Source organism: Camelus bactrianus, chromosome 13 (assembly GCF_048773025.1).
Source record: "Camelus bactrianus isolate YW-2024 breed Bactrian camel chromosome 13, ASM4877302v1, whole genome shotgun sequence".
Classification (NCBI taxonomy): domain Eukaryota; kingdom Metazoa; phylum Chordata; class Mammalia; order Artiodactyla; family Camelidae; genus Camelus; species Camelus bactrianus.
This window is the reverse complement of record NC_133551.1, coordinates 52,124,247-52,196,335: the sequence shown is the minus strand read 5'-3', so window position 1 is coordinate 52,196,335 and position 72,089 is coordinate 52,124,247.

Genomic DNA, 72,089 nt, shown 5'->3' with positions numbered 1-72,089 from the left:
CGGGAAAGACAGAAAAACCACGTCTCCAGGCGGTAAAGGACTGGAAAGGGCCACGGTGGAATGAAAGCACTCATTCTGGGGAGTGGGAGTACCATCGTGTTCCACTTTGCAAGCCTATCTTTAACATCATCACATTGTGTTGTCAAGGCAGGGTTTGGGGATACAAGAAAGCACCCGTGTACATACAAGGTTGAACATAAAAGGCTACCCCATAAACCACAGACAGATGTCCACAGCAGCCTGCAGCACTGTGCATCCTTACCAAGGATATGGATCAGAGCTTCAGAGTAAATTCCTCAGGTCTAAAGGAGGAGCTGAGGCTTGCCTGCTCACCAAGTCCCTGGGAGGCAGACATAGAATCACAACTACAAGATAAATCAGAAATGTGGTTGGTAGAAATGGCAGTGCTCAACAGGGTCAGTGACAGAGCAGGAACCAAAGAGAAAAATCACCTCTCTCCATCTCATGAGCTCCCTGGATACAGAAGGGCTCAAAGAGTGTCTGAATGTGCCTATCCGCCAAGCTTACTCCATCTGACTGAAGTCAACACTTACTCGTCTGTCCTGGGCCAGGGCCTGTGCTATAGATTGGACATACAAAGTTGTGGGATCATTTTGATCCCCAAAGTTAATTCACAATTAAGTGAGGAACCAGCATCTTCAAAAATGCATGGAGTCGATTGGGTTTTGACAAGGGGGTCAACGCAATTCAATGGGCAAAGAATAGTCTTTTCCACAAATGACGCTGGGACAACTGCATATCCACACACAAAAGAATGAATTTGGACCCTGCCCTCACACCATATATAAAAATTATCTCAAAATAGAGCAGGCATAAATGTAAGAGCCAACACTATAAAACTCTTGGAAGAAAACATGGGTATAAGTCTTTATGACTTTGGATCAAGTAATGGTTTCTTAGGTATGACACCAAAAAGCACGAGCAATGAAAAGAAAAATAGATAAACTGGGTTTGATCAAAACTTAAAATGTTTGTGCTTCAAAGGACATTATCAAGGAAGTAAAAAGGCAATCTACAGAATGAGTGAAAATTTTACAAACCACCTACCTAATAAAGGTCTAATTCCTAGCATATATAAAGAACTCGACAATAAAATGACAAGTAACCCAATTAAAAAATGAGCAAAGGATTTACATAGACATTTCCCCCAAGAAGATAGACAAATGACCAATAAGCCGATGAAAAGGGGCCCAACTCCATTAGTCATTAATGAAATTCGAAACCACAGTGAGATACTACTCTACACCTACCAGGATGGCTACAAAGACAGACAACGAAAACTACTGGCAAGGATATAGAGAAATCAGAACCCTCATAGATTGTTGGCAGAAGTGTAAACCGGTGTAGCCATCATGGAAAACAGCTTGGCACATCCCCAGAAAGTTGAATGCAGAGTTACCATATGATCCAGCAATTGCGTGCATGAGAGCTGGAACATATGTCCACACGAAAACTTGTATGTGAACGTTCACAGCAGTGTGATTCACAACAGCCAAAAGGTGTCAACAACCCAAAGGCCATCCACTCATGAACTGATAAACAAAATGTGGTACGTCCATACAGTGGAACGTTATCTAGTCACGAGAAGGAATGACGTGCTGATACGTGCTACAAGCAGGAGGCAGAAGGCTACAGACTGTACACTTCTCTCTTCATATAAAATGCCCAGAATAGGCAAATCCATGGAGACATAAAGCAGATTAGTGGTTGCCAGGGGCTGGGGGAAGGTGGAATGAGGAGTGACTGCTAGAGAGTACAGAGTCTCTTTCTGGGGTGATGAGAATATTCTAAATTAGGCAGAAGTGATGGTTGCACAGCCTTGTGACTCTACCAAAAACAACTGTAGGGCTTCAAAAGAGTGAATTCTATGGTATGTGAATTATACCTCCGTTATTGTTGTGCATGCGTTTTAATGCCTGTGAGAAGTTCTGCAGACTGTAAAGCACTGTACCCCACACAATCTCTGCAGCAGGAGCAGGGGCCCTAGGAATTCCATGGCTGCTCATCAGCCTAGTTTGTGAGTCCCCTCGCAGCTTTCCTGCCAGCAGTTCACCGGGATAAGCTAGCACTGTAGCCAACCTGGGCTTCTGTGTGACTCTGGTCCTCCAGAAGGGAGGAGAGCACATGAGATCTAGATCTGCTGATCCCGCTCGCTAGGATGGGAGCGTGGGGAACATACAAGCAAGCCTGCCTGGAAAGCCAGCACACACAGAGGGGTCAATGGTATTAAGTCAAAAGCAGAGGGCCCAGGCCAGAATTCCAGGAGCAGGGTAATCCTCAGCAGGGACCCCTACCTCCACCACCACCACATCCACTCCCCATTGATTGTGTTCATCAGATTGGGCCAGGCTGTGCCTTGAAATCCTGTGTGTGGAGACCTCCTGTAGGGTTTACGGAAGATCAGGCCAGCCTAGGGCACCAGGGCATCAATCAGGGGGAGCAGGTCTAAAGAACTGGGCTGACGGAGCCCTCCAAGGGAGAAGCTCAGAAATCTCTCAGCACCTGTGCTGGTCCTGGAGGCCCTACATGTGCCTTCCACCCCAGCAAAGCCCTCTCCAGAGTCAGCTCTGGGTCTACCTGGGGCCATGCCCTACCTTGCTGGTCCTGGCATAGGTCATGAGTCTTAAAGAAATTCCTGAGCATGAGACTAGAACATCTGTGTCCCAGGCCCAGCCTCACTGCTTCCTTTCACTTACGACAATAGGGCAAAGGGTGCCTTTCTTACTACCTTAGAAAAAGGATGAAACACAGATGCAAAGTACATTGGAAATGACCCTGGCACACATGGGACCCTGCCTTCCTTTGGAGAGATGTGGTGGTGTAGGGGCAAGAGCACTAGATTAGGGGTTTTGAGATTCTTGTTGGCGTTTCAGTTCTCATCACTTAGAAGCTCTGTGATGCACAAGACTCCTAATTCCCCTGAGCCGTGATTTTCTCAACTATTAAATGGAACTGATCGACCCCATCTCACAGAGATGTTGTGAGGATTTCAGGGACTGAAATTTCAGGGAAAGTTTCAGCATTGTCACCTGCAGGTCCAGGTGATCTGTTAGGGCGTGATACGTGCTATACACGTGACCAGCCTAGGAAATTGCGTGAATAATGGGAGAAGGAGGAAACGGACCAACCAAGAGCAAGAACACTCACTCTCTGTGCCTCAGTTTTCTCTTCTGTCAAGTGGGCATCATGGTGGGAACTTAGCATAGGATTATCATAAAACATAATATATATGAAGTGCTCAGAACCCTGCCTGGTTCACGGAAAGCTCTTAAGGGAAGTTAGCTATTACTGTTGTTGCTATAATTATGAATGTCATATATCAGTATTATATTCTATAAATAATACAATACCGACCAAGAGGGTTTGACACACCTGCCTCCACTTGGACAACGGTGATTATCCATTCCACAAGGACTCTCCATCCCAGGATCCCTGTCAAGGGTGAATGACTCACTTGTCATTTCAGCTCCCTGCCTGAATACACATCTCAGCCAAAACTGGCTTCAGTTCTCATACATAAAACGCATTTAAGGGGTAAAAGAGTTTATTGCCTTTCCATGACGAGACAAGTTTGCTGACTTAAATCTCTCTGTGAATCAGTCAGGAAACAGGGAGCTGTGAAATAACTGATTTAATGAAAATGAACCAGCCGTGAGGTGTCCCACCTAGACATTCCAGTGGTCCCTGGAGGAAGGGACAAATGTATCCACCCATGGGTTCCTTTTAACTGTAGGAGAGAGGATAAAGGCATTCTCTGTGTAAGAGGCAGAACAAGGGCCAGGGCTGCAGATATAAGGAGGCAAATTGCAGTTCAATATTTAAAAAAAACCCTTTGTACCAAAAGAGCTGCCTGGCAATGAAATGGCCTGACTGGGGAGGAAGGGTCACTGGATGTGATGCAGTAGAGGCCCTGGCTGCAGCGGAGACTGATTCATTGGGTAAAGGTCTGAGTAGCATCACTTTTAAGGTTTCTTCCAATTCTAAGATTCCATGACTCTCTAAGTGTAGGCATTGCCTACACAGGAGTGAAGGAAGCCACAGGGGCCTGAATCTCAGACCAAAATTTTATGCACAGAAAACCAGAAGTGCTCAACAGTTGCCTTTGGCTACCTCCACTGCACCAGACGAGGGCATAATGGAGATCTCTTTCCTTCCCTCTCCAGTCTTGAGCTCACTGCCTCATCTTTCTCCCACAGGAAGTCAACTGGAACCAACACACCTCACCAGCGTACCCGCTGCAGCTGGAGATCACAGAGGACCACGATTATGCTGCGCACTTCAGCTTTTCACAGCTTCATTCATTCAGCAGGTGCTTACTGAACACCTACTTTCTGCCAGATGTTGTGCTGAGTGATACTGAGTCAAGGAAGTAAGGATGGTCTCTGCCTCAGGGAACCTACCAGACAGTGGAGCATTCACAGAAGTCAGCGAGGTAGTGCGGTATGGTAGAAGCAGATAAAGGGTGCGGTGCAGAGGGATGTCTAACCTAGGCTCCAAAGACTCCCTGGAAGAGATGACAAGGGCTGAATTTCAGAGATCACATAGGAGTTAACTAAATCAGTAGAATGTTCTGCAATAATGGTCTCCTAATATGATAGCCACTAGCCACATGTGGCTATTGGGAACTTGAAATGTAGCTAGTGTGACTGAGGACCTGAGTTTTAAATTTTATTAATATTAAAATGTGGCTGGATTGGCAAAGGGTGAGGGGAGGTTGTGGATGCCATGATATGGAATTTCAAGGGAATGGGATTGGGGACAAGGCCACTTAGAACATAGGATCAACAGGAGAGAACGGAGAAAGGAAATCTGAGAAGGATGATCTTGAAAAGGTGAACCAAGAAAATCAGAGAAGCAAAAAAGAAGTCTAGGTTAGTGTCACTGAAAAAGGGAAGAGAGAGAGGGTTTCCAGAGAGGAGCAGTCAAGAGTGTCAAATGCTGTAAGCACTAAAAAGGTGACCTTGAACCTGGCAAGTTGGAGACTGAGGGTAGGGGGTTGTGGGGAGCAGACTGAATGGTTTGTTAGGGACTTCACACCCACCTGGATTTGACAATTCAGACCTATTCCTCCCTGAGACAGCTTACTCCCTGGAGACACAGAGCCCTGTGTTTTTTAAACATTTTGGAGTTTTAAAATATTTCAGAGTCATGAATGACTTTGACAATCTAATGCAAGCTATGCGTCCTCTCTCCAGAAAAATTCACCCGTAAATGAAATGTTGATTTCAATTCAGGCATCTCTAAAAACTCATCCGCAGACCCCCTAGCTTTAAAAAGTCTCAGTTATTTAGTTCTTATTTCCTGAATTCTTGCTGCAGACATCTGAATCGTAGCCAGGAATGTAAAACTAGATCGAAACCTATAATTCCTCCATCCCTGGGGCCCTGAGTCTCAGCTCCAGCGTGGCTCATTCACAGTTCCGGGGTTTATTGTCTTGCTGCCTGTCAGTCCATTACAGAATTAGCATCTCTAAAGCCCGCCTCAGCAGCCTGTGCCCTGAGATGTGTAACCAGTGTTTCCCAGGGTCCTCAGCCTTGGATACAAAGGGATCACAAAAGCAGTTACAAAACTGGGGGGACTGTTAGCCACTCCCCACCATGCCTGGGGGGTTACTGCAGGCCTTGTTCCCAGCATCTGCGGGCTTGTGGCTCAGCACCAGGGTGTCACTTTCTCTTTCCATCGAAAGTCTGATGTCATAGACCCCTTGTAGCCCACTCTTCTGGTTTTTGAACATACTTAGGAATAGTTGAATTAGCTGATGGTCCCCAGTTTTGTCTCGATTTAGAACTCAGATACAGTTTGGACCATTTAACCTAAACAGGAAATCTGAAGTCAAGTCTTTTTTCAGCAGAAAAGAGAGTGAACAGGTGGAGACATGGAACGGAAAGAAAGGAGGGACAAATCACCTTGTCTCTTTATCCTGGATTCCTAAGTCAGTCTTAGTTGTAAAACCTTTACAGAGTAAGATAAAACAGTTGCCAAAACCCACTTATAATACTACTACTACAACTAATAATAATAATAATAATTAATTAGTTTGAGATTAACAGATACACACTAGTGTGTGTGTAAATATATAAGATATACAATATATAAAAGATGCATATATAAAATAAATAAACAATAAGGACCTACTGCAAAGCACAGAGAATTATATTCAATACCTTGTAATAACCTTTAATGGAAAAGAAACTGAAAAAGAATATATATATACACACATATCTCTATTATGACTGAATCACTTTGCTGTACTCCTGAAACTAATACAACATTGTAAATCAACTATACTTCAATAAATTTTTTAATTAAAAAAAAAAAAGAAGCTGGCATTGAACCCAGAAAAACAGTAGTAACAATAATGACCTCAAATGTTACTATTCCTAAAGCAACTTCCCCCAAAAATGCCTCCTGGCTAAATGACTATGCCCTGGTCGAGCTAAAGTAAACGGTGATTCCAGGAAGCTTACACTTGGCTACTGTTCCCAGAAGCTTGGGAAGCTAGCAAACTTCTCCACTAACCCACCCCAAACGAACTCACACATTAGTTCCAGAATGCTCTCCGTTACCACTTCCAGGGCAGCCCTACAGGACGAGGCTCCCCAGACGGCGCTGGCTGTTTGGAACCACGAAGAGTGCACTGTAGCCCTTTAGATTTCACAGACGTCCTCTCCAAGTACAAACACACACTCACACACATACACACACTCACGCACGCCCACTCCACCAGCAGCCTGCGTGGTGCCTGCAGTCAGAAGCCGCGTGGGAAACGTGCCATCACACCTCTCCTCGGAGGCAGTGAGATCTTTCTTGGTTTGGGAACTGTAACAGTTTGCACATTAAGAGGGTACATGAGGTTTCCAAGCATCCCGTGCAGAGTTTGGTGTCCTGGCACGGTTCACCTAGTTCCCATTTTGCCAGATTCTTTCTGGAGGCCCCCGCACAGCCTGGGGAAGGCCCTCCACAGAGCATAACATAAATCCGTGGTTCTCGTTAGTCTTCTCAAAGATAATACATAGGTTTGTTCAATTGTTGACAGTTTACACACATTACTTATATTTCTTATCCCATTTGCTTCTCCCAGAGGCACTGGGAGGGATCGCAACAGGAATTATTGACCCTGTTTTACAGGGGAGGAAAATGAAGGGCAAAGAGGTCAAATGATATGCTAAATATATAGTGTTTTCTTTATCAAGAGAGATATTTATTTGGAATCTTTTAAGGAAGTCTCACCTCGAGATGGGTGATGCGTGGTCAGATGGTAGTAAGTATTCGGGTCAATGTGGTACTAAGTGTTAAAGGAAAAATTATTCTTCCACTTGTTTAAAGAAGTAAAAAAAAATTTTTTTAAGACTTTATTCAAGACTATTGCAATGGGAGCATAATCTCAACCCATCCCTATGTTTATTTGTAGATTTTCAGCACCTAAAGTTACACACAGAATTTCATTCTACTCCTTGAATTAATACGAAGCCTAGGTAATGTTTTTTATTTATTGATGATAAGTCTTTATTGTCCTTCCAACTCTAATGATTAAGTAACTGTTCCTTAGAAATACATTTTTATTTTAAGGCAATATCGATGGATAAAATAACTGGGGAACAGTTGGTGTCATATTTTGGTCTCAGGTTTCAGTTCTGCTACTTGACTCCTGTGACCTGGAGTGATTCTCTTCAGGTAAACGAGGGAACAGCCTCCTGGGCTCTAGACACACGGTGCTCGGGCTAGAATTCTAGCTCCAACACTGACTAGCTGTGTGCCCTTGGACAAGACCCTTGCCCCACATGAGCCTCAGTTTCCTCATTTGTAGAAGGCGGATGATAATAGTACTCTGTCATGAGGGTGATGAGACTTGAAATATTCTATTTAAGGCACATAGCACAGCACCTTAGTGCCCCCGAGCCATCAACTGTTGTGACCTCAGTGTTCTTATCTGTAAAATGGAGATAACACCTCTCTCCTGGGATTGTTATGACAATTGAAGATGTGTTTTGTAGCCTTTGTACAAGTTAATAATGTTAATACTCAGTGCTCATCACAAGCAGGAGGAGTATGGGGCAAAGAGAAAGCCTCTTTTTGTTCTGGGTGGAGCAGCACAGTGGTGGGATAAGATTGGTTCTAGATAGTAGGAAATAAAACGATATTCTCCATGCAGAGATCCAGAACTCAGATAGGGGACATCCAGGCAGGGGCCTGTACCTCTCCAGTCAGTCAACTGCTGGAATTAGGTTCTTTTAGAATGGGTCCAATGGGAGCTCAGAAAAAAAAAAAATCTTCACTGTTCCCCCTGGGACTGGAGAATTATTTGATTAAACCATATGAAACTGCCAATATTCGACTGGTTTTGACCTGCAAAAACACCACTGTATGATTCAACCTAATAGTAACCTCTTTGTGATTTCATTCATCTGGACCACTTTGTCATGGATTGCTCCCCATGATTCAATGATTCACTGGTTCAGTCTTTTATCCCATGACATTTACTGTCATTTGATGTGTGGGTGGCTGTGCAGGGAGTTAGGGAACCAGCCTGTCTCCCTCTCTCCTTCCTGCCTGAGTTCTGGACCACTTGAAAGAGACGTGGAGCCCGGCATGCGGGAACTGAAAAGTTGGCTTTGTTACTGATGAGACTGGTCCGGGGCGGTGGGGGAGTGGCTTGGTCACGAGGGTGACAATGGGCTTCCTAATACTGAATCCCATGATTGGGGAGATGACCCACTGAGCCACAAGGACGGCTGGAAAACTGTCACCCTCCCCTTTATTGCTAGGGCTGCCCGCGCACAGATTCTCTGCTGAGATAGTTCCCCAAACAAGGAGGGAACGATCTATGAGCCGGGTTTCTTGCCACACTCACCCATCAGTTTACCACCCTCCACCCTGGGGCAAAGTGAGTCAATTCAGGGCAAGAGTGCCACTTGCTATCCTTCCCCAGGGAAACTAAGATGACGGGAAAGGAGGTTCCCCAAACAAATAGTAACAGCAGAAAAACAAAACCCAAAACAAATAAAACCTCCCACTTACTCAAGACTGGCATATGGACTAGAGACTTCATTAAAGGTTTGGAGGTAATGAAATGGGTTTATATTCCAGCTAAGCTAACAAATCATAACTCATTATTAGACATCTTTTTCTTAATTGGCTGCCACTTAGCTCCTTTGTCTCTTTCCCCTCCTCCCCCTTCCCCTGCCCTCTCCCCCTCTTCTCTGTCCTTTATCTCCCAGAAGCATCCTCCTCGCCCCTTCTCCCATTTTATTATGTAGAACATCATGGTTCTTTTCAACCTTTATCCCTGAATTTCAGCTGAACTCTTTCTTGGCATATTTCTTCTGTCTCCATAAGATGTACCTCTTTCTGTGATATAGAAGAAGCTGACTTCAGAGTACAGAAGTAATTCTTCCAAGTCCTGAAAACCCTAAATGTCCTTATTACCCCCATCCTTCCTGCCACAAAATAAAAATCTAGAAAACAATTCTCATTTCTGCCTACATTTGACAAGTGTGCCTACCTTTGACATTCCCCAAAATGTCTTTTTCTAAATATAATTATTCTAAGTACTAACCACAGCGAGGATTCCTGTTCAAAAACACACGACATCCTCTGCTCTCCAAAATTAATGTCACTACATTAAGCTTTGTCATATAGGCATAAGTTAGTCTCAAATCATTGATTTTCATTCCTCCTCGTTCCCTGAACTTAAGAGAAAATTGAAGGAAAAGCTAAGAAATTAAGAGAAATCTCCAATGACTCTCTTTAAAGAAAGGGATTACTTTCTAGTAATCAGCTTTCAGGAATTATGGCTTCTTTTCCAATGATTAATCATATACACATGACAAATGTAGGGAGAAATGTTAATTTAAGGAAAAGTACACTTTGATACAAGTCTGGAAACATATTTCAAGCACATGATCAATAACCCGGTTCTACGAGATGATCATCTCTAAACCCAAATATCAGGATAATAAAACGTGGAACTAAGGGATACTTTAGAAATCACTGGGTGCCTCCTTCTTGTTAAGACCTGGTTGGAATGTCTCTCCCCAGGCCACCCAGGGAAGGAGGGGCAGGGCAGGAACTAGCACCCAGGTCTCAGCCCAGCCCTGTGCCTCTCTCTTTTCATGCCTGTGGTCAGGTCCTACTTAAAAATCACCAGAGCATCAGCGCAGAAACTGGGGTTTCACCTTCCCTCATGGCCCTATGATAATGAAATTCTAATCAGTATCAGGACACCTGGAAGTAAAAACCTACGAAGTATTTAGGGCAGATGGACTTGGAATCTGGATAACATTCCTCCCATCTATTCAAGAAACCACATACTCTGCCCTCTGAAGATGGTCTGCTGATGCTCGGAGCACCTCTCTGCTAAGACCTCCTCTCTCCTTAGTCATGCATCCTTCCAGCAGGACCATCAGCCCACCCCTCTCTGTGCATCACTCTATTTATGCCTCTCTAGGGGAGCATGGTTTACACTTCTCTAGTGAATGCTCACGCTTGCTTAATGAAGAAGAGGAACTCCAGCCTCAGTAGAGCAGCTTTCAGGTGAGACCAGGGCTATTTCTGACCCTTGCACTGGAGATAATATGCTTACTTAACCCCTTATTGGACCACACAAAGGAAAAACATGATAGAGCATGCGTGACACAAACTTCTTTAGGTGTTCTCATTGATGTCCCAGTCTAATGCCCTTACAATCAATTTAAACTTGCACTAGGAGCTCGTTTGTATATTCGCTGTTGGAAATAAAGCATGTTTGGCGCAGAAATGAGACCCAGTGACTCCACGATGTGTATGTCCTGCTAATGGCCTAAGTTATCCAGGTGCCATCAGACACACCCCATTCAACTTGGGAATTAAGGTCAGAAGTTATTCTTCCCATGTTAGAAGAGGGGGAATAAAGGCAGAGTGAGGAGGGAAATTTTGCCTAAGCTGAATCCCACAAAGTGGAAGCAGAAGTTGGAAACCCAGGGTTCTATTCCAGCTCAGTCCTCTTTTTTTTTTTTTAATTGAAGTATAGTTGATTTACAATGTTAGTTTATTCTGTACACCAGAAACAGTATTAGTTTCTGATATATAGCATAGTGATTCAGTTATACATATATACATATATATATATATATTGATTCTTTTCCAGATTCTTTTCCATTATAATTCCATAATATATATATATATTTCCCTGTGCTATACACTAGGTCCTTGTTGATTATCTATTATATATATATATATATATATATATGTATGCATATGTGTGTGTGTATCTGTGTATATATATATAGTTTGTATCTGCTAATCCCAAACTCCTAATTTATCCTTCCCTCATCCCCTGTCCCCCTTGGTAGCCATAAGTTTGTTTTCTATGTCTGTGAGTCTGTTTCTGCTTTGTAAATAAGTTCACTTGTACCATATTTTAGGGTCCACATGTAAGTGGTATCACAAGGTATCTGTGTTTCACTGGCTGGCTTACTTCACGTAGTATGATGATCTCTGGGTCCATCCATACGGCTGTGAGTGGCGTTATTTCATTCTTTTTAAGGGCTGAATAGCAGCTCAGTCCTCTTGAGTGAAGAGACTTCTCACCCTCACCGGGTGTCCCCAGACTCTGGCTCTGCTGTCTACGACTTGGGGGGGAGGGGGAAGGGGAAGAGGGAAGATGTCACCGACAGTTGTCAAAGGGATAAGGAGCTAGACTTGGGGAACAAACACCTTGACTTTGCTGAGGCATAAACTTCACAGTGGGAAACCATTATTTCAGTGACAAAGCTTTGTTCGGTTGACATTATCTCTTAATTATCTGCATAAGAATGCATTTGTCAAGTTTCAAGAGATGGGATTGATAACAATAAACCTGCATTTCTGCACAATATTTTAATTCTGAAGGCAGAAGCAGCACAACACACCAGGAAAGAACCACCGAGGGCGGCTCGTCTCGGCTGCAGCAGGCTGCGCTCGGATTCCCACCCGTGACTGTGACAAAGCCTTGCGACCTGTCCCGCCAGCTAGGCCACCAGCCTGTGTCGGGGACTCTGGGGCCATGAGGCTCAGGCAAGATTCCTGGAATGTCTTTGCCCAAATGATCTACCTCTTGGGAAGACACAATTCATTGCCACTTCCAAAAACACAGAGCCAGTCTGGTTCCCCTAGCCAAGTGTGCCATACACCCAAGTAGGAGTGGTAATCAGAATTTTTGACCCAAAAACACCTAGCTAGCAGGACACCAAAATCCCAGCTCCTTCCGCCTCGTCCTTTCTCCTAAGACAGCTCCGGCTTCTCCCTAAACAGCCACAGAGACCGTCTCGTCATGTCCCCGAGGCTGCCTTTCCCCCAGTGCTTTCACCAGGGGAAGATCCAGTTGTGGTCGGAAGTGGGGTAGAGTTTCTGGGCTTGGATGCTCTGACCTGACAATATTTTAAGTCTTGAAATTATTGACAATAATTTGATTGTCAGATAAATACAGTTGCTTTTAGAACTCCCTAAGACATCTTTGATCCTTTCATTCTGCCAGGGAGTTTCATTCTGCCGCTTCTCAAGGGGCTGGACCACATTGTATTTTCAGGGTCTCTGCTCAAAGGACATTGAGGCTCACATGCACACTCTACTCCAGTAATCTGCTCTGATGTTCCAGAGTCTCCAGGTTGGGTGTGCAGGCTAGTGTCCCAACATGACCCTCATTACAGGGAGACAAGGACAGAACCTTAGACAATACCAGCATTTAAAGGGTGACCTGGGGGCTCAGAATCCACAAGAGACAGGGAAGGAAAACCAGGCAGAACATGCGGGTCTGCCCACACCCGCCCTCGCCCCCCGTGCCTGGGTCAGAGAGCGCATCCAGGGACTCTGGTAACTGATTGTGACAGACTGGCTGCGGAGTCAGCTCCAATTTGTTTATACCTCCTGTATCCACATCCTTGAGTAGTTCCCTCCTGTACCAACTCAAGACTTGCCCGTGTGACTTGCACTGGCCAAAGGAACAGTAACTAACATGATGCCAGCGGAGGCACGACAGTGCTTGCACTTGGAGCCCTGGGACTGCCACCAGGGAAGGGCACCCTGATAAGCCTGCAGTGTGACAAGGGGTGCACGGCCTGTTCTCCCAGCTGACAGTCTGTCGACCTCCGACCCGTCGATGAGGCTTTCCCAGATCCACAGCCACAGCCAGGCCCCTGCCAACCACAGCGGCAGGAGTGAGCTCGGCAGGGATCAGCCTCCCAGCCCAGAGCAGAAGGCCCGCACTGAGGGTCTGTTCTGCATCCACAGATAATAACGGATGCACTGACCGAGACGAACTCAGACGGGGGATCCCGAGCGTGGTGGTTAATTTCATGTGTCAAACTGACTGGGCCACCGGCTGCCCAGACGTTTGGTAGAACATTATTTCTGGATAAGATAATATTTGAATGGGTAGACTGAGGAAAGCAGATGGCCCTCCCTAACCTGGGTGGGCCTGACCCAACCAAACGAAGACCAATCAAATGAAGACCAGAACAGAACAAAAAGGCTGTTGTATAAGAGGAAACTTTGCCTGCCTTACGGTGAGTTGGGACACTGGACTCCTCCTGCCCTCAGACTGGAGCTTACACCATTGACTTTCCTGGTCCTAGTCCCTCTGACTTGGACTGGAATTCACACCACCAGGTCTCCTGGGTCTCCAGGGAGCCAACTGCAGATCTTGGGACATCTCAGTCTCCATAATCATTCCTAATAATAAATTTCTCAATGGATACATAGATATAGAAATAAACATTGTATTTATTATTAATAAATACATGCAAGGTATACTGCACACATGTAAATAAATGTTTTATATATATATATATATATATATATATATATATATATATATATATATATATATATATATATATATGTATATAAACGTATATATATGTAATCTGTATCTTGTTGGTTCTGTTTCCCTGGAGAATTCTGACTAACACACCCCATTTCCCAAGAACTGGTATTCTCTGCTCCTCTGTTCCTCTGGGTCTCCTGAGCACACACCGTTCTTCCCCTTCCCCCAAGACGGCTGAGACAGTCTGCAGGTGGGACCGGAGCCTTCCAGACTCCTTTGTTCTAATTGCAATCAGCAGTGACTTTCCACTCACTTGGTGCCATCGTGCTCCTCTGCTCACTCTCCTCGGCTGTGGGAGGGTAGCCGTCACCCTGGAAATGCAATGCAGGGGCTGTGAAGGGGAGGAGGACATGAGGAGGAAGGTTACATCTGATTTATGCCGCACGGGGGCCATTCTTTTTCCTCTTTTTCTTCCCCCACAAAACTGAATCCAAAATAAATGAACAGACTCGCCCATTCCTGAGTTTTAATGGAACTAATTATCTGATTGCAGAGTCCCAACTCCATGACTCCTTCCATTCCGGCTAGCGTTAGATTGCATTACTATTTTCATTTGTTTTCATTATTATTAGCTTTTAGCAATGAAATGGAGTTAAAATTATTACAGTTTGTAACATGCTTTTTGTACTAATAATTCAAGTACTTTGGAGTAGGAGCTGAGAGCATTAATTTGTCAATCACTCCTGCTTTGTATCTAGTCCTACTTTAAATAGACTAAACAAAAGAAATGAACACTATATATTTCCCTAGGGGGTAGAACTTGTAAACATTCAGATACGTTAGGCTTTGGTGAAACTATAAACCGTAATTCCAAGGTATATTGCACAAATAATAGGGTATTTCGAAATCAGTGCAGCTGACGCACAAAACCTTCAGCTCGGGTCCCGATAATAACACGGGGCAGCCATATGTGCACAGAGTCTACTAACCCAGTCAGGAACCGAGGTGAAGGTGAATAAATGCAAACATTTTTGGAGGTTGAGCAGAAGGTCTTCAAGAAGCTCTGAGTCAGGGACCTACGCCTTAAGGAAAATGAGAGCCCTTCCCAGCTTCTACGCCCACTCAGTCTGAAGAAGCATTTCCAACACAACAACAAAACGGGGGGAGCCTGAACTACCACTCAGAAGTGACACATTAATTCTCCCAGGAGTGTTTACAACAAAGAGAAAAGGAAGCAGGATCCCGGAGCTAGAAATAAACGTGGTGCGGTGGCTGCGGGTGCACGCGGAACCACCTCTCTATTAAACGTGGGGAAGTAAAATCAGCTTGGATCCCTGGAATGCCGAGATTAGGGGGTGCTTTTTAAATAAAGAAATGCTGTCTTATTACCTTAAAATACATAGAGCACTCAAAAGGATTAGGACAGTATTAGTCCCCTAGGACCCACTTTAATGAACGAATAGGAATGGTTTGTAATTATCAAATCAATTGTCTGGTGTAAGTAGGTCTTTGGGATGCCTTGAAAACAGTTTATTCTCTTAACTAGGTTAAGCACTCTCTGAAAATCTTGTGTATCTTTGTTTTGTAAATCCCCCCCCCCTTTTTTTTTAACCCTAAAGCAAAGGAAATTTGTAACCTGGCTTCATTGTCTGTGGTTCCAGGTCCTAGATGGGAAGGACTCCCACCGGTGCTGGTCCCAGTCGGTACAGTCAGGGGAGGGAGGTGACACTGTGGCACAGAGGAAAGGTGCCTGCCTGCAGGTCTGACCCTACTTCTGATAGTTCTCATGCCAGTTTTTCATCCTGCCGCAGAAAAGCCAGAATGTCAAAGGCGGTCCCTGAGATTCAACCCTTCCAAGAAAACACAGGCATTGGTAGGTTCCTGGGTTTCACTCCCACTGCTTAAGGCCGTGATTTAGATCATCTCAAATCTCTGACAAGAATGTATTTTGTCATTAGTAAGAGGCTGGGCTGCCCCTGTTCACTAAACCAGTGAGGTTTTTCAAGTTAGGATTTTCTCTGGCAGAAGAGACCTTAGAAACTGACCACTTGGTCCATCCTGTTGACTCGCCAAGTCCCCTTCGTGAGCCCTGCCCCCCACCTTCACCTCTCAGGCTGCTCAAAAAATAGCTTTTGACTGTGGCCTTTAACAATATGATAATTTATTTAAAACAGATACAGTCCTGAAAGTGACCCACTTAAAATTATTAAAGAGATACTGTGTTTATTTTTGCTGTCCATAAAACAGAAAATGGTTTATGAATATGCAAACCGATCTGATGTAATTAGCATGATTGGCTCCTACTGCACTCCGTTTTATGTGGTTAGGAGAGTGATGCACAAACTAATGAGGTCATGTTAATGTGCCTGTGAAGAGAGCTTCAGCTGTCAGAACCACGAAGGCGAATGTCTGGGAGTATCTTTCCTTTTCCACAAAATCACTGGAAGCGGGCACGCACGGGGTGAGCTCCCGCCTGGGTGCTGGGGTACCACCAGGTCTGGGAGCCACTTTCCCTCCTGCAGATGAGGAGTCAGGATGAGAAATAGAATCTGTGTCCATTCAGAGCAATGATTAATGTGGTATTTAATTATCTAGAAAGTCTTCAACAAGTGCTAATAACCGAAACTCCTCCGGCAGTCGGCACATGCCACGGGGTCCCATTAGACCCTCGAACACCCTATCCCCTGGCCCTTCTTAATTAAAATAAGAGGCAGAAATGTTAATTGCGCACCAACCGCCGCTTGGGATTAATCTGCCCTGGTCGTTGGGCCCTGCGAGCCCGGGAAAGCAGGTTTCCTATTCTGGCGTGAGATTCACACAAAAGGCTCCTCCTGACCCTCTGTGCTGCTGCCCACCTGGTTCAGTCAGGCCCCCACTGGGGGAGGGGAGAGGAGGGGAGGCGGCAAGGAATAGGCAGGGAAGCTTTTTAATCAGAATGCTGCAAGGCATGTCGCAGAAAGCTTCTTAGATATTGAACAGGACACACAGATCGCCACTGAGCTGTTTCTTCTCCATCCCTTCTAAAGCATAAACACGTGAACTTGAAAACCTTATTTCCCATTTCTGCCAGTTCCTCTATAGCTCTAAAAATACATCTCACCTCTTTGTACCCCTTCTCTCCAACACACACACACACACACACACAGAGGCACATGCATGCACATGCACACACACACATTTTGCAACAGAAACAAAGAACATCTTGAGAGGGCCAATGTTAAAAGGGGAGAAGCCAGTGGAAAATGAGGTTTTAGTGCTAATCAAAGACTCAGCCGAGTTCAATGTAAAGAGATCTCACTGGAAAGACATTGAATTGGATAGCTCTAAAGACACTTAAACAAAAAGGAAATTGGTGTTGGCCATCCTGCACCTGGCAACAACCATGACTCCAACCTTTGAAGAAACTGCTGGTCCATTTCTGATGGTCTCTCAAAGAGAAAAACTGACAGCATCTCAAAGAGAAAGATTGTTTTGAGTGCCTACTATGTGTCTGGGGCTATTCTGGGTCCTACAAGTAAAGATATTTATCCCCATTATACAGAGGAGGAAACTGCAGCTTAGAGGGTAGATAACTTGTCATAACCAAAGAGCTAGTCAGTGGCGGGGACAATCTCCAAATCCTGGTCTGTTTTACTTAACAGTCTATATTTTTCCCCTATATTATCTTAGAATGTGAGACAAAAGGAGAGACACAGGTGTGGGTCCCACCTTAAGTTTGACTTGTTTAAAGGCAAAGAACAACATTTGGCCAGAAATAGTTCTACAACCTTGAAAGCTGGTTAGTTTTAACCAGTTTAACTGTGGGAAATGGCGGCAGATCTGACCCACGTAACCCCAGGGAAGGGGAGTAACAGGAAGAGTGGAAACTGGCCCCTCAGCACGCTTGTCTCTTGGCTTCTTCAATCCCAGTCACACAAAATTCGCTTGCCGCTTCCCAGACATGCCAGGGACCTTCCCATCCCCGTGTCTTTGCCCTGCTGTTCCTGCTGACTGGATTTCCCTCCCGCGCTGCACCTCATTTCTCTTCTTTACATAGCAATCGGCCTGATAGTTCAAGTCCAAACCTGAACTTCCCTTTGTCTATAGGATGACATTCCTTTAGAGGCAGGCACACTGAACCTACCTCTGCTTCGTAGCATAAGCACACGAGATTCTAGCTCTTTGTTCATATGTCTATTTTCTTGGCTAGAGTGTGTTTTTTGAGAAGAAGGGACATGAATGTGTCTATAGTACTTAGCGAATGCCAGCTACATACAAGGGGTTCCATAAATTTGTTGTTGAATGTATGCATAAGTGAATGAATAAAGGAAAAAATAAATTTTTAAGAAGTGTGTCTTAGGGATTTTTTTTTTTTTTTTTACAATTTTGGGGAGTATACTTAAGAGATCATTTCTTTCCTTTGCACACAGAGAGCCCTACACCGGGGCAGGGTGCAGCTCACGGCCATGAAAGCAGAGGTGTGACAGCACAAGTGTCAAAAGTTCCCATCCTAATCCAAAATCCCTCGCCCACAACACCGTCCAGTGTCTTCTTCCTGATTTCATGGCACCTTGTGTCTCCCTCATAAATACTCATCACTGTCGTCACTCTGCCTTTGGTTAGGTAATTCTTTGGCGAATAGCTAGTAGCCACCTCCTGCACTGGACTGTAAGATCCCCAAGGGCAGGTTTCAATCTTTAATCACCACTGTACATCCCACACCTGGCCCGGTGCCTGGCACAGAGCAGGTGATCCGTGAATCTCTGCCGAGCCTCTGTCTGTCCACCTCTGCAGCAAGAGCCCTTCCAGCCCGGCCCTTCTGTGATGCTGTGATAGCCCCACATTTACAGTCACTCCTGGGAGTGACTGCTTTAAGTCTGCAGAAGGCCCAGCTTCAAATTCCAATCTCTTACTCAAGCAAGAGGACACTACGAGCCAGCAATGGTGCAGCAGGTCAGCCAACTCTCATGAAGTGGGGCCTTGACAAAAGATGAAGAAATGGGTGTGGTGGTGGCTGCAAATACAGGTGAGTCAGGGAGGAACTGGGCTGGAGGGAGCAGGCCTGGGTGTCAGGGCCCAGAGAGCAGTACCGGGGGCAACAGGGAAAGGAGAGGAGAGAGGACTACGGGCATTGTCTGAGTTTCCTAGAGCAGCCATGACACGGTACCACGAACTGGGGGCTTAAAGAAGTTTAGTGTCTCACAGTTCTGGAGGCCAGAAGTCTGAAATCAAGGTGTTGGCAGAACCATGCTCCGTACAAGGCCTTTGGAGGAAGATCCTTCCTGGCCTCTTGCAGCTTCCAGTAGGCAAGTCATTCCTTGCTTTTGATGGCATCCTCCAGTCTCTGCCCCTGTCTTCACATGGCCAGCTTGCCCGTGGGTCCTCATGTCCTCTTCCCTCTGTTCTCTCTAATCCTCCTCCTTTTCTTCTAGGGACACCAGTCCTCTTGGAGTGGGGCCCAATGTATTCCACAATGACCTCATCTTGACTTGTTTATGTTTGCAAAACCCCTTTTTCCAGATAAGGTCACATTTACAACAGCAGTACCAGGGTCTCTGGGGGGGGGGGGGTAATTCAACCCATAAGAGGCATTAAAAGCAGAGTTTGGGAGGGGGGAAGGTATAGCTCAGTGGTAGAGCACGTGCTTAGCGTGCACGAGGTCCTGGGTTCAGTCCTCAGTACCTCCATCAGAAAAAAAGCAGAGTCTTAGTTCAGCAAACCTTTGACCACTATGAGGTGCCCGGCTTTGCGCAGGTCTCTACAGGGAAAAAAGATGAATTAGATGTGAATATAAAGTAAGAAAATACCCTCAGGGGGCTCCGATGCCATCAGGGTTCAAAGAAGACGAGAGCTTGTTAAGTCGGAGGAACCTGGAAAAACTTCACAGAGGGGGTTGGGTTTGAGAGCATTGTTGAAGGCTGGATCAGAGTTCAATTGGTGGGTACAGGGAAAGCAAAGGTGATCAAGGAAAAGAAAAGAGTACAAGCAAACCACAGGCTACAGGATGTGCGCTCTGCCCTGTGACATTTAAAGTTTATTAACAGGGAGTGAAGTGATTAGATTTTGGTTTTAGCAAAACTTCCAGCCAACTCAGTAAGGCCTCCAAACCCTTCCCAAGGCAGCCGCCATCCAGCTGCTGGTCCAGCACGAAGCCCGCTGTCTCTTCCATCCTGGGAGCATCAGACACACGTGCTCAGCGTTCTCAGGAACTTGCTTGCCTGGACTCTCCTTCTCACCTTCTTGTCGGGCAAACGCCCGCCTGCTGCTTGTAGCTCACTCCAGTGTCACTAGTTTGCTCTGTTGTGACTTGTTTATGCTTCCAAAGCTCACCGCCTCACCAGTACTGAAGACACCTTGTTGTCACATCTGTCACAGTCTAGCTTCCCTACCAGACCACGGGCTTTGGCGGCTCAAGGTCTGGGTCGTTTCTGCGTCACCCAGTAACCAACTCAGTGTCTGACATGCGTCTGGCGGTCAGCAGATGTCCCTGACCGCAGTGCCAAGGGAGGACTGGAGGAGAAACCTACACCCATGTAGGTGACTGTCACTGGCTTGAGGTCCTGGCAGGGAAGGAAGAAGGGAGACAGACACCCCCTCCCCGCCAAGTCTAGAAAGACTGACTTCATGATTTGGCTTCCTCCACCTGGAACAACTCTTTCTCAAGCCCCAAGGACCAGCCGGGCCTAAGCCTGTCTGCTCTGCTTCTGGGCAGGGAGCACAAATCCTGCAGCGCTTAGCTTGAGGCTCGGTGGGGAAGTGTGGGGTTCTGGCACAGTCCTGCCCTGGGGTACCCCGCCGCTGCCAGCCCAAGGCCTCCCCTTAAAGTCTCCTCTAGAGTCCCAGAAGGGCCCTGCTCCAGCCCTTCGGTGGGCCAAGAGCGACCCCCAGTGCCCGGAAACCAGCCCAGTCAGGCTCTTCCTAGCAGGTTCTATTTAAAGGGGAAGTAGGAGCTGTGTTCCAGCCTCTGGATAATTAGTCGCACGTGAAGGTAGCCAAGAGCCAGGTGAGTGCCTGAGAGCCAGGCTCCCCCCAATTCAGTAAGACCCGCTCCTCCCTCAGCACCTCTGACATCTTTCAGGCTGGCCCAGCCTTGCATATCTTTTGGTGAATAAGAGCCTCCCATGAAGGAACACTGTTTTACCAACCAAAAACCAAGTCAGCTCTGTCTCGAGCAGGATGTGATGGACCTAGGTGTGGATGGCTCTGCCGAGGCCGCAGTGGGAGCCTTTTCGGCAGTGCTCCCCAGGGCGCCAGGAGGGGGTCTATGTCAACCTCAGCAGGCTGGACTGGGGCCCCCAAGCTCATGTACACACCACAGACATGGCTGCTGCAATGACGTAGAAGAAACAAGAGGGATGGGAGTGGTTGCTAATGTTCTATGTTTTCAGTCTGCATTCATCCCAAGTGAAGAGAGTCACTCCTCTGACTGGGGAGACCCACGTTGGGAAGACAGTCATGGAATTAAACCAAATGATTACCTCCAGGATGTTCTCTGTCTGTTCGTCTGTCTCTCTCTCTTCAGCTCTTGTAGACTCTCCATTTTCTCTGTTTGCAAGGGTATTTTGGTATCAGCTGAGGGCAGGGCTTTAGAAAAGAAGCCAAAAAAAAAAGGGATGGGCTGATAGGAATTGCATTCTGACAGTGCCATTGAATTTGCCTTCTGCTCTGACTGTTTTAAGATGGGAGAGGAAAGACAGCCAGAAGACAAGGCAAGTGGAGGAGAGTGTCCTGCTCTCCACGTCCTCAAAATCCAAGGAGGAGATGGCCTTTGGCTGTACAGATGTGGATACGAGACCATCCACAGACACAGGACACATCCTTTCAGCAGACATGAGCTAGGTACTTATTCTGTGCTGGTCACCCTCGCCCCTGTGCACCTTCAGTTTATAAAGCACTCTCATATCTCTTCTTTCTTTTGCGTCTCACAATGACCTAGGGGGCACATGTGATTACCCTAACTTCACTCATTTAGAGAATGGAGCCGAGAGACCACAAGGAAGAGCCAGGTGAGAACCCAGGTCTTCTGCCTCCTAATCCAGGACTCTTTCTCCTGCAGTGGGCACAGAGCCTTGATCTTTAAGTCACCATGAAAACAGTTCTCAGCATCCAAGCAGGTTCTGCTGTCCCCAGCAAAGCCACTGCCCGCAGGAAGGCCAGAAAGAAGCTAACGATGGTAACAATGGCTTGTTTTGTTGATCAGAGGAAGAGCATGGGACAGACAGAAGTGACCCCCTACTCAGTATGGTCAGAGGGTTTGGAAGGGGCAGGACCCAAATCCACAGTCACTAAGGGGACTTAGTGAAAGGCCACCTTCAGCCAACCTTAGGTACTCAAATTAAGAGCTTCCTTTGAACTTGGAAGAGTCAGTTTTGAAGAGATTTAGAAATTGTTACCTTATGCAAGAGGTGGTCAGTTTTTGCCATTCATTACTCTAGGTGGTCTACTAAAAATAGAGTCACAAAGAAGAAAGGAACTGAAGACATCAAATAACACCATCTCCTTGAATGCTAAAATTTGTCCAAATGATTTAGATGAAGTTGATGGTAGTAAATTACAAAACAATCTAGAATATTCTGAGAACATCTTTAACCTTTGAGTTGACAGCTGGTCAGTTAGCTATGCCCTCTAACATGACATTCTTCTATATCCTAATCAATAACGTAATTCTGAGCCTAATCATCCAGGAAGGAATCGCTGGCATTCGTAAATCATTCATGTCACAAATACTCATCAAATGCCTATTCTGTGTCGGGCCCTGTGCTGGGTGCTGGGAATACAATGGTGACCAATGCAGACAGAGTTCCTGCCCTCAACCTGCAGCAAAATCAGTGATGCAGATAAAACAATTCTAATACAAAGTGATGGATTTTGCCTCAGGGATAAAGGAGGCTATGCGAACCCAAGAGGGACACCCGACCAAGCTTAGATGACCCAGGAAGGCTTTTTGGAGTGGTTGACTTCTAAGCTGAGACCTAGAGGATGACTAAGAGTTAACCAAAATAGCCAAAGGATGGAGATGGAGTGATAGTGGAGAGGGCAGTGGGGAGGCTGAATTCCAAGCCAACAGAAGCAGCTTGTGCAAAGGTCTGGCGTTTAGTTTAGTTTAAAGGATGAGACCCATAAGGAGCAGAAAGCAGCTCAGAACAGCTGCTAAGTGGACTGCAGGAGGCGGTAAGGAGGCTTTAAGGCCGATAAGGTCAGAGAGACTGGGAGAGGCCAGACCGTGAAAAGCCTTACATACAACGTTCAGGTATGAAGACGGAGCCCTAACCAACCAGACAGCAGCCTTGGGAGGGTACAGCTCAGGTTGGAATCTGTCCCCAAATGCTCCCTGAAGTCTTGACAGAAAGAAAGTGTCTGGTGTGAATGAACTGCCCAAGCTGAACAGCCTCAAATGCCAAGTACTCATCTTCTTTTTTTTCTTTCTTTTGAAAAATAACTTAATTGAAGTATAACTGACACACAAGAAACTGCGCATATTTCAGGTGTACAATTTGATGAGTTTTGACCTGTCTGTGAAACCTTCACCGTAATCAAGTTAATGAATATTTTTATCGTTTCCCAAAGTTTCCTCATTTCCTTTTGAATCTGTCCCTCTCTCCGGACCCTTTCTCCACCAGTCCCTATCTCCAGGCAACCACTTTGGCAGGTAAGGTATGCATTTTCTAGAATTGTATGTACATAGAATTATACAGATTGTACCCTTTTTTTGTCTGCCTCTTTCTTTTCTTTTAACATTTTTAAAAACTGAAGTATAGCTGATTTACGAAGTTGTGTTAGTTTCTGGTGTACAGCACAGTGATTCAGTTACACATGTATGTTCTTTTTTATATTCTTTTTATTACAGGCTGCTACAAGCACTTAGCTTCTTTTGAGAATCAATGCCCAAAAGCAAGCGCAGATGTGTGTCCCAGCACTGGGCTTCACTTCTAAGAACAAAAGGGTAGTTTATGTGTGCAGCCTCACTAATAATAAATTAATGAAAAATAAAGCAAAAAAAAAAAAAGCTAAAAGAACAAAGGATAGTAAAGTGATTGTGGGTGTGGGTGGTGGAGTCAAAGACACCCTGGGTTCCGATCCCGATTCTGCAATACACTGGCTTCCTGGCTTTGGAAGTATTTCCCAATGTCCCTGGAACTCAGTTTCCTCATCTGTAAAATCAGAATAACCACACCTCCACACCTCCATGACTGCTGCAAGGGTGAATGAAATAATGAGGATAAAATTCTCAACATAGTGCCTGGCACGTCTGTGCTCCATTGATGTTGCTGTTTTCTTGAAAACAGATTTCGTCCTGGACTGTCGGGAGTTAAATCTGCTCATGGGCCAATGAGGTTTGACAACAAGGCAGAGTCCAAAATGGTAGCTACCGAAACCTCACCAATCCTGCCTCAGAGTCAGGCCCTCATTTCTAGTCCTAAATCGTATGTCAGGGTGAGCTGACATTGGAATTCTCCATGCCCAGTGCTTGGTCTCTGAGTTCTGGGGCTGGAGAACCTTCTTGGGAAGAATCACCTGGGACCCGGACACAGCGCAGCAACCTGGCCAGCTTGGGTGTGGTCTCGGGGTCTCCAGCAATTGTTCCAGGAGCAGAGCCGTCCGATATTGCCATCAACTTACAATGGGAGGCAGTGAACCTCCCTGGGAAGTTGGGGGAAGGGGTCGGGCACGGTGTGTGTATTAATTCCTGGGGCTTTTGTAACAAATTACTACAAATTTTGTGGTTTAAAGCAATAAAAATTTATCCTCTCACAGTTCTGGAGTCCAGAAGTCTGAAGTCAAAGTGTCAGCAGGGCCACACTCCCTCCGAAGGCTCTGGAAGAGAATCTTTCGTGCCTCTCCCAGCTTCTCTGGCTCCAGGCATGCCTTGGCTTGTGGCTGTATAATTGCAATGCCTGCCTCCAGTGTTACAAGACCTTCCCCTCTTTTCCTCCTGTGTGTTCTCCCTCTGTCTCATATAAGGACAGTTGTTGGATTTAGGGCTCACCAGGATAGTACAAAGTGATCTCATCTCAAGATCTTTAACTTAATTACATCTGCAAAGACACTTTCCCCAAATAAAATCATATTTACAGGTTCCAGAGTTTAGGACATCTCTTTGCAGGGGATGGGGGCACCAGCTAATCCACTACAGTGGGCGTGGAAGGTGGGTCCCAGCTCCCTGAGGCTTCTGTTCATTACTGGCTGTCTGTCTCCTACTGGCTGTCTGTCCCCAAATGGATACAAGCATGAACAGGCAGAGACACAGGCAGAGAGTTTTGCAGCTTCATTCCTGTGCTTCTCAGAGCTTCCCCTTGTCCACTCCCACGAGGCCCATCCTTTTGTTCCTTCTCTTGCAAGAAGCATTAAAGGATGGGGTGCTGAGATGTCCACTTCCCCAGGGACCCTGGCTGTTCCACACGAAGTTGCACATGCTACCTGGCTCTGGACAAACAGGCATCATTTCAAGAAGCCATACGAAGATAGGTAGCTTTACTTTTCCAGAGCTGTTCTCACCTAGAAGGGCAGACAAGGGTTTCGCTATGGTGGGGATGAGACAGATACACACGAGGTAAGATTAATTCAAGCAAAAGCTTCATTCTTTCTTTTTTATGTACAAATTATGCAACAAAATTGTTTTCCAATGATTAATATTATTTCAGGGGCCTAACAAACACCATTTACAATGCAAATCTCCAGGTTGCAGAAAGGTACCAGTAATCAGGGAGTGATGGCTGCTGGGTCGGAGTGGGGCTGAGATGGAGGGAGTGGAAAGTCACCCGGCTCGCCTTTGAACACAGCGTCCAAAAGCATGCACGCCCCTCCCAGCAAAAGCACCAGGAAGACTTTCTGGATCTGCCCGGCATGCCCTCCACATCTCCCTTCCCTTCCTGAGGCTTCCCTTTAAAAAGTCACATGCTTTCACTCCTAACCAAGAGAAAGGCACATGACTAGGGGTGGGAAGATGGGAAATTGGAAAATAACAACACGGGGAAATGTGTCAAAAGTACCCATCTGTTCTAATCCATCCCATCATTAATAACCTCTCCTCCCCTCATCAGGAAAGGAAAAGCAGGGGACCTCCCACTGGGCTGCATCCCCCATCTCCCGGTGCCATCTCTGTTGTTCGCGTGATCGCAGGCTTTGATGTTGCTTGATTCCTCCTTAAACGTGTGATTAGCACACACTTCGCACCACACACCCAGTTTCAGTCCTGCCCAGAGCTGCTCACCAGTTAGAGCCCCTCCAAAGTGTCCCTGTGAGGTGGCTGCTCTAACTCAGGGTCCCCACACAGGGTTGCTCCTCGTGCAGGATGCAACATCACCGAATTCTGCCTGTGCTCAAACATCACCAGACACATCCCAGGGAAATCTCTGTCACTCTGGGATGCAGTTTCTCCTTACAGCTTTACTCCCGTTGCTCCCAATGTCCTGTGTTATAAACGTAGAAATTCAGTAAGTGTGAAATTTTCTAGAGAGAGAGGAAAAAGAAAAAGAAAAAACATTATATAGCATGGCATATAGATTGCTGAATCGTTAATTCGTTAGCACAACAATATCACCGCAACGTTGCAACTGGTTTCCTTAGTAACCTGTTAAAGTATACAGGAAAACATTTTGGGGTAATAAGATGTTCCCATTTGAATTTTGAACAAACTATTGCAAGAGGTAAAGAAGTGATATTCTAAAAATAGCAGATTAAGCAATCAATTAGCTTATTCAGTCCTTCGATGAAACTTCCAAGTGTGAAAATATCGTACTTACTGGAAATACGACAGGCCACCAGAATTGTGTCTGACTGTGCTGGTCAGTTACGTTTTGAAGAATCACTTGGAAATCTTTTCTTGTTTAATGCTTTGCAATGTATAGAAACAGTTCACCTGGCATTCTGAAATGAAGAGTTTATTTTTCAAGAACCAATAATCAAAAGTGGATTACTTCCCTGATATTTAGGAAATGCCGGAATTCAGACAGTCTGGATTTCCAAATCAGTTTTCCAGAGCAATGGTTTTCAAACTTCACTGTGCATCAGAATCCCCGGGGGGGCTTGTTAAAACACAAACTGCTGGGCCCCACCAGAGGTTCCAATTCAGTAGGGCTGGAACCCGAGAATGTGCATTTCTAACAAGTTCCCAGGCTGTGCTGGTACCTCTGGTTCAGGGACCATGCTTTGAAAACTATATTCTAGGGGATGCCTGATGATTACTCTTGTCCCCATACACCCAAGCAATGAAAAGGTGATATTTGTATCACCTAAAATAATCGGGGTCCTAAAGCAATGTCCTGCTCAGATCTCCTCTTTTCTTATACATTTTATAAAAATCTTAAGGAGATGGGTCCATTCTCCTGGAAGATGGAGAAATGTAGAGGGGGGCTGAGGCTTCATACTTTGGTAAAGGATAGTCAGGAGGCTGGGACCTCACCTGGGATCAGGCCAACATCGCCCAGGGTGGAACAGGGAACTATTTGTAATCACCTCCAGCCCCAGAGCTTCGCAGGCAGCCAGACACGGGGCAGGAGCCCCAGATGCGATCCCATTCTCGAGTTACGGCTACAGTCAGTGAGCACCTTGGTTTTGTTATGGATTTTACTCAATATATTCACAGTCATTGGTGATGGGAAAATGCTTAAGTCGCAGTCCTCGCCCTTTCGCTCCTGATATGATAATGCAGGTCTCCAGGTAGACAATCAGCTTATAAAATGGAAAGTGCCCTGGGCTGGAGTCAGGACTTCCTGCTTCTGGTCCTGAATGTGCCCTGACTTGCCATTGACCTTGGGCTCTCCTCCATCTCCAAGAAGGTCAGCCCGGTGTTCTCTGAGAACGCCTTCAGGCTCTGGTGATGCAGGAGTCGACTTTGATCTTACACTTGTTCTTTGTTTTCTGTACCAAACCAATTTCAGTTGGAGGTAAAGGAAATTCCCAACTTACTGTTTTGTATCTTGCGGAGGACCGTTCGCCATAGCGAATCCCTCAACTTCAGTTTCCTTCCTCCAGAAGCTTGCTGTGTCCACATTTCAATTAATTGCCTATTGGCACACACCCGACTCCAAATATTTGTGCAGTTCCCGAGAAAGCCTCATTCAGCTAAGTACCTGATCGCGTCAACCTGCTCTCCGGTTCCAACATCTCAGAATATCCAAGCGAGGAAATATGCAAATGCCAAAGTCACCCAGAGAGAATTCATCAGGGGAGGCAGTCATTGGAGGCAGGGAGAGAGGCTCAGATGAAAGATATTATCGCTCGCTGGAGACAGAGAAATCGGGGTGGGGGGAGGGAGGAGGTGGAGAGTCTGAAGACTGGAAAAGCTCACACCTTACAGCACGGGATGCTGTTTTCTTCAGAGAAGGGCTGAACAGATCAGGCTGAGTTGCAAATATGCTATGGAAGCACTAGCAGGGAGTCAGGGCTTGTCTTAGAAGCAGGCAGAAAATAGAGTATTGTTAGAGAGACTACCCCAAGTCTCTGTGCCAGTAAATCTATCACTCCTACCTGCTGACAAACTCCTACCATTAGAATCACGTTTCGGTGTGTTTTATAACATTGCAAAATGGCTGGGATATAGTGCTCAGTAACAAAAGTGGTATGCATAATTATGTAAACATAGGATTTCAAATGCATAGAAGAAAAGACAGGAAAAATTTGTCAATGCTAGCTGGCCTCTGGGTACTGAGATCATTGAAAGTTTGTCCCCTGCTTTATATTTTTCCATACTTTCCAAGTTTTCTACAATTAATAAGTACTGCTTTACTGCTCTCAAGGCAAAAAAAAAAATTGAAGTTTTTTTTGTTTTGTTTTTTGTTTTTTTTTAGCAAAAAATATCCTTTGAAGGTAAGTCACTGTCTTCAAAAAGCTCCGGGTAAAATGCAAATCTGTTACCTGAAAGAGACTGTCCATCAGTAATTCTGCATAGTTTAGTTTGTCATCTCAGGGACTGTCAGCCTGGAAAGCTAGACCGGGGGGCCAAGGATTGCTTTTCATTCCTCTCTGCATTCTGTGAGCTTAGTGCTGATCAAGGCACAGGATGGGCATCAAATGTGTATTGATTTGTATCAAGAACAGAGGAGAGAACAGATGTCAGAGGAAATGGTACCCAGGATAAGCTTTGAAAGAACAAGGGTGATTTGGAAAGACTTGGGGCAGAGTAAGCCCCAGGGGGTGACAGACTATGGGAGTCCCAGGGGACAAGAAAACAATGTGAGGACCTTAAGCACTGGCCTGGAGAGGGGAGCAGAGTCAAAACAGGGTGTGGGGGCGGGTTGCCTCACCGTAGGGTTTCATCACTAGCCAGCCCTGTCTCGCAGCAGAGTAGTTCAACAACCCTGTACACGCTTCTGCTGAGCTATGGTTTCAAAGTGACTCCATTCACAGAGACACCAAAAGCAAAATGGAAGTCACAGGAAAGAAAACGGGCAAAGCTTCTTCAAATTTGGCTGGGTCTGCCCCACCGGGCCTGATGACATGGCGCCGAGTGCTAAAGAACTCTCCAGGGAAATGTCAGTCGCTTTAAAGTTTGAACGGGATCCCACAACAAGACGCGGGCATAGAAGGAGGAAACAGAAGGCACAGCCAGGCAGCCGAAGGCGCAGCATGCAAGAAGGAGGACTTTGACAAAACAGAGTGACATGATGTAGTCGGGTTAATTGCCACCACACATGTACCCTGGCGAGATGACTTATATCAAATAAACGGGGGAAAAAAAATACTTCCTTGATTTTCTCATTTGGGACAAGCTGCTTACACATATAATTATACCTACTCATTTAATAAATATTTATTGAGTGCCTACCACGTGTTAGGAGCTGGAAATTGGGAATGAATAAAGCAATACTCCCTGCTTTCCTGGAATATGTGAGCTGGAAGGAACATTCACTATCTAGTTCAACAGCTGCAGTTTACAGATCGCGAGATCGCCGCCCACAACAGGGAAGCCCTGCGGCCAAGAGCACTCAGCTAGTGCATTTTCCCCATTTTTATACCACAAGCTTTCATACGTGACTCCTCGGGGTTTTCTCTGCCTACCTGTGATGCTCTGGCCCTGCACCATTGATGAAAATTTTACTTATCCTCTAAGGCTTGTTAAAACGTCACCTAGTCTCAGTGAAGCTTTTCCTATGCCTTGCTGTGGGTTCCTCCTGCCCTCTCTGCCTCTGTTGTAGCATTTGTCTCAGTCGACCTTGAACTTCCGTGAGTATACACCTGTCCCGTCCACTCAATGCTGAGCCACTTGAGAGCATGGTCTCATTCATCGCTCTATTCTCAGCACAGCTGGGAGGGGAATACCATTTTTGGAGTAGCCACCAAACCCTGGACACTGTGCTAAACAGGTTATACACACTGTCACATTTAATTGTCATCAAACTCTCTAAAGTGGATGTTACTTTGCTGGATTTAAAGATGAGGAAACAGAGGCTCAGAGAGGTTAAATAATTGCTCAAAGTCACACAGCCCGGTGGAGAAGCCGAGATGCAGCCAGTTCTCAAAGTCCATGTTCTCCTCCTTACTGCAAGCTCCATAAGCTCTAGGTCAAAGACTCTGCCATCCTGTCCAGAGCACCTGGCAGTGTCCAGCACGGTGGTGTCCTACTGGTCACACAGACCCACCCTGAGCTGGTGTGGGAGGGGACCACACGAGAGCATGAGTACCAGGGGGCAGAGGGCCACTGGGGGCATTATGGAGGCTGCCTGCCAAAAGCGGCAAGACACCCTCAGATACAACTTAACATTATAACAACTGTACCATGTTCAAGGGCAGAAACCACAGTGAACGCTTGGTAATCTGAAAACAAAAAACAAAAGACAAGATGAGCCCTACTATGACAATGACATAATTCCGTGGAGGTGAAGTATAAAGCAGAACCATGTGGGACAAGCAACAGAAGCCAGGTAGGGGCTGTGACAGAGATCCAGGGATGGGCAGAGACAAGGATGCTGGGGCTATTCCACCAGCAGAATCTGTAGAGGCACCCTTGTGGGCAGCCCGGTACACGGCACAGGGTTGAGTGGACTGCAAAGACGAGTCTCACCCCTTTAGACATTCATTTCTCTTTCTAATTCCCCAGCCAGATCCCCTAGGTTTTCCTTCTAGGTCATGGCCAGCTCCCAGCCCCTCTCTCTCTGGCTTTGCCTGGGTCTCAAACCCCAGATCCAGGTTCTCAGAGGCTCCGGAGCAAACCAGGAAAGGCTCACTGAATCCACATTTTCTTCTCCAGCCAAGAAATGACCACATCTCTGGGAAATTCATAAAAGCACAGAGTTTTTTTCCCCTACTGGGTCCCTTCAATATTTCTTTAGTATTTACAAAAAGGAAAAAAAAACCTGCCTCTTTCTGTACCTTCTTTCTTTTATTGCATGCTGAGAAGTGAATAAGCCATGTGATTCCTCTGTGCGCTGCCTTCTAAGAGGCTCTGAACTGAATTCAGTGTCTCGTTCCATAAGCTCCTAGAAGCAGGATGAACCTCTCCTTTCGCTCCTCCAGGGTCCAGCACTGCGTTTGGCAGAGCGACTCACGGAGCATCGTGGAAGTGAAACATTCAACCGCAGTGCCCCCACCTTCACCCTAAGGTTTCCAGCCTTCCTTTGGGTTTTTTTTTTTTTTGAAACTGTCTTATGATATGTGTGTTTTTATCGTGACCTACCTCGAATCCTTTTTGTAGGCAGGCAGGGAATAAATGAATAAATAAACAAATAAGTGAATAACGGACTCCCTCCTGCCTGGGGGTACTTGCAAAGGGCTTTGTCAGCTCTGCTTCCAGAAAATCCTCCCTAACAGAGATTGAGCTAAGAAACAACAGTTTGGGAGCTCAGCGGGTTTCCTTTTTTTTTTTTTTTTCCACTTTGAAACCTAGATAAGCTTGGGTGCCTCGAGTAAATTCCCCTTTGATTGGTATGTTTCATCAGTTGAACTCTAATTGGTGCAAACAGGTAATTTGGAGATTACAAGATTTATTCTTCTATAACAGTGATTACTGATTGCTAATGATAGTGCTGATTTTTAGGTATTTAAAACCTTGACAGTTAACAATACTCATGTGATTTACCACAGTGTCTTCGAGACAGCCTTCTACGGATCCCTGAGGACAGAGGCTGTGTCCTCCGTGAGCTCTGCCCAGTGCCCCATGGGCGTGTGTGTATGGATAAATGCCTATTAATATTAATATTAATAATAATAATAACCACAGACTATAAAGCCCACACCTAGCATACCAAGTCACTCAATCTGCTTGTAATTTCATGGATTTTTAAAATGTATACCTTCTCTTCCCAGTGCCTCATTCAATGAGATATTAGGATTATTAACTTTGGAAATAATTGGCCTTAAAGGCACATCATAAAAGGACGAAGTCATAAACTCTCCTCCCTGACATTTGGAGAGAGTCTGTTTTGGAAGCACTCACAGGGGCTGAAACTCCTAAGTCACTGCCTTGCTGCCACCCCAGGGAAAGGCGCTAACCCAGGCTGCTGTGGCTTGCTGCCAGCTCAGAGGCCAGGCACTGCCTGTGGGTACCCTCGCTTGTTATCCCGTGTTAGCAAGCCAGGCACTGACGTGTCAAAACACCAGTGTGCGAGATGGCTGGAAAGTGGCGGTGCCCAGACAGGAACGTTGCCTCCACCCAGGGAGCCATGCACGCAGGGTGTGGGCACCCAGTCCTACGGGATGAAACCTGGCCCTCAAGTCCACTTGCAGACGAGGAGAGCAGAAGGGATCAAGTCAGGCCAGCTCATTCAGAAAGGCGCACCTGTTACCACGGGGTCAGGCATTGGACCCAGGACATAATAATGCCCCAGCGTCCGTACCTATGGGATTTTCCTTTTCGTTAGGACTTTAAGTGACTAACAGAATATGCCACTTCCTGTCCTGCCTCTAAGCGGCTGTTCACTATATGTTATACTACGCTTGCAAGACCTTCTTATCAGGTGAGGGCCAGCTCAATGCCACTCCTTCCCGCCCTTCCCTTCCCTCTCCCTTCCACCCTGGTGATGCCTCCCTTCTCTGAACTCCCACGCAATTCTGCGGGCACTCTGAACTGGTGGGTGCACGTTCTCTGAGCAGCGCCAGCTACTTGGGCACGGGTGTCCTCACTGGTTTGTGAGCTTCCGTTCTAGAAAACCAGACTGGCGTCCTGCTACCACACTCAGCACACTTCCCAGGATGTGACTTGTGTTCCATAAGGCTATTTGACTCAATCCAAAGCTTTCCTCTGGGTTTGTAGAATCATACCCCTTTAGAGCAGAAATGGACCACCGAGGAAACCAACTCAACCCCATCATTTCAGGGATGAAGAAACAAAGGCTCAGATGGATGGACAGAGTCATCCAGGGAATTTCAGTAGATGGCAACGTAAGACAGAAGACTTTTTAGCTAGAAGGGTCTAAGAAAAGGTATCCCCAGTCACTCACAAGTGGAAAAGACCCCTCGACCTTTTGCTCTCAGAAAAGAGCAGATCTTATGATTGAACCCATTGCTCATGGCCACCGAGGTTTTTTGGCTGTTTGTGATGTGAGCACAACTGCTGTTCTTTTGCAACCCATATTCAGGTCCACAGTAGGAATCACAACACCCCAGCCCTGCACAACACTTCACAACACTCAAAGTGCTTCTAATATATTGTTTGATCCTTGTAACAAGTTTTAATGGAGTTATTGCCTCCATTTTACCTAAGAGGAAACTTTGGAGGAAAGATTTGCCCGAGGTCATACAGCATTTGACACTGTGCTAACCCCCCACCAAGCAGGAGGAAGAGGCAAAGCTGGGCCAGATTGCTGCCCCTCCTTCCTCTCTGGAGAGGAGTTCTGGTCCTAACTAGTCCATGCTGGCTTGAACAGCTTTATTATGCTGTCTTTGATCATTACATAAGAATAAGATAAGTCTTACTTTCTCTCCCTAAAGAACTTTGAAAATAATCAAATGTTTCCTGGAGGATCTGAAGGCAAAATCAACCATGACCACAGATCATCATTCTCCAGCAAGTTTCTTAAGGTCTTTGCTTCCTTTTAGGTTTAAAATTTGTAGTTACATTTTGTCTCCCCACTTCCCCATCCTCCCCACCATGGAGAGGCTTTGATATAATCAGCAGCACCCCAACTTGATTTTGAGCCATTCCCATTCACACACACACACCCAGAGTCTTGCTGAAATAGGACATGAGTCATCACTTCACATGCCTTATCAGTCACCTTCTGTGATCCCAAGAGAAGCTTGATCTGATGGTCCCAAAGGTGAGGAGTCTGGGTTTGCTGATTACAAGTGAGAACCCAGCAGAACCTCCCAGATGAGCAGCTGGGTATTGGCCCAATGAGCTGGTCTCCCTGACTTTGCCGCTGTGTGGCCTTGGGGATTCACCAGCTCAGCTGCCAGGAACATGTGCCAATCTCTGCCATCCTGGTGGCATGGAAGATGAAGAGGGCAATGGGCCAGATGACTTCATGAATCTCTTCCACCCTGGCCATGCTGCTCCCTTTTGTGACATCATCACGGTGGGAGTGGGTGGGCCCGGGAGCTTGTTCCAATTTGAGGGAAAGACTTCGTTGCATGTCCTCCCATTCTCCTTCCCTCTTCCCACCGCCCCTACCCTGCTTCCTCCTCTCTAACTCCCCCAAGCCAGGGCTAGGGCAGTGACACCCACCCTGGTGCTCTTTCCCCAGAGAAGATGGGCAAGGGGCCAGTGGCCCAGAAGGGCACCTTGGGGTGTGCGGCGTCTTTCCTGTACCGGGGAAGAGCAGCCCCGGTGAGGGCATGCCTTGGCAGAGAAAAGGAGGCACTCAGATTGCAGATGCAGTATCTCCTTCAGCATCAAACAGCACCGGTAGGCACAGGCCCCAGACTCCAAACATCATTAGTAACTGAGCCAAGCCCCTGAGGCCATGACAAACCCTCCCAACGCTCAGTGAGCTTACAACCCAGTGCCGCCAACACAACTATCCAGAGCCCGTGGGGGGGGGGGGCCCAGGGTGGGGGGCTCGGGCTCTGCACACCCTTCCCTCAAAGCATTTCCCCGGCTATGAAAGAGAGATGGACATACTCCTAGGCCCAACCAGAGTCCTTCCTGCTCCATCCCCAGCAGACCGCAGACCCTCCCACAGGACTATGTCTGCACAGGGGGTTAAGAAGGCACAGAAGGGCACTGAGTGCCCTCAGCAACATAGTGCCACCCCTTCCCACCTCCACTCATCCGAGGGTTCAACTCCAGCTGGGAGGTTCTGCTCCTGTCAGTGTCGTTGGAGGTGGCAAAGAGAAAGTCACTGCATTTTTTCCCTAGGGCTGCCCTAACGAACTGGATGGCTTAAAACCACAGAAATTCATTCTCTCACATTTCTGGAGGCTGAAAGTCTGAAATCAAGCTGTCAGCAGGGCCATGATCCCTCTGAGGGGTCCAGGGAAGATCCTTCTTTGCCTATTCCTAGCTTTGGGTGGTGGCTATCAATCCTTGGTTTATAGCTGCGTCACTCCAATCTCTGCCTCCGTCATCTCCTGAACTTCATCCCTGTGTGTGTTCACAGGGCCTTCTTATAAGGGCAGCTGTCACGAGCTTTACATTTACCCTATTCCAGTATGACATCTTGATTTAAAATTCAATCTCCAAAGACCCCATATCCAAGTGAGGTCACATTTCTGAGATTCGAGGTAGACATGAATTTTGGAGCAACACTGTTCAATCCACTACAGTTAACCAAAGCTGAAGAGCCTACACCAACTTCTGGTCTCTGTGCTTCAGGCAGCAAATCCAGCACTTTTAGCATCTCAGAAGATGGATGAGGGCGCCGGGGTGTATCTGGGGTACAGCATCACAGCGATTCCAACAGACCTGAATCTAAGAACATTCCCTGCGGGCAGACCACCGTATTGCCTTTGGAATAACATCACCACTTCAAAACAATTTTACATTCATTTTTCCATCTGACCTTCTCAGTGAGGTGGGCAAAGCAAGTAATATTAACCTCAAAATACAGAAGAAACTGAAATTCACGAAGATGAAATAACTTGCCCCAGGCCACCTTGCTGGGTAGAAACAGAACTGGGATTATGATCAGGATCTCTTCATGCTCAGTGCAATGTATGATCCACCATCCCAGCCAGCTTACTGTCATAGATGACACCATCTAACAAGAAAAGTGTCACCACAATCCTAGGGTTCCAAATGTCCCGGCTATTCCTTGGGTGCTCAGTACTGAACTCATTTAGGTCATAGACACTGGAGAGACAAGGATTAATAAAATAGGGTATTTGTTCTCAAGGAGTTTCCAGTCTAGAGAGGAAGACCAAAACACCTGATCAAGCACGCAAGGTAGTATGTCCTACACATTAGGGTGGGAAACTGAAGACATCAAGTGGGGAACAAGAGGGAGTGGTCAGCATCACCAGGAAGAGAGCAATTGGAAAGGCTTCAAGGAGCAGAGAATATCTGAAGAGAGTCTTTACAAAGATATTGGTGGTTCTGGATCAGGAAAAGAAAAATTACTGTGAGGAATAGTATTCAGATAACTGTAAATATGGCTATAAACTCTCTATTAGATAATGAATTGTTATCCATGTTAAATGTCCAGAATGTGATTGTTATGTTATGGATATGTTAAAAAAAATTCCAGGATATCTTTTACTGAAGCCTTGAGAAGTAAAGGGTACTGGTGTCCACAGTTTACTTTCAAATGGCTAAGCAAAGAATAGTAACAAGATGAGTGTGTGTGCATTAAAAGGATATAGAAAAGAGAAAAAGATGGAAGCAAATGTAGCAAAATGCTAATAACTGGTGAAACCAGATGAAGGGTATTGGGAGGGATACTGATATTGCAACTTTCCCATACACCTGAATTTTTTTTCCAAAATGAATAGCTTAAAAAGATAGGGACTGAGTTGGAACAAGAATGAGTCATTTAAGAAATAACTAGGCTGAAAAATTATTGGATTAAGATGTGACTAAATATCCTTGCTGCCTAGCAAGAAAGGCAGAAGAGGTTGACAGAACACCTAGGTGGCAGCTAGAAATGAAACTATTTCATCTTTAAAAAGTTATTTGGAGGTCAACATGCAGGCTGAAGGGGGAGAAAGGGAGAAGCAGGGATCGGCAGGAGGAGCACCTGAGCAAAAGCCCAGAAGCCCAGCCAGCCTGAGTGTGTGCTGGGTGGGCATGGCTGGTGCATGTAGATCAGAGTAAGAGCTGCAGCTGGAAAGGTTAGCAAGGACCAGATCACTGGGGAACTTCCCAGCCACATGAAGGAGCTTAAATGGCTTCTGAGAACCAGTTGAGAGTCACCGAAGGGTGTCATGCAGGAGAATGACTGAGATTTCCCACATGTGGAAGGTGGCAGCAGTTTGGAGAGTGGATTAGAGCAGAGTGGAGATCATATGTGAGATGTGTTACAAGTCATTTATCACAGATAATAGGTAAGGACCAAAGAGGATTTACTTTAATAAATTACAGTGGATTTAAGGTTACATTTATAATAGCATCACACTCATTCACTTGCCTTCTAATTGCTTTATTGTACGTCAGGTGTTTATACCTAAAACAGGAAGTGCACCCAGCATGCTAGCATCACCCTTCCCATGCATCACAGTCAAGAAGAGGTTAAGAACCACTGGACCAGATGGATGAAAGAAGAGAGTGCATGATCCTCTACAGCCCTGCAAAAATCCAGGAAAGAAATGATACAGACTTAAGACCAATTGTTTTCAAACTTTTGGCCATTGAATCCTCCTCAAACAATATGCAAAACAGATTAACATGCAATTGCTCTGGTTGAATCAGGGATGAGAAGCCCCAAATCTTGCCTATCAGTACCCCTTTCCATTCCAACCTCAGAAGCACCTGAAAGGACTCAAGTAAAACAGTTTGAAAGCCACTGGCCTAGACTGTTCAGGAGAGGGTAGTAATGAAAGTCTAGAGAGGAGGTGAGAGATGCAGAAACATAGGAATCCATTTCTCAGTTGAGTGTAAATAATAGAAAGTTATTAGACTATGCTGGCATCCTAGGTTTCTGGCTTGAGGACCTGGGAGGAAGATGATGGAGACAGGAGAAGCAGGCTTTGGAGAAAATGAAATCTTCCATATGCTGAATTAGCAAGTGCATGTGGACACATCCCAAGTAGGCAGTGGAATAGGTGGCTGAGGAAGATCAGGAGAGATTCTCACCTGGAGAAATACATCAGGAATTCGTCAGTAACTGGGGGTAATGAAGTTCAAGGAAAAGAAAAAAAAATCCAGAAAACAAAGCAAAACAAAGAGATAATATAAGAAAAGAGAAAAGGAGAGAACCTAGGATAGAATTCTGAATAATACGAACATCTAACAGTTGGCCAAACAGGCAGGAAGATAAGCAGGTTCATGACATCTTAGGCGCAAAGAAGAAGGGAAACCATGTTACCAGACTCAGGTTTGGCTGCTCATCACTCAAGAATCCAATACTAGTGACTAGTGTTGGGTAAAAAGAAAGATAGCTTTATTGAGAAAGCCAGCAAACCCAGAGAGAAGGTGGACTCATGTCCTGAAGAACCTACTACCCACTGTCAGCTTTTGCTCAGAGATAATATAGGGAAAAGAGGAAGGGCTATGTACTAAGGAGAGGGCTATGGGGTATGTGATCACCTCATGGACACTCTTCTGATTGGTTGATGGTGAGATAAGCGGGAGCCAACAGCATCAGCCTTCCAGTTCCAACCAGTCTACGTGCTTGTGGTCAGCATACAATTAACTTCTTCTACCCAGTGGGGGTTTCAGTACCTGCAAATCAGCTCAAAGGATATGGCTCAGAATATTATCTACAGCCCTTGAGGAGGAACTAAAGGTCCTTGACTTTGTTTAATGGCTAAACTATTATTATTTTGTCTTGCTTGAGTGTTTTCCTTTGCCTCTGCATTTTCTCACTTCTCCGATTAAATTTATTCTTTGAAAGTTGGGGAAGACCTAGGAGGCTAAAGTTTTTTTGTTTTTGTTTTTGTTTTTGTTTTTGTTTTTTGTTTTTGTTTTACAGACAAGATTCAGGTGGAGGACATAGAGGGAGGGTCTGTCCCAGGAAGACCCCCATAGGGTCCTGTTCAGTTACAAACAGAGATCATTGCTATACATTCCCTGTGTTCCCATGATGCTGAGATTATACTCACAACTTAAGAATCATCACAAGGAATTATGTGAAGAGAGTTGAAAACCTAACTATTTCTTCATTTTAACTGAATTCAAGGATAGAGATTTTCTCATTTATAAATATATCCTGGGCTTAACAGAGGCCCTGGAATATAAGAGCTTTATAAATATTTGTTGAGTGAGTGAACTAATTAGTGAATCTTTAAGAACTATTTGGAGAAAGCATTATAATAGCTTTAAGAGCCAAGCAGAACTATGGAGAAGATCAGGGTGAACTCGAGGACCATCTGGAATATTCCCCAGAGGAAGACACATACCAAACTGTGTGTTGGCTCCCAGAAGACCCAGCAGCCTGGTCATGTTCCACACAGGGCAAGATTTAAGGAAGAGCAGTAGAAACAAAGGGAAGCCAGCCCAAGTGGGCCTCATGGCCCAGGAGCACAGATGGACAAATCTCCATGGAATGGAGCCAAAGAGCCAGGAGGAAATGGAAATTATTGGATGTGCTTAAGAAAACGTAAGATAATAAAAAATAGAAATTTGGATTTGGGTTCTCACTGTATTATTGAAACTATATTTGAGAAGCGAGGCAGACAGTCCTGAAGGGAATAATGCCAAAGCAGCAGGAGAGATGATTTGTCCCTAGAAACCAGGCTCTCTTTCACCCCTCCTGACTGTATAAGCAACATGGAAACTCCAGCAAATCTTCCTTCTTTCCAGCAACCAAATGGAGCAGGAGAATCTAGGACCATGGTGGGCAAAGTTTCCTGCAAGGGAACAATGTCCAGAGCCAACCTGCCTCAGCCAACCCTCTGATACTCAGCAGGAAGGGCACCCCCTACTGAGCAGAAGCTTGTTTGCTCCTTCATCCAGAAGTCACCACGATTTACCTTTTATATTATGGTAAACAGAAGATAACAGGAATTCACACTCTGCAGTTAGCTGGATAGAACCCAGTGCATAGCCTGAAAAGTAAGAGTAACATTAAGGCACGCTTCTGCTTGGGAAGATGAGGGACTTTAATTTCTGCAAATATATAATCTTTTGACCAAGAACACAGCTCAGCTGTTTTTGCCTCTGCCCTGCCACCCAATAAAGAGGCCAGAATGGAGGACGGGTAGGAGCGTATAACAAATTCTTTTCTTCTGCGATATGGATAATGTTGACGAGGCAGAGTATTCTGTTGGCCACACGTCTTCAGAGACTTCTGGGCAGAGTGTGTTGAAAGTTGTCCTTTCCAGTGCAACTTCCAAATGGTCTCAGCATGAATCGGAGCATTCTGATCACACATTTCTTGGCTTCTCTTCAGTGTTTTATCACTTCGCTTGGTTTTAGAAAGTGTTTTTCCACCCTTTGGACGGGTAAGACCAAACTCTGATCTAGATGAGAACTCACAAGGGAGAGTGACCTCAAAGTTCCTGAAGAATGGAAGGGTACAAAAAGGGGGAAAAGGAGAATGAGACATGGGGATGGGGAGAGAGAGAGGCAATGAGACACAGGAAGAGAGAGACAGTCTGGAAGGATGCTGAGATTTTAATATGGCCATCTCTAGGATGAGGAATGTTTTAATTTTCCTCCTTTGGTTTAACTGCACTTTCTACTTTTTTCTTCAAGGAACTGTTATGATTTTTAAGTAGTGAAAAATAAAAGTTATTTTATGACAAAAAAAAACCCAAATTAACAAGATCTAAATCTCATAAGGTAAGATTTCATACTTTTTTTAAAAAAAAGTTTTTAATGTGTGCTAAAATATACATAACATAAGGCTTACCATTTTAACCACTGTAAAGTATACAGTTCAGTGGCATTGAGTACATTGACAATGTTGTCCAACCATCACTACTATCTGTTTCCAGAAATTTTTCATCATCTCAAGCAGAAATTCTGTATCCACTAGACAGTAACTCCCAATCCCCCACTCCTCCCACCCCATAACCTCTATTCTACTTCCTGTCTCTATGAATTTGCCTATTCTAAGTTCCTCATAGTGGAATCATACAGTATTTGTCCTTTTGTATCTGACTTATTTCACTTAGCATAACATTTCCAAGGTTCATTCATGGCATAGTGTGTTTCAGAATGCCATTCCTTTTTAAGGCTGAATAATATTCCATTATATGTCTATGCTGCACATACCATCTGAAGATGGACATTTAGGTCATTTCTACCTTTTGTGTGTTGTGAATGATGCCACTATGAACATTGGTGTGCAAGTGTCTATTCAAGCCCTTGCTTTCAATTTTTTTTTGGGGGGGGTAAGTTACCTAGAAGTGGAATTGCTGTATCATATAGCAATTCCATCTTTAACTTTTTGACAAAACTCCACACTGGTTTTCACAGCAGTTGCATCATTTCATATCTCTACCAGCAATGTATCAATTTCTAATTTCTCCACATCTTTGTCAACACTTGTTATTTTTCTTTTTTCTTTTTTTCTTTTTTTTTTTTTTTTTTTGATTAAAGCCATCCTAATTTGTGTGAAGTGAGATCTCACTCTGGTTATGATTTGCATTTCCCTAATGATAAATGATGCTGAGCAGCTTTTCATGTGCATCTTGACCATTTGTGTACCTTGTTGGGAGAAATGTCTATTCTGGTCCTTTGCCCAATTTTGAAGTGTATTTTTATTGTTGCTGAGTTGTAGGAGTTATTTACAGATTCTGGACATGAATTCTTCATCAGGTATATGATTTGCAAATATCGTCTCTGATTCTGTGGGTTGTCTTTTCACTCTCTTGACAGTGTCTTTTAGCAGATCAAATTTTAAATTTTGATGAAGTCCAGTTTATCGAATTTTTCTTTTGTTGCTCTGTTTTTTTATCTCCAAGAAGTCATTGCCAAATCCAATGTTATGAAAGTTTTCCCCTATTTTCTTCAAAAAGTTCTATAATTTAGGTCTTATGTTTAGGTCTTTAACCCATTTTGAGTTAATTTTGTACATGGCACAATATATGTGTATAACTTTATTCCTTTGTGTGTAGATATTCAGTTTTCCCAGAACCATTTGTTGAAAAGACTTTCCCCACTGGCTGGTCTTGGCATCCCTGTAGAAAGTCTTACATGCTTTTCTTACATGCTTTTTATATTGCAAAAGACAACAGATTTCAATGTACTCTGTGGGTAAATGTGAAAATAAAATAGCAACACAGTACATTTGTATAAAGGGGTGGATAATAGAATCCTATATTTACACAGTGCTTTATGTTGTGAAGTAGTTTTGTGTCAATTAGATAATTCATGAGTTTGGGAGTTGTGCTGTCTGGGTTTGAATCCTAGCTCCAACCAGGATTCAATAAGCTTGGCGAGTATAACCAGGGGCAAGTCACTTGTTTCCTAGCCCTCAGTTTCCTCATCTGTAAAATGGGATTATACCATCCACTTCCCAGGACTGTTACGAGGATTAAAGGAGATAATTCATGTAAGGCACTGAGCACACTTCCCACCACGGAGTAACTGTATGATACATGATAACTATTGCAATCATTACTGTCATCTTTAACAACATAACATGGAGTGGTCTATGCCCATTATTTCTTGAGATTCCCACCTTAACCCTGTGAGGCAAGCGGGACAGTAATAATAGTCTCATTATAGAGATACATTAAGTTCAGAAAGTATTTTATTGGACCAATGCCACATGGCAAGCAAGTGGCAGAATAGTTTTTTCCACACCTCATAAAAGAGCCAATATCAGAAACAAAGCAGCTTTCACACAGAGATCTGGTCCTTGGGCCAATATTCCTTTTACTAAGAAATTTGTCTGTCTTCACACATCCTAAAATAGTGATGGCTCACTGTTCTCCACCTTGAACAGAGAGGGAAACAATGGTGGAGAGGTTAAGAGTTCCCTGGAAGGGCAGACCCAGAAATCAGGACAAGTGTTTTCAAGAACCAGGAATAGGTTCAGAGCTACCACCGACTCATCAGAACTCTTCTTCAGTAATTAGAAAAGCCTTAAATGTGAGATAGCAAATCTGTGCACACCACCTCCTGGCCAGGTAGACAGTGTAAAACGCTGTCGACGGCATTTGCTGCCAACGCGGGGAGCCGGTTCTACCACTGCAGGTTTCGGAAGAAGACTTAGCTGAGCTGAAACTGATGTAAAGATGGCTGCTTCAGTTCACCAAGAGACAGTTACCCAGTCCCTGAAAAGAAAGTTATTACGTACTTAGCATGGGCAAGGTGTGTTAGGAGATGTGCAGATATAAAGTTAGTCATCTTTGGAAATTCCAAAACAGAGGGAAAAACAGGAAACAAGAAAGAACTATGCTTTAAGTCACCATGTATTAAGTGTCTTAAGAGTGTCTTGTGAAACTTCTATAATGTTGCTCCTATCAGCAAAGGTAAGATCTCTAAGTTTGTCCAAAACAATGACCCATTGATTATTCTCCATCAAAAACCTGCCTGGTGGATTTAAACTCTCTATATTGAGCCCTCGATATGCAAAACCCCTTCCATATCTTCTAGCACTAAAGGGAAACAGAGCCTTCCTGATGTAATAATGGGATGGATGGTGAGGCTATAAATTTATGTGGATTTACGATCTGGCTCTCTCCCTTACCTCCATCTGTGCCAAACCATCCGGGGACGCTCCTGATTAATCATCTGTGGATAAAGTACATTACTGCAAGGGGCATGTTCTCACTCAAGTGCTTTCAACAAGACCCTAGGTAGTGAGTGCAGAGGCTTTCAGGATAGGAGTTGCTCAGAGGGCATCAAATATTTGGCCTTTTCTGTACCTTACTGCTGTCTAAACCTGGAATGGAAAGAAATACCCTCAGGACCAGGGAGAACAGAAAAGGCAGTCAGGCTTGGTGGTCTAAGCCTCATGAGAGGCTGGGCAGCTGTCAACAAAGCCACCTGAACAGGTGACTCTGCAGGTGGGATGTCATCTAAGATCTCATCTGTTCTTAGAGGTTTTTCCAGCCACAGGAGGCAGCAAGAGATAGTGGGAAGGGGCAGACTTTGGAGAAAGATGGATTCAGATTCTGGTTCTGCCATTTAGTGTGTGAACCTGAGTAAGGTCTCCAAGTTTCAGATTCCTTTTCTTAAAAAGGAGATAACTCTATTGTATAGAGTGGTAGTGGGAGTGAGCTTCTAAAATGTTCCCAACGATCCTGCCTCACGGTGCTCATGCCCTCATGTCATCTCCTGTTGAGAGGATGCCATCCCTAGTGACCAACAAAACAGGGCAAAAATGATGGGGTGTCACTTCCGAGATTCTGTTACAAGAGAATATGACTTCCTTCTTGCCCCACTCCCTCTCTGCCTCATCTCCCTTGCTGCCAACTGCCCTATGGAGTGGCCCACATGGTCAGGAACAGAGGGCAGCTTCCAGCCAATAGCCAGCATGGAACTGAGGCCCTCAGTCCAACAGCCCCCCTAGGAGCTGAATCCTGCTGACACCCCTATGACAGAGCTGGGAAGGAGATCCTTCCCCAAGTCAAGCCTGAGTCTGACTGCAGCCCAGCCAACACCTTGTTTGCAGCTTGTCAGAGACCTGAGTCGGGAGGCCCAGCTAAGCCACATGCAGATTCCCAACTTGCAGAAACTATGAGATATCAAGGGGTTGTTGTTCTAAACCACTAAGTTTGGGGGTAATTTGTTATGCAGCCATAAGGAACTAATACCGTGATATTGAGGATTTACAGCCAGTTTATAAGTGGTAGCTCTCATCTTCAGCATGAGATGGACCTAATTGCCTTCCGATCCATTTGTAGAAAAGATGGTGGCATGAAGATTAGGGGATGGAGGGAAGGAAGGAGATGACATTTTGCAGGAAATCATGAACTAAGCAGAAACTAAAAAGAGAAATAGAGCCAAATGCCAGCGATTTTGTGACATGTGATCATCTCCCTTCTCCACAGTCCCAAAATATTCCATTTGTGCCAGTGATTACAGCACCAGCATGGCTGGCTGTGTGCTGTATGGTGGTACCCTTCTCCCTTATCCTGTCCTCAAAGACAGGACCATGTCTTCATTAAGTTAATCCATCACCATGTCAAACATCATGCTTTGCAAATAATGATAATGGGGCTAGCCCATAATTGCTCTTCCTCCCGTTTTTAAAAAAGTTATTCTGGTAAGATTTTTCTTTCCATCATTTTCCTATTGAAATCCTCCTCGTCTTTCAAGGTCCAGTCACAGACAGCCTTCTCTCCTTGGTCTCCATGGCTTCTAGCTCTTTTTTCAGTAATATTCAGCCCCTCTATGATGCTCTTAAACTATTTGTTCCTGCTGTCAGTCCTCATCTTATCTGGCTCTTGGTTAGAATGAGTGTGTTACAGCCGTCTCTCCCTCTAGGTGGCAGCCTCCAGGCCAGCAGGGGCAGTCTGTCTCACTCACCCTTGTGAGTCACAGTGCTCACCCCAAGTTAGTGGTGGATTCTCAGAACAACAAACGACTTCAAATAATTCTCTGAGATCTGAACTAACGAATCTTCGAGAATAAGACAAGAGGGAAAGTCACAAATTGTCACAGGCTTTTTCAAAGCCACAGGGGGCCACATATCCCCTTGAACCCAGCCAGGTTTGCAGAGCTTGTGGGATCTTGTAGGTTTCTATTCAAAGCACGCCATGGGTCCCTGCTGGCATCATCTCCAGGACAGAGAAAATGGAGCTGTGAACATTGCATCTGCAATGAGAGGAAGACCAGGCAAGAGGACACAGACAGACACTGTTAGAAACACGGTGATTTCACAGTTCTCCTAGCTGCTTTCTCCTGCAACAGGGCAGCGGCAGCCAAAGATGCCATAGACAAGTGGGGAGTGGGGCGTGTCAGTGATGCTACTCTGACAGCAGTAGGCCAGTAAAGAAGATGAAGCAGGGCGTTAACTCCCACAACCCACTGGGTGAGAGAACATCTGTCACCTTGGCAATCCCTCCTCCCTGAGGGCAACCTCAGATCAAGGATGGCCAAGCCCCAGGCTGAGGGAGGACCAGGTCTCTCCATCCCCAGGGTCCCCAGTTCCTGGGCACTGGGTCTATTGCCTCCTAGGAGACACTGAATGAGACATAAGCAGGTCTGGATTTGGACCTCATGGCTTCAGGTGCCCTCATCTCAAAGGCGTTAGTCAGCATCCACCTGTGCTGTGACCAGTCAGAATAAGCCACGCAGGCTGGGGATTGGTCGGGACCTGCCTGCTTGGTGTAATTGGTCAACGCCTGCCTCCTTGGTGGTGGTTGGTCAGTACTTGCCCGCATTGCTTGATTGCTCAGTGCTGTCCACGAGCAGGGCTTTGAATTAAGAAAGCACATTTGTCAAGGAGGCATGTGTCTGGAAGAAGTGTGGGGCAACAGAGGAAAGGAACATCCATCCCATACTTGACAGTTTACAGGGCATTTTAGCATGATTTCTTTCTTCGGATCTTCACCACAACCCTGTGAGATAGGTACAGCCAGCCCACTCTCACAGAGGTATTCATTCACTTATTTCACAGACATTTTGGGAGCACGAATACTGGATCCATCTCAGGGGAAGGTCTGAGGCTAGAGAGCTGAATTAAAGGCAGCTCCTGCTCTCAGAGAGCACAAGGTCCAAGAGAGAAGAGGAGGACAACACCATGTTCATCTGAGCTAATAATAATAGCTGATGTGACTGAACTCTTCCGAAGCCAGGCTCTGTTGTGAGTGACAACTCATCTAACGCTCACAGCAATGCTGCGAGGTCGGCACGGGGAGTGCCCTTATATTACAGATAAGAAAACGGAGCCCCGGGAAGGTAACTAAATTCCCCCAAGTTCTCACGGCTAGCAAATGGCAAAGGTAGGATTTGAACCCAAGCAGTCTGGCTGTAAAGTCTACACTCTTAGGCAATATAGACAATCAATCCTAATGTGACATGTTAAGTTCCAACTTAGAATTGCCCACCTTTCTATTGCAATGAAGAGGAATGGATAAGGCAGAAGATGGGAGAATCTAGGGCAGGAGGCACTTTAAGTAGGACTCGCCTAGAGCCCCAAAGGTCCACGTGATTTCTATTTTGAAGGCTTTGGCATATTAAAATAAATACATAGAGTCAAAGTTACAAAACTTCGGTATGTCTTAATGCTTATACTTAGCAGATGATCGTAAAACATACGTGATGTAACGCAATGTAATTGTGCTAGTCACAAGATAATTCCAAGACTATAAAAACATATTCATTCATTGTGCATTTCCGGTAGGATGGCCCAGTAACGGGACACAGACCGAAGGCTGCATGACAGACGTCCTCTTTCAGTCCTGTCATTATGCCTCTGTGACCGGATGTAAGTTTTCACTTGGAGATGATGTCAAAATTTAAATTTGTTGCTCTCTGTGGTTGAGGGTCTGAGAGCCAAATGGCCTTCTGTGTCTCCTGTGACTGGGCTTGAATTTCAACAGCCTTAAAGCCAGAGAGGCCTTGCAGAGTGGTGGCTAAAAAGGACATTCGACAGCAGTATTGCATGGGTTTGAGTCTCAGTTCTGTTGCTTACTAGTTGGGTGATCTTGGGAAAATCACTTAAATGATCTTTGCTTCAGTTTCCCTACCCATCAAACAAGGATAATAAAAGTAGCTACCTCCTAGGTTTGCTGTGAATATTAAAGTTAACACATGTAAAGTGCTTTAAAAGAAGCCTGGCATATAGTAAGTCCTCAATAAGTGTTAACCATCATTATCTTGAAGAAAGAATGGGGATTTTAGGTGTACAAAGAATAAAAGACATTCTAATTAAAAGCATCAGTGTATACAAGGGCACAGTGGTATGAAAGTTCAAGAAATGTTAGGGGAAGTGAACGTAACTGCTTGTGGCTGGGTTACTGATTCCACTTAGGTAGGGAAAGGCCAGGTTCAGATGGGAAAAAGCCTTGTACACCACAATAAGGAATTAGAGTGAATTCTTTAGGAAACAGGGACATTGGTGTATGTTAAGCCTGACAAAAAGGTCTGGAGTGAGGCTCAGAATTATGTGACTCAGACACAAGTGGTATATGGTAGAGTTGGAACTCAAAAGGCTGGTCTTCTTCTGCTTTCAAATCCTATGTTCTCTTCTGTCCACAAGAATGAACTTGCTTATCTACCTCACCACCCCGTTCCCCCAACACAACCATTTCATCCATCTCCTGGTGGGGCCATGCTGGATTTCCTCAGGAAGCAGCTCTTCCTCCGTCTTCAGCCCATAGGGCCCAGACATTGTTACCACCTCCACTTCAGGGATATGCGTTTGACTCAGGCCCTGCCAATCACAGTTGTCACACCCCCCAGAAACCATCCAAGCACCATCATCATCATCACCATCACCATCCACATTTTCTGAGCCCTTAGCACGTGCCAGGCACTGTTCTAAAAGGTCTCCATGTATTATCTCAATTAATCTTCACAACAACCCTTGGTGGTGGTTAAGAAACGAAAGGCATGCTAACTCCAAAGTCCATTTGCTTAACTACCCTGTTACACTGCTTCCTGCCTGTTGTGTTGGTCTGGAGGGAGATTGGTACCTCCCTGAAAGGCAGCTCAGAAGAAGCTCTGGAACAATCTACTGTCTTATTTCCAGAGTTACTTAACCCCATTATTTAAAATAAATACAGAAACCAAACCCATATGATTGAGCCTCAAATATGTGCTTGCTTACTCTAAAAGTTACTGAACATACGTTCATTCCTCAGACCTCCACCATCTCTCCAGGACCAGGTCCCATGCATGGCTCTACAAAGTACAAAGATGAATAAGACAAGAGGCTAGCCCATGGGGCCACAGCACAGCCTGGTGGGAAGTCAGACCCTGCAGCGGCTTTTGTGCCACTGGTTCTAACCCTACCCATGGGACCATCTGCCAGATGCAGCCTGGATGCCAGCCTGGCTGCTCCCCAAATCAGAGTGAGGCAGCAGGAAAAGGTGGGTAGCAGCCACATGGACAGGGTCATCGGGCCATGATGTGTCACGTGACTTGGGCCCTACTGGTGAGCTACTCTGACACTTCATAATTTGCACCAAAAGCCTGATGCATCTGGCTTACAAACTGCACTCTCCTTAAAATTATATCCAAGTCCACATTCTACCTTGGAAATTGTTTGACTTAGTGAATTTTTAAAGCCACACTCTTTATCAATTGCAGGAAATTTGGAGTGCAGGGTTGGGGGGGGAAACGAAAGAGAAAATCAAAATCACCCATCACCCCAGCACCCAGAGGCAACCACTGTTCACTTCCTTCCCATCCCTTCTATATACATTTTTTAACACAGTTGAGATCATACTGTATAATCAATTTTGTATCTTGCTTTTCAGAAATGTGAATTTAAAAGTCAAGCACCCAAGAACCCCAGCTATCTCATCAACACTTCAGATGCCTCAGAAATGCATCAGAATTTTAAAAAATTGATTCTACAAATCTCCCCCCTCCACCTCTCTCCTGACCACGTGGGATTTGCAGCAGGATACACATGAAATAGACACATCCCCTGAAGTGTAATAGATTTGAATTGCACACAAGTTGGTGAATGAATGTCTAAATAATTACGAGGTTAATTAATCTAAAATAGAGGAGGATGAGAGAAATTTGAAGCTACAGATTCAACAGAGAGAGCTGCAAGCCTGTCTTGCCGATGGAAATAGAGGTGAGACATGTAGGCGATTAAAGATGATAACAGAGCCAGTTACTCCAATGGGCATCAGATGTCTCAGGACTGGTCGGCTGGACTGCATGCTGCTGGTGGTTCAGAGGCCCCTCGGTAGCAGAGATCAAGTGCACAGATGCTAAAGCCAGACAATCTAGGTTCAAGTTCAAGCTTTGCTGCTGCTCAATTTTGTGACCTTGAGCAAATTATTTAATCTCTCTGAACCTCAGTCTTCTTATCTATAAACAAGGATGATGTTAACAGCACCTACCTCATAGTGTTGTTCTAATAATTAAAGAAGCCCATATATTTAAAAAAATCCCAAACATGTAGTGAAATTTTAGTAAATGTTAGCTGTAACTAGCTGGAAAGCAGTATATCCAAGAGAAATGACTTTCTCAAATTTCTTCGCTATGAATCATGGTAAGAAATATACTTTGCATCATCACCCAGAACACACAAACATATATATTGTAGTTGCATATATGCATGTATGTGCGTGTATTTGTATGTGTGTACGCACATATATGTATATTTCATTGAACGCTAGGTATCCTTATCTGAGCAATGCAGCTATATTTTCCATTCTATTCTATTTCATTTTTGAAAATGCTGACTGCAACCCACTAAAATGACTTCATGACTCACTACTGAGTTTCAGTACTTGGCAATCTGAAAAATACTGGCCTAATGGAAAGCACATAGATTCTGATGTTAAAAACAATAACAAAACCCAGCCTGGAATCAGATCTCACCTCTGCTACTTACTACCTGTGTAGTGATAGAGAAGCTTTTTTTTGCTTGTTTGTTTTTGTAAAAAAAATCTGACCTTCAGTTTCCTCATCTATAAAATGAAGGCGTTTCTGTGACCGTCTCACCATCTTAGGACACAGGACTCGGCACCCAGTAGGTATCCCATCAGCTGTAGCTTTTGGAATTGATCTGCTTTGTGATGCAGACAGGACTCCGAGAGAAGCTCGCCCCCATTACCAATGCCTCTGAGACCTCCAAATGCAATTATCAGGGGGCTTTGTCTCGGGGCTTGGTGTGGAAGTAGCTTCCGAGATCCGTGATGGTCTTGCTTAACAGCACGCTTCCAAGTCCTGCTCTTTGGATTTGATTTTTTAAAGTACTTCCTTTATTTGAATTCAGACCCCAGGGACCTGGAAAATACACCACTGCTTTTTCCCAATAAAAATCAGACGGGCAATAAGCATATTGCATTTGAAATGGTGGAGCTGGACGCGCCTTCAAAGGACACCGCATTAGGACTTGGCTCACTCCCAGCCTGTGTTAGAGAGTCGATTTCCCTGGAGGAAACTCGGCCACAGCCTCGCAGGCTGGTGGGCTGAAAGAAACCTTGGCTCTAACCAACTCTTTTACCACTGGGCCACTGAGACACTAAGAGGAGAGAGAAGCTGTCAGTGTGGCATCAGCCGCAGATTGGGACTCCCCTGCTACAGTGCATTCCCCTAGACTGGAAGCCCTGAACCAGAAGGGATCATCCATCCTCTTGGCCCACCCCCCCCCCCAACCAGCCTGATCACCCAACAGTTATCAGAGGCATTGTTAATTCCTGGGGAGGACACTTTCAAGGTAGCTATACTTATAAAACAATTTCAGTAGTAAAAAAAAAAAAAATTTTTTTTAATATATAGCATTTACGAGATGCCAGGCACCCTTTTAATTGCTTCACACATCTTCCCTCATTGAATTTTCACAGCCCTATGAGCTAGATTCTATTATCATTAACCCCATTTCAAGGTTTAAAAAACTAAAGAACAAGGGTGGGGGTTAAGTGATTTGCCCAAATTCTCACAGCAGCCTTGAGATGTGAACACAGGCAGACTGGCTCCAGGGTTTGTGTCCCTCACTACCAGTGTCCCTTGGTTACGGCGTGAATAGCTAACTCTCCTTGTTGGTTTACCATGAGCCAAGAACTGTCCTCTGCCCTTTGGATGTTTCAGCTTATTTAATCTTCACAACAACCTAATGAGCAGACGTTGTTATGCCCACATCTTATACAAGCACTCTACCTGTGCCCAGAGCTATCTCTTCTGGAAGCTTCGAGGACAGAGAACCAGGAAGGACCGTCCACTCTGAAACAGCACGAGGGCCAGCCTGCCCAAGAGAGGAGGGTTTTGCTTGTCAGCGGTGCCCACCGCTGAGTAAGAGAGGCTGCAGCTGTTGCCTACTGCATGTTATGTACGAATTGTATTTATCATTTGTACATTACACCCCTAGTGCTTATTTACCTTTTAACTGGAAGTTTGGACCTCTTGAGTGGCTTCATCCAATTCCTCCTCCCTCCACCTGCCACCCCTGCCTCTGGTAACCACCAATCTGACCTCTTTTTTCTACAAGTTTGTTTGCTTTTGAAATATAATTGACCCACAACACTATGTTAGTTCCTGTTACACAAGACAGTGATTCAATATTTCTATACATTTCAAACTGGTCACTACAATAAGTCCAATTATAGTACATCACTATACAAAGGTATTACACAGGTCTTGAATATATTTTTCACACTGTACATTTCACACCTACAAGCACACATTTTCTAAAGACCTACTCCATGCCAGACACTTGGCTGAGCTGTGAGAACTCAAAGATGCACTCAGTCCCTGCTCTCAAGTAGGTTACAATCTAGGAACAAAAATGTTGATAGCTACTATGTTTAAGCTCTTGCCATGGGTCAGACACGGTGTTCAGGACTTCCCCTACACAAGATCACTGTCTCCTCCTAAAAACACTTCTTGAGGTTGGTATTATTACTCCTGAAGCCAAAGTTAGGTGAAATCATTTTCAAAGTGTGGTTTTCCCGACTGCAAAGCCCATATCCTCAATCACTAAATCATGCCTAACACTGATCCCAGGGTGTGGAACCAAGCTAAGTGGACGTCCTAGTTTTCACCCCCACATCCAGCCCACCCACCCTCCATTGTGAAATAGCCTGTGATTTGACTCCACCCTTGGCTCCAGGAGTGGTGGATCTAAACCAATCTGGATGACCTCCTCCCAACTCATGGTGATTGGTTCACATATGAGACTCAAGCCAATCAGCACATGGTGCGCACGCATGCGCATGAATTGGCTTGGGTGGTGTAATCAGAAGCTGAGGACTCTCTTTAGATCATTACAGGAAGGATCTCTTTTTCTCTGTAAATGTGAGAAAGCCTGAGGCCCTGGTGGCTCTTGGCAGTCATCTTGCCATGAGGAAGAAAGCCAGCTTAAGAACGCGCATAAGAGGACAGAGGTGAGAGTGTAGCGGAGAAACGGGTGGAACCCTGAGAAACAAGCAATGAAGCTTATGCAACGTACCTCTCAGTTTCTCGTCTGAGTCCAGGGATCCTCGTTACTGTTTGAGTTAGCTTACTTACTTGCAAGGAAGAACATCCCAACTAGTAATAAGGAGTTTGGGGGAGACTGAGACTTCTGAAGCTCACAGTTATTATCCTAAACTTATCTACTCACCAAGTCAGTATGACAAAACTACCCAAAAAATTCGTACATGGAAAAATGTATAGATTTGGCTTCTAAAATTCTTTTAAAAATTTTAAATTCTCCAAAACACAATACAAATACAATGAAAGAATATGCAACAAAACAGAAGACAGATCTGTAACCCATTGGACAATTAAGCATATGTCCGTAAACGTGTATAAATTAATAAGAAAAATAAGGTGTACCTCTATAGAAAAGAAATGAACTTAAGACATGAGCAAGTATCTTTTAAACTAGAAGAAAGAGAAGTGGTAGTAAACATAAAATTATGCCAACAGTGTGATACCTTGGCATTTACCTATCAGACAGCCAAGGAATAGAAGGAATGATAGTGCTTAGGGTTGGAGAGGGTGTTTAGAAACTCACACTCGTAGGCTTTGCTGGATTCGGTGTAGATTGTTACCACCTCTCTGGGTGATAATCTAGCAACAAGTATCACAATTTAAAAAATATGCATACCACTTGATTCACCCACTTCTTAGAATTTAGTTTAAGGAGATAATTCAAATAGGATGCAAAGTTATATGTTCAAGGATATTTGTTGCAATTTTTTTTTGGTAATAATGAAAATTAGAAACAATCAAATATGCAACAGGAGGTGATTGGTTAAATAAATTGTGGCAGTTCCACATAATGGAGTTCCATGCAACTATTTATAAAGACAGCATAGATATATAAAACGTTGAATGACATACTGCTTAGTTATAAAAGCAGTTTACAAAAGAAAAAGATGCATGTATTATATATATGACATACATATATATAGAAATGGTAAAAGATATTTTATCTGCGAGTCTAAAACTAGAAGCCTCTAAACACTGGAACATAGGACACAGATGGAAGATCTAAAGTCTTTAGAATAGAAAGTTTTAGTCTAAAAGTGTTTTTTACAATTCTTTAAAAAAATTCTATTCCTGTAATAATTAATGACAAGTTACAGATGGTCCCTGACTTATAACGTTTCCACTTACAATTTTTCGACTTTACGATGGTCTGATAAGAGATTCCAGAGAAACTGCACTTCGCATTTTTTTTAACCAAAAAAGAATTTATTTTTTGCATAATGTAAGAATTAGTGGTCCAGGTCTGAGGCAGCAGCTCCTTGAGATCACCCATGTCTCAGTGTTCGGTAGCATCATCTTGGCTGTGTGGCTCTCACACATTTGATTTCATGAGGGCTGCTCAGGTCCAGACCACTCGAATTTTGAATGCTGACCTTCTCCAGGACCAGTGATAACACAGTACGGTCCTCTACAGAGATGCTGAGCAGTGTCAGCAGCCGCAGCTCCCAGTCAGCCCCGCGATCGTGAGAGTAAACAACTGATACCCTTGGGACCGTTCTGTACCCAGACAATCATTCTGTTTTTCACTTTCGGTACAGTATTCAATATATCACATGAGCTGCTCAACACTTTATAATAAAGTAGGCTTTGTGTTAGATGATTTTGCCCAACTGTAGGCTAACGTAAGTGTTCTGAGCACGTTTAAGGTAGGCTAGGCCAAGTGATCATGTCCGGTAGGTTAGGTGTATTAAATGCGTTTTCGACTTAGGATACTTTGAGCTTCTGATGGGCTTATCAGGACATAACCCCACTGTACGTCAAGGGAGATCTGTACTGTGGTGCCCAGAGGTTGATGTGTGCTTCAGTATAGTGACTTGCTTGAGCAGGGTGGAGCAGGTCATCACAGATACATCAGATGACCCTGACAGAGGCCATTTTGGGGAGTGAGAATCCTGTCCCCTGAGAGCAAGGTCCCATTCGCTAAAGAGTGTCCAGACGGCCCAACTAAAAGGAAAGCTGGAAGGAAATGTGTGCTAAGAGCAAGGAGTTGCTGCTGATGGAGTTTTCACACAAGAGCCGCCGTTTCTCAAGAGCTGGCACAAAAGACGCCGATGACAAGTGAGTTTTGCCACAACCCCCACCTATAGATCAGGAAGGATTTCCTTATAAAAAAAATTTTTTTAATATGCATTTTTATTATTCTACAACACTTTGAAAGATGTTTTCCTAAAGGGCTCGGTGTGAAAATTCATAAAGAAGACGCAGTATTGCCTTTACATCAGTGTATGTGTATGTTTTATGTAAGGTTTTTTTTTTTTTTTCCCATTTTCCGGTTAAAAAAAGACATTTTTGACAGATAAAAATGATATTTTTAATCCATACTTCAATACATTCACAGGACATAATTATATTAAACAAAGTTTTTTACATTTAATTATTTCTTACCAAATACTATATACCATATCTTCCATTCTAATGTATTTTGCCATCATTGTCCTCCTTTGAAGTTAAGAATCTAAATCCCAGAAATATTAATGTAAAATAAGTCAGATTCTGGACCTTCTAAGTATCTAATCTGTGTGTGTAGGGTGTGAAAATATCAGCAGTAGTTGTCTGTGGGTGATTTAAATTATTTTGGATTATAGGTGATTTAATTTTTTTGATTTAATTTTTAAATTTAATTTCTAATTATTTTACACTGAGCATCCTGGTAGTGTAAATGTCAATCAACAAACTCAAGTATAAGCAATATTACTTTCTTAATTTTCCCATAATTGAGTTTAATTCTTACTTCCAGCCTTTTCTCCTCTTGTGGCAGAAACAAAATCTTATTCAGATCAGATCACTGGGGGCTTACAAAGTGCCAAGTCCTCACTGCATGGGGGCCTCTGATCCATCATTGCCACTGTGTGTCCATATTGGTCACTTCTACAGGCTCCTTGCCTGGACCAGGGCGAACTCTGGGAGGCTGTCTCAGCGGCCCCCTACCCTCCCCACCGTGCAGAAAAACTCTGTAAGGCTTGCCTCCTCCAAGGCTCTGCTCAGAGGCAAGGTGAGAGCTTTCTATGTCCTTGCAGCCTCCAAGCCCATCAGGAGGGGCTGTCACCTTCTGCACTGCAGAGCTCCATCCTGGGAGGATCTGGGTGGAATGCAGGGCAGGGTGTAGTGTTCCTTTCATCCCTTGATCATTTAACCCTTTCCCTTTTTCTCTCTTCTCTCTGTTTTGCTTCTCCTCTATTCCTTCTCCCCCATTGCTTTGGTCCAGCAAATTTTATCTAGTCAGTGAGGTGTGTGTTGGCAGAAAAAATAAATGGTAACAACAAAAACTGACTCTGATCAATCATGTATGTTTCTAAATCATTTTTTGTTTTTATAAGGATAACCTCAAGAATTTGACTCTCTCGCTCTCTGATTAAATGCTGTGTCACATGTCCTACTATCCATATATTTAGTTCTTTAGTTTAAATAAATAAATAAATAATCTACATAGAAAACAATGGAGTTGATTCTCAATCCACTTTTACCTTGCACAGTTATTGTACTATTATTATAATTATTGTAAAGTTATGTGTGAGTGATAATTTATTACTTCTTTTCCTCCATAGCAGGCATGTATCTTCTATTAACTCTGCAGTTCCTCAAAAAAACCCTTAAAGTAGGTCCTCCTAATATTGCTGTTCTGCAAATAAGGAAACTGAGTCAAAGAGAGACTATGTAACCTGCCTAACGTCACACAACCTTTTAGTACCAGAGCCAGAATTCCAACCCAGGAATCAAACTTCAGGGTCTATGTCTCTCCAGACACTGCTAAATTTAACCTAAAATTAATTCATGATATTGTGTGCCTATGACCTGGCCAAGCGTCACCTGACTGGTTTGGCGGGTTCAAGCCTGAGAGGAGAACCCAGGTCTAGTGACTCCACAGCTCATGTTTTTCCTGTGGGGCTGTGCTTTCTGAGACTGACAGAGCTGATGACTTTGCCAACTGTGGCCAGTGCAAAAGTACCAGTCACTGCCAGACAGGATGTCTGGGAAAGCACTGCTCTGATTTGTGAGTCTAATCCCAAGTGGGACTGTCATTGCTTAAGATTCCTAATAGACATGATTGTCAGGTCCAGCTCTCAGGTTCAAAAAGATGACTGCTCAAGTACAAGACAGGGCAGGAGACGCTTAACTACAGCCAATGAGAAATTCCCAGTGGGGATTTTCACTGCAATGGAGCTGAGAATGAGTCAGCATTCTAGCGGTGGGTTCCCAGATGCCCTGGGGCTGTATTAATGCATGTTTCCCAGCTTCCCAACTAAGCGGCCTGAGAGTCCTGTTCTTATCTGTCACCTGAGCCTAGACTCGCTTCTGGACTCATACTTCAGAGAGGTCACAAGCACTGGAGTCCTTGAGGAGAGGTCACAACCACTTGGAGTCCTGGAGTCACTCCAAGACTGATAGGGAGAGGGTTGAGCCATGTCCCAGGAGCATAGGGAAGGGTCTGAATCGAGGCTCTTAGGAATGGAGAAATACATTGTTTAGGGGACATGATTGCTGTTTGCAAAACTGAAAGCCTGTCAAGAGAAAGAGCGAGAAGACTTGGCCTGTTGGGTCTAAAAGAGCAAATCTGGAGCCAAGAGGTAAAAGAGAGAGTGAGAGAGAGAATCCAAATAAGGTATTTAAATGCTCAAGCTATGGAGTTAGACAACTTGGATTTGAATCACCACTTAGCTGTTACTTAACCCCGCTGTGTGTCAGCTTCCTAGTCTGTGAAATAGGAATAATAAAAGCATCCACCTCGCAGAGTTCTTCAGAGGATTATGTGAGATAATCCACGTCAAGTGCTTAGCATTTGGCATAAGGAAGTGCTCTATAAATGCTGTCTGTAAGAAGTATTATTATCGTGGTGGTACTATAACTATTATCGGCAGGATGATTGAGCACTGAGGCACGCTGCCTTAGATGGTAACAAGCACCCCAGCCCTGGATGTGTGTAAACTGAGGTTCAAAGGCTTACTGCATGCTGAAGGCTCTGTAAAATAGATGAAAGCCTTGAGGTGCAGGGAGAGCTGGAGCATCTCCCAGGCCCGGGATTCTGCCTCCTTCTGCCACAAGGCAGTGTGCCCTTCAGAGGAATACCTCCGGTCTTAGTCCACTCAGACTGCAGTAACACAGACTGGGTGACTTACAAACAACAGAATTTATTTCCCCCAGTTCTGGAGGCTGGAAGTCCAAAATCAAGGCCCTGGCAGGTTCCGTGTCTGGTGAGGGCCCGCTTCCTGCTTCATAGATGGCTGTCTTCTTGATGTGTCCTCATGTAGTGAAAAGGACGATGGACCTCTCTGCGGTCTCTTTCATAAGGGCATGAATCCTCTTCATGAAGACTCCATTCCCATGACCTAGTCACCTCCCAAAGGCTCCACCTCCAAGCACCATCACACTTGGAACTGAGTTTCAACATGTGAACTTGTGTGGGGCGTGCCACATACATATCCAGTCTATAGCACCCCACCCCTATCTCTGGAGTCTGGGGAGCAGCCTCATGTGCCTGATGACCCTGTATACAATGAGAGTCACCAAGCCAGTTGCTGGGAACCACCTGCTTGGTTCAGCAGAGATGAACAGAGTAGGTTCATTCGCTGACAGTGACCTTCAGAGGTGATGAGAACAGAGCACTTGGTAAGCGCCATCACTGTGCGACACTGAGCCCATAAACACCTGGGGCAGATGCAGACAAAGCATCAGGCAAATGATCTGGCTGCTGAAGCCCCTACTGGCATTGGATGGTATGTTCCATGTATATCTATGAAAAGCTCAGGGTTAGCGCAAACTTAATGCCAAAGGGGCTCATTACAGAATCCTAGAGCTGGGGTGGGGGAGGGGGGACAATTGACAAGGAAAAATGTAGCGGGGAATAAGGGAAGTGTGCCTCCTGAGGGGGAAGAGAATGGAGAAGACAGTTTCTCTGGTCCAGGCTTGTAGATATGTGCAGGTCTCAGTCTTAAGAGACCCTCAGCCAAGAGAACTTAAAACATGGTTTGCAGAGAGGATCTCAGGGAGCTGATGGGAACCCGGGGCAGCCTTCCTGGGGCACATCGCAAACAATGCAACTGGCTACCTTGTGTCAAGGGACTGTAGGGGAGAAAATATTCTCTTCACTTTATCAGGGCTGCTTCTGCACAGTGTGAGGCTGGCCCAGGACAGTTTTAGGACCATGGACAGAAACCTGCACCTATGGTGATAAGCAAACTTCCAGTAGTAATATTTTCACTCATTAATAAAGTAACTAGTTAATTAATTAAATGATATTTACTGACTGCCTATTGTGACTGCTAACTTTATGTGTCAACTTGACTGGGCCACTGGGTGCCCAGACATTTGGTCAAACATTATTCTGGATGTGTCTGTGAGGGTGTCTGGGGAGGAGATTAGTATTTGAATCGGTAGAGCAGACAAAGCAGATGGCCCTCCCTAAAGTGGGAGGGCTTCATCCAAATACTTGAAGACATGAATAGAACGAAAAGGCTGAGTCAGAGGGAACTTCACCCGCTTGACTGGTTGAGCTGGGATATTGGTCTTCTGTTCTTAGACTGGAACTTACACCATTGGATCTTCTGGTTCTCAGGCCTTTGGACTCAGACTGTAACTTACATCATTGACCCTCCTGGGTCTCCAGTTTGTCAGCTACTGATCTTGGGACTTCTCAGCCTGCTTAATCATGTGGGCAATTCCTTATAATAAGGAATCTTTATACATATATGTCTCCCTCCCATTAGCTGTTTCTCTAGAGAATCCTAATATACCTATTATATGTCAGTCACTCTGCTCTGTGCTCAAAAAGCTTCAACCATCAACTCCTTGAGCAGTGGACGTTAGAAAAGAAAGAAATGGGTAGACACCACATCTAAGTGACTAAAATTATTCTTGAGCACAGGCGTCCCGAAATAATTTGAGCGGTGAGGACGATCAAGAGGCTGGGATCCTAAAATAAGAGGCAAAGGCCAGAGCCAGTGAAGGACCTGTTCATTACTCCTGCTGGGACTGCATTTAAAACCCCAGAGTGCTATGGGCTGGGGAAATGTGTGTGTGTAGGGGGGGGATTGAATCCAGACAGTCAAATGCCAGGTCCTATGCACAAACCCCAATACTGTACACCACCTTTAAGAAAAGTGAAGCACGTAGGCTTAGATTTTCAGAGAAGGGTGAGAAAATGTGCAGATATATAAAGTTTGTATATGAGTGTCTTTTATATGTGCACAGAACGTGCAGAGATGCATTCACACAAATACCAATACATACAGAGTTTTTAGGTTTTTTAAGGAATTGAGTCTTTGACCAAAATAGAGTCCTGGGTCCCACACCTGCTGGGGTCCTGGAATTCAGGTGACCTACCAGACAGAGCCCATGCAGCGAGAATGCTTCTCTAGGGCCCCAAATGCATCTCTGCAGACAAAACTAGATCAGGGCTCCCCAGCCAAGCTTTCCTTCTGTTTGACAAGGAGTTCCCCCTGGAATAGACCAGAGCTTAGTGCCAAACCTGCCTGGGCAGGAAGACCAGTCATCAGGCCTGTGGGTGAGTCGGGTCTTCATGGTTCCTCCCACACAGAGCCATTCTAAGAGCTGCTGTCCTAGTTTCTTGCCAAATCTCAGAAGCCCAGATATCAGGATTCTCAGGCTGGCTCATGGTCTCTGTCCATTTTCCTGACCTGGCTTCCTGAGACAGCAGTGGACTGTCTTTATTCTACAAACACATACTATGAACCTATCATGGACCAGGAACTGTATTAGGCATGAGGAATTCAGGCATAAATAAAACACAAGCCTTTTCACAAAGCCCTGGAAATCAGTCAGCTCTTTTCAATCATAACAAAGGCAGAAAACCGAAGGACTGGGGAATTCAGTACTAACCTTCATCCATTCATATGTGACCAGTGGTTTCCTCAAGTCAGATTTTTGGAATGATCATTAATCCCACTCTTTTCTGCCCTTCCATAAGTAAGTTTGGAGTCCACCAAGATATACAGATGGAAATCAATATATCATCTTTGAAGGTGATTTGAAGAACATGGCTTTAGACCTGTGGCAACAAGTGAGCTTCCCAGCACGTCACTTCAGGTATCAGTTTACCCATCCAGTAAATGGGCCGACCACAATATGCCTGCTGCCCAGAACAGGGGCTGCCCTGGGAAACTTAAAACCTGGTACTAGCTCCTGAGTATGTCCTCCCTGAAGGTGGATCCAAGGAAATACAGAGAAGGCTGAGCTGAGCATTCTCAGTTCCTTTTCTGAAACTTGCCCATCAGAAAAATCACTTCTCCTCTGGGGACTAGTTAGTGAAGGTGCATAAAGGGCAGAGTGTTACTTCTGGTGACATCCCTGCACATAAGGACATGGGACAAAGGGAATGGAGATTCTTCCAACAACTGGTACATGTCGGAGTTCTAGGCTGTTAGTAAGAAGAAAGTGAATGCCAAAGTCTGCTCGGGCTGCTACAACAAAATGCCATAGACTGGTTGACCTAAATAACAAACATTATTTCTCATCTTTCTGGAGGCTGGGAAATCCAAGATCAAAGTGCTGGCATATTCAGTTTCTGGTGAAAGCTCTTCCTGACTTGCAGACAGCCATCTTCTCACCGTGAGCGCACATGGTGGACAGAGAGAACTCTGTCTCCCTTTCTCTTCTTACAAGGGAACTAATCCCATCCTGGGAGCCCCACGCTCATGACCTCTTCTAAATCTAATTACTTTCCAAGGGCCCCACCTCCTTAATACCTTCACAATGAGGGTTAGGGCTTCAACATATGAATTTGGGGAGGACAAAAACATTCAGCCCTTAACAGTGAACTGGGGAAACCGCAATGGAAAGACCATTGAACCTGGTGTCCAGATACCTGAGTTTAAATCCTGACTCTACCATTTACAAACCAGGCAACCTTTGTGCAAATTCTCTCTCCAGGACTTAGGTCTGTCCTCTGAGGAACAGGGATAATGATGTTCAGTCTTCTGAAGAGGGTTGTTGGGAGGACCAGGTTTGAGCTTGGGTACAGATGGGTGAGATTGTGATCATTCTTGTGGCTATTTCTGGTGTCCCCGGCCTTGGCACTCTGTCCTGAGAAGGGGAGTGCCGTGCGTGAGTCTGTCTGCTTTGAAGTGTTACTTGGACATCATCTTGAGGCCCAGGTATCACTGAAATACTTGAAGAAAGGAGGCAGCTTCCACCCACGAGGTCTGTTGAATCTTCTCCATTTAAAAGGTCTCTCATGAGCCTGTTCAAGACCAAACCATTGGACTGGACATTGCAGATTCTCCAGCTTTCCAACAACCTACCTCTAAGCACTTGAGTGGCTCAGGGAAGGTTTTGGATGATGCTAGACTAAAGTACTTTCGGTGTTTTTCTTCTGGTCTACTCCCTACACTGCACAACACTACACTATGCAATAAACACACATACCAGCGAATCCATCTCCACACTAATGGCTCTCTTGTTTTTCAAGGACAGAGAGAATTTAAAAACAATTCCGTAAATGTTGAGGGAGAAAAAAAAAATCTTATATGCTGCTCAGAACGGATTGAAAAAAAAAAAATCTGCGTCAAGCTTTCTCTTCCCCTGAGATACAACTCTGATTTCTCTCTTTTCTCCCAGTGCATCAAATACCCAGTGTGGAACTTGATGGTGCTGCTTGCTGCTATCTGGTTCTCCTTCCAGGCACATAAGAGGATTGCCTTTCCTGACTCCTTGTGGCTGGATGCCACCAGGTGAGCAGTCCTCATCAGTGAGTGGCCAGGAGAGGTGACACATGTTGCTTCTGAGCCAGAGCAGTTCACTGTGTAGCTGCCACTGCAAGTTCTCCAGAGCTCTGTCCCACTGTGGTGATGGGCAGTGGTCAAGATGGTGGCCCATCAGACAGATGAAGCCCCTCAAGAGGAGACAAGGAATAGAGCCTCCTGCTGACCTGAGCAAGAAAATGGCTTATTGTTGTAGAATCTGAGAGTTGTCGGTTACCGCAGCTTCACCCAGCCTGTTTCATCTGATACACCACTAACAAATGAAAGACTTCAAACCAACGGTCCTGATGCTGTTCTTCGCCCCGCAACGAATCCCAGTTGGCCACTGGTGACACCAGTTCCTGGGAGATTGGAAATGTCCTAGCTCTGCATTGTCTACTGTCATGGCCCGGCTTAAAGAGAAGACCACGTTTCCCAGAGAACTGATTTAGCCCTTGCATTAAACATCAGGCTGCTTCCTCTACCGCATGGCAGGTTTTCATCTCCTCTGAATAATTTTTTAGCAACTTGAGAAACTGCAATCCAAACATATAGTATTTTTGGCTGGAAATTAAAACACGTCACTTTTAAAACATAAGCAGCATGCCCTGAATGTTTATGGTGAAAAGCTCAGTCCTGGCCAGACTGCAAAGCTCACATTACCGAGAGGCAAACCCTGGAGCATGCTAGCAGTTTGCCCCCCAGTTCGTCCTTCCTACACAACGTGATGACTGTGAATCATTTCTCCTCTGGCACACGGACTCCCAGGCTTTCTCTCTGCTTCATATCTGAGAGCGACTGGCTAGAATTTCCCCTTGCTGTGTGGGGACAGCTGAGGCGAGGAAGAGACAGGTTTCAGTCCCCGGCACTGCCCAGGTGAGGAGTCAAAGCTGTCAGTTCCAGTGAAGTTTCCAAAGACACCACACAGAAGGTTCAGCCACTGAGCCTCCCTGTTGGGGGAGCCACCTTATTTCTTTGTTCACATGTCTGTTTATTTAAGCATCATTTATGAATGCCTGCAATGAGCCAGATGCTGGGAAACGTGTCAGGAGGGAACCCAAAACAAAATATAACTGCTTCTTAGGATGCTGTAACCCAACATTTGAGGCACATGCTAATACCGGTCATAGGAGAGAGACAACATTTTCTGAAAATTTAGAGGCAGGTGATGTGGCAGGGAATCCATGAGAGGAAAGGGAAGAAAGAACATTTCTGATTGTCTATTACCTACCTTTCGTCACTCCACTGCTCCCACACCCTAATGAGGTGCTGTCTCGTGTCTCAGATGTGAACATGGCTTCAGAGATATTTAGGGATTTTTCCAAGGTCAAGAAGCAGTTGGAAGAGTTCAGTTTCACCAGCAGGTTCCTCTGACTCCAAAACTGGTGTCTGTTGAGTAATTTAATCTCTCTCAGCCAGCTATAAAATGGAGATCGAATAAAAGTACTGATCTCACGGAGTTGTTCTGAGGATTAAATAAGATAATCCATGAAAATAAAGCTCTTTGTCTGGCACGTGGTTGGTGCCCAATACCTGTTAGAATGTTAGTGTTCTATGGGCACCTGGCATATCACAGACACTCGCTTGGCACTTAACTAACATTATTCTTATCTTCCTTTTAAGGATAAGGAGAGTGAAGCTCAGGTAGATTAAAAAGTTGTCCAAGGTCACGTAATTGATAGGTGATTGTGCTGGGGCTAGGACTGAGGTCTGCCTGGCTAGAACACTGATGCTCTTTCTGCTACACCAAGGTGTCTTCCAAAGCTAACTCAGAGGACTAAAAGGCCCCGGGGAATGGATGGCATCCATAACTATATTACGCACCAGGTGGTACTCAAGAGTGTAGTCTTTGTCTTGCCCAGGCAGCTCCACGTTTTACCAGCCCTATGATCTTGGGCAAGCTGCTTAATCTCCCTGAGCCCCCTCTTCCACACCTGTGAAATGGGGATAATAATATGTTCTACTCTGTAAGGCTGTTGTGAAGATTCAACAAGATATTGCATATGAAGTGCTTAGCAAGATACCTGCCTTGTAGAAGAATGGCAATGAATGTGAGTGTTGATGATAATGAAATGATGGTGATGGTGATCTTGAATCGCTGACATAGCCTGTGCGGTTTGGAAGCCACCACAAAAGAGGGGAAATGGTATTTCCTCCACGACTATTGCCTGGGCCAACACACTGGTTAAGCAAAGAATATTTAGGATGCAACAAGTGAAGGAACTGTTGAGAGCGATGATACCTACCAGAATTAGCGTGCAGAGAAAATGCATTTCCAAGGCATTGCTTCTTTATGTGACTTCTTAAAATGTTGGTTGGCGGCAAAGCCAGAATCTTCTTATCAAAATGAAATCTGCAGAATACAATTTTCAGCTCAAACAATGTGGTTTATACAAAGCGCCACCCTTTCAAGTCAGATGAGGAAATATAAAACTGTTCTATAATGGATATATTGTTTGCACACAAAAAACCATATGAATCCATGTTTCATGCCAAGTCTCATTTGGCATCTTCAGTAAAAGGGGAAAACTCTCTTTTCTCCAGAGGAAACCCCCAAAGGAGACCTCAGCACCACACCAACTCTCCCCATGTCTCTTCTCAAAAAGACAGAGGACCACATCTACTATCTCTTTACTCATTGGGATGCCAAGTTGCTGGGAGACAGAGACATGGCATTGATCACCATTGGTCCTTTTCATTAAAATGAGATGACTCTGGAGTGTTCCCTTCAGCAGGAAATTCAGTTCTACAGAAAGGTTCGGAGAACTATTAAATTTTCGACATTGTCCAAGGTACCACGAGGATGTCTAGAAAGATAAGACCCCATCTCGACCTCAATGCATCTACTAACGTGGGGAAAAGTCAAGTTTCTGAAGGGAAGGCAAATCTTTACTGTCACTGGATAATCGAGAATACAATCAACAGTCTTTGACCACTTCTTTACAGAGTGCCTACCGTGTGCCAGACGCAGCGCCAAGCACAGAGGAGTGAGAAGCAAGAAGACATCAGGAAGACCAGAGCCCAAGTGCTTCAGGAACTCTGTGGAATGAGAGAGAGTGTCCTGGGAGCCAGAGAAGTGTTTTTGAAAAGGTCTCAAAAGAATCGTAAAATTCAACACACGGCGGTGCTCTCTGTCTAATGACCAGGACCCAACGTCACAAAGCAAGTTCTGGTCCGTGGGCTGTCATCACTGACTGCACAGTGATTCATTATCTACCTTTGAACTGAGAGCCACTGTAGGCCACTCCACTTTGGGGGCTGTCAGCATTCAGCTCCTCCTACTTCTTCTTTCAGCTCCTGGGTTTCCTAAGAGATTTCACTCTTATATGACTTGTTTGGAGAGAGGACACAACTGTCTTCAAGGAACAGAGGAGACTTCATCACCCCTCTCCCTGCCCAGGCTCAGCTCCTCTGGAAAGTCCTCACCAAGGAGGTACCATTTGAAGGATTACAACCAGGTTAACAACAGGAAGATGAATCGTCTAGAAATAGCAAGTCAAAAGGCCTGAGGCAGGCATGAGTTTGGCGTGGTTAAGGGACCCAGAGCCTGGTAAGAATAGTAGAGGGGAGAGCGGAAGTGGGGCTGGAGCCAGATTATGTAAGGCCTTGAGGGCATCACAAGGGGATTGGAGTTTATTCCTGAAGCCATGAGAGGGTTATCAGAGGGAGAGTGGGGTGCGATTGCTGACTTTTTAAGGTATCCCTCTGGCTCCTGGTGGAAGAGCAGACTGTGGAGAGAGAGATGAGACAGAGCAAGGAAACTAGCCAGGGGGCTCTGGCTGCAGCCCAGGGATGAGGTAGATGATGGTAACTGGGACCGCAGGAGTATCCGCGACATTGGAGAGAAGGAGCTGGATTCAGGAGGTAATTTACAGGGAATGTCCACGGGACTTGCTCATTGATGTGAGAGGTGAGGGAAGGAAGAATCCAGAATGACTCCTGGGTGTGTCGGTTAAGTGAGCAGCTCCTCCCATTTAATGAGGAACAGTGGCGAGGGCTCTATTACTGGGGGCATCTCAGAGAGGGCATGGTTTGATGGAGAAAAAAAAACAAAACAAAACAGAGTTTTACTCTGAGTATTTAAAGTTTGAGATGCCCATGAAATGTCCAAGTAGACACACTGAGCAGGATGGTGTTCTCTGAAACTGGAGTTGACCGTGCAGGAAAGGGCTGCACATACAACTTCTGATGGCTTTAGTGTATAGATGATACCTAATGCCAAGGAATGGCTTGTCTCCTAAGGAGAGAAATAGAATGAGAGGTCCACGGGCTGATCCAAAGGACAATCTAACATTTAGAAGTCAAGCCTTCTCAAACAAGAAAAATCCTAAATGGGCCCTTTCCCTTCACCCTCGCATGCCCCACTGCACTGCAGGCAAAACTGCAGGGGGAAAAACCAAACCTGTAAGACCATTTTTAACCTCATTTGAATACTGTATGTACATAATTAAAAACATTTGGCCCCAAAGATTAATAACTCCTTTTACATCTTTCTTTGACAGTCGCTCTGATTTGTCGGGCGGGACTGGTGGGGTGGGTGCTTTTCGAGTTGATTAACACCTCCACGTTGCTTTGAGCAAAGTGTGGGGCGACGACAGAAAATGCCACCTTGCAGATGCCCGACTTGGGGATGGGACTCTGACTTCACGCCTCCCGATAGAGGCAGAGACTCACTTCTGACGGAGGGAAAGTATTACAAAAATATATATGTAACACATATTCTATTCCTGATTTAGGTCTATAATCTTATGAGCCAGACTGTAATGAATAAAGTTATAATTAGCTGTAGATGAAGAACACGCAGCCGTGTTTTCTAGGGTGCACTTTAGGGCTCTGATCCAATCTGCACATTTACAAGCTGTGCTATTTGCATCGACTGCTACGGACTCCACTCAGAGACAGAAGAGGCTGCATTATTGATGACAGTGTGTGCATCTTGCTTATCTCTCTACTACACCCTGTGGGGTATGGAAGTGCAGGAGGAGGGAACAGCCAGGAAATCCGGAAAACACTACCCCATCCTCACAGAATAGTTCCCCAAATAGCAGCATCCACGTCTAGTCAATGCCAGCAAACCTCTGGCATTTTCCCCCAACTAGATCTACAGGCTCGGCCTAAATGGATGTAAATTGACACAAATTGTTATGACATGGTCTGTGTGACCTTAGGCAAGTCACTTCCCTTCTCTGGGCCTTGGTTTTCCATCTGCAATGTGAGAAATTGGACTTGACTGCCTCTAAGGACCTTTCCAACTTCAGTATCCTGAGGATCTATGATTCTATCCAAAGAGAACCAATTAGGATGGTCAGCAGGCCAGGTCCCGCTGGACCAGGCCTTCCTCTGTGTTGCCAAGGAGATGCGCTCCCGATCCTTTCTCTGTTTTTATGCGGGATGAAGCCGCGTGCTGGGAAATGTTTGACAACTGGCTCTCCAGTGAAAAAGCTCTGATCCGTAGTGTTTGCCAATTTCTGTGGTGTAAATACTCCCACCCTGGTGGATTCCAACCTACCCACATGATGTCACTGAAGCCGGAGTTGGGAAAAGATGCACGTACCCGGCGCTCAGAAGCTGGCACTCCTACTGACTGTCGCACAGCCCTCATGGTACGTGTGGGAGTAACTGGCAAGTCACCCTTCCTCTCTTCTCCTTTACTTCTTCTGGCCGAAAGATTTTAAGTAGGGGCTAACACCACAGTTGCAGGTAGGTAAGAGACTCACTTTGATCCTTTGACTAGCTCCTCTGCAGTGTGGATCATGAGAAGATGGGGGACTGTCACCTCAAGGTTATGAGCACAGGGGCTTGCCAGACATCCAGGGTCCAAATTCTGGCCTTACCATTCACCAACTGTGTGGCCATGGTCAAGGGGCTTAACCTCTCTGTAGAAGATGTAAATTGGGGACAGTAAACATGCCTAGTTCAGCGGTGTCTTAGCCTGAGGCACCATAACAAATACCATAGACTGGGGGGCTTACACAGCAGAAATTCATTTTCTCAGTGCCTGAGGCTGGAAGCATGAGAACAGGGTGTCAACATGGCCACGTTCTCGTGAGGACTCTCTTCCTGGCTTGCAGGTGGATACTTTCCTTTTTTTTTTTTTTCTTTTTAATTGAAGTATAGTCAGTTTACAATGTTAATTTCTGGTGTACTGCCTAGTGATTCAGCTATACATCTATATCGTTTTCATATGATTTTTCATTATAGGCTATTACAAGGTACTGGATATAGTTCCCTGTGCTCAACAGTAGGACCTCGCTGTTTATCTGTTTTATATATAATAGTTAGTATCTGCAAATCCCAAACTCCCAATTTATCTCTCCACATCCTCCTTTACCCTCCTGGTAATGACAGTTTTGTTTTCTATGTCTGTGAGTCTCTTTCTGTTTTGTAAGTAAGTTCATTTGTGTCAATATTTTAAGATTCCACATATAAGTGATATCATATGGTATTTTTCTTCCTCTGACTTACTTCATTCAGTATGACAATCTCCAGGTCCATCCATGTTACTGCAAATGGCATTATTTTATTCTTTTTTATGGCTGAGTAGTATTTCCGTTGTCTATACATACAACATCTTCTTTATCCAATTATCTGTCAATGGACATTTAGGTTGTTACAGATGGACACTTCCTTGCTGCATCGTCACATGTTGGAGACAGAGCTCCAGTGTCTCCTCTTATAAAGGCATCATTTCTATAGGATTAAGGCTCCACCCTCATGACCTCATTTAACCTTAATCACCTCCTTAAAGCCCCTGTCTCCAATTCAGTCACATGGGAGATTAGGGCTTCAATATATGAACTTTGGGAGAACACAGTTCAGTCCATAGCAAGGAGGTTGATATAACGATTAACTGAGTTAATATATGTAAAGTGCCTGGTATATGGGAAGCATTCAGTAGATGTTAGCTCTTGTCATATATATATACATATATAAATGATCATAAATTTAAGTCTGAACCACTTAAAATAAAAAAATAAGACCAAAAGAAGGAAAAGAAAAATAACTTGGGCACAAATTTTGTTAAGTCTAGAATTCAGTTTCTTGCAAGAGCCTCAGATCCACCTGGGACCAATGAATGTCTAATCTGCCAGTCGAGTCAATCCAGCTGTTGGTCTAAAAGCTCTGCACTTGGATTTTGTGTTCTGCTCTGGGCAAATCATCGGTTTAGAGTCAGAAATCTGAAGAGTGACATATAGTGGCAGGCAGTTTCATCCCATTTTGTGAACCCATGGCTAGTAACTGAACAGCAGAAAAGCTTAAAGTACTTCCTGCTTCTCCTACTCGGAATTCCAGGATGTCTCATCCCTCACACCAATAGTCAGACTCTGGGTACCAATCCTTCCAGTCTCCAGATGAGCTCTCCCCAGATAACATCTGAGTCTGCTGCCCCTTGATGTGGCTTCTCCCCAGCCAGGCCCCCTGACCTCCGGGCATATGCCTGAGCTCTGATAAGGAATGAGGGGAGGAAAAGAGAAGGTGAATGTGAGGAAAAGTAAGAAAGGAGAGAAATGAATGTCCATTTCTTGAGCATCTCCTGGTTTCCAGGCAAGAAGCCACATCCCAATGCTGATGGATTCTCCCAACCCTGAGAAACATTCTACAGAATTTCCATAAAGTCCAGTAATTCTATTCCCAGGTATAGATTCCAAAGCATTGAAAGCAGACACTCAAATCCTTGTACACAATGTTTATAGCAGCACTGTGCCCAACAGTAAAAGATGGAAAAAACCCAAATGTCCATCAACACATGAAGGACAAGCAAACTCTGACACATACATATAATAGAATATTATGCAGTCACTAAGAAGAGAATAAAATTCTAATACATGCTATAAGGTGGATGAACCTGGAAAACATTAAGCTAGGCGAATGAAGTCAGACATAAAGAGTCACATACCATCTGACTGCATTTATTTGAAATATCCAGAATAGTGAAATCTAGAGACCAAAAACAGATTGGTGATTGCCAGAATCTAGGGGGAAGGAGGGATGGGGGTGACTCCTTAATGGCTCCAGGCTTTCTTTAGGGATGATGAAAGTGTTTTAGAACTGGATATAGATGGTGGTTGCACAACATTGCAAAGGTACTAAATACCATTCATATTTAGTTGTACATTTAAAATAGTTCATTTGGGGTTATATGAATTTCATCTCAACTTTTTCGAAAGCCATTCCACACTCTGAGTATTTTTGAGTTTTATATCTTTGCTTTAAAAAAATGACTTTAGCTATTTACAAGAAATTCAGAGCTCCACTCAAAAGTGGAGGCAGAAGGTGACCTCCCCCGCCAGGTTCTCTTCCTAATCACCAAGGTCCAGAATTCAGCCCTGAGAAAGGAGGGACTTACAACCATCACTCCTAAGATGCGCCAGGAGAAGCAATGAGTCTTTTTATTTACTTATTTCATTAAATTCTCACACTTTGCCAGGCATGCTACCACTTTCTTTGTACTTATTGCAACTCAGGCTGATTCTTCCAACAACCCTGAGAAACATATGGTATGGCTGTTGTTCTTACTTTACAGATGGGGAAACTGAGATCTGAAGTATCAGGACCTGGTTTGGGACCTGAGTCTGACTCCAGACCCTCGGCCTCTCATATCAGCAAGTGTCCCTGAAGGGTTTTAGTGGAAATCACAGTCAATCCTCTTACAGTCACACACACACACACACACACACACACCACCAGCATGGGGCCTGGGGAGAGGAGAGAGGAAAAGGGAGTTTTTTTATTGCTCAGCCATGTTTATCTCTCTTGGGCTCCTTTGTTTATCTCCCTTTTAGAAGTGTGGGCAGTGCCTTGCCCCTAGCAGTCCAGGTTCTACGTGGATTTGGAGAATCTTTTTCTTGCATTCACTGGGATGCCATGGCCTTCTAAAGGATGCCCTGATTTGCCAGAACCAGGCCAGGTGCACTGGCTGGAACATGGTCAGAATCAGAAGGGAGTCTTCGACTTCTGATCTTCACCCTTCTGCTGGCAAGCCACCTCACCCTGGACGAGTCTGTACCCTTCTCTCCTAGCAGAACCCCTTTATTTCATTTGTGCGGAGAGAGGAGGGTCCACTTTCAGCTTTGAGATGTTGATGATTCTCCCTCAACCCCTTAACATTTGCCAAGGAACTCAGCCACATTACCCAGATGTAAATGTCCTCAAAAGTTGCCCCTGAATCAGATCCTTGTTATGAAACCACATGGTGTAAAGCAGAGGTTAAGGGCGGAGGACGAATAACCAGCCTCTCATTCATCGTGAGCTCCTAGATGTTTACAGAGATCAGGAAGGGAGAAAGAAAAAAAAAAAGGGAAGGTGGGGAAAGAGAACAGAGGTGGTTCAGAGCAGGCACCCTGGGCTCAGAAGCTGTGAGGGTGAGTTTGCTCTCCCCCTCCCTGGTAGCACGACCTTGGCCAAGTCACTTGAACTCTCTTGGCTTCAATTTTCTCACCTGTAAAGTAGGAACAGAAAGATCTACCTCACAAGGTTAATACGAGGACCGTAAAAAAAAAAAAAAAACAAAAAAAAAAAAACAAAAAACAAACCTACAAAATTCCACTGAGTCAATTTTAAAGAACTTACTGGCTCTGTTTGATGATTCACGAACAGGGCAGCATCCAATCTAGCAAATAGAAGGGCACTGCAGGGAGCT